This window comes from Entelurus aequoreus, linkage group LG11 (genome assembly GCF_033978785.1).
Source record: "Entelurus aequoreus isolate RoL-2023_Sb linkage group LG11, RoL_Eaeq_v1.1, whole genome shotgun sequence".
Lineage (NCBI taxonomy): Eukaryota > Metazoa > Chordata > Actinopteri > Syngnathiformes > Syngnathidae > Entelurus > Entelurus aequoreus.
In genome coordinates this window covers 65999384-66071472 of record NC_084741.1, presented here as the reverse complement: position 1 = coordinate 66071472, position 72089 = coordinate 65999384, and the positions used below count along the sequence as shown (strand labels likewise).

The 72089-nt window shown below is 39.0% G+C and overlaps 2 protein-coding genes across 3 annotated transcripts in view; both read right to left on the bottom strand.

Annotated features, from left to right (window-relative positions):
* The window catches only part of plekhg6 (pleckstrin homology domain containing, family G (with RhoGef domain) member 6), a 36356-nt gene extending 35926 nt beyond the window's left edge, over positions 1–430 (bottom strand). The window contains exon 1 of the transcript XR_009827811.1: positions 1–430. This exon is cut by the window's left edge and continues 892 nt beyond it. The gene's annotated coding sequence lies outside the window, so the exon portion shown is untranslated.
* A 19310-nt stretch (positions 431–19740) lies between these two features.
* tnfrsf1a (tumor necrosis factor receptor superfamily, member 1a) lies at positions 19741–42717 on the bottom strand. Of its 2 annotated transcripts, XM_062063799.1 has the most exons (11): positions 42561–42709; positions 41403–41459; positions 39840–39935; positions 39630–39738; positions 39406–39531; positions 35024–35179; positions 34877–34955; positions 32114–32169; positions 30226–30386; positions 29716–29842; positions 19741–26070 (listed from the first exon to the last, which is right to left on the bottom strand). In XM_062063799.1, exons 3-11 carry the CDS (start codon positions 39894–39896, stop codon positions 25769–25771), a joined length of 1173 nt encoding a protein of 390 aa, XP_061919783.1. In that variant the 5' UTR covers positions 39897–39935; positions 41403–41459; positions 42561–42709; the 3' UTR covers positions 19741–25768. The 2 variants fall into 2 exon arrangements, with proteins under 2 accessions (XP_061919783.1, XP_061919782.1); XM_062063798.1 differs by lacking the exon at positions 41403–41459 and having other exon boundaries at positions 19742–26070; positions 42561–42717.
* Between the last annotated feature and the right edge of the window lie 29372 nt (positions 42718–72089).

The window sequence follows — 72089 nt, the reverse complement described above, 5'->3', positions numbered from 1 at the left end:
AGTACATATGCACACATACACTCATGCACATAATCACGTTTCATCAAACATATATTAATGTTGTTGCCCTAGGGTAAACTGGGTATAACACATGGCACTCTGACAAAGCTTAACCTATTGTTACTATAACAATCTACAAGGTTAATTTAGGTTGCTTCTCTTTCTTCCCCTCCATTTTTCTGCATTTTTTCGTATCTCAAGTTATCATCACGTATATGTATTGTTGCATTTGAACAACTGTATTGTTGATAATAAAGGTAAATTATTGGTATTGTTCATTATCAATAGTGCTATTTCTATTGGTATTTGTATTGCTCCATTTTTAGTGTAATAATGCTCATTGTCATTTCTGTATTATTTTTTATTTTCGCTAACTGCTTATTTGCTATTACTTTTACCATCATATTTGTACATGTCGTATTTGCTGATGTTGCTCTGTTGTTGTTGTTGTTGTGTTTGCTGTTGTTGTCTCTCTGTCTAATCCCCCTCTTGTCCCCACAATTCCCCCCTCTGTCTTCCTTTTTTTCTCTTTCTATCCCCTCCTGCTCCGGCCCGGCTGCACCAAATGATAATATAAATACATTTAATAAAGTCAAATACAAATAAGGCAACAGGAGAAGTATCCTACACTTCTCTTTTGTAAAGTAAATCTGAACAGCCGATATGGGAAGCTGGACAGGACAAAAAAAAAAAAAAAAACAGCAAATAAAAATATATTTTAAAAATAAAACTAATCGCAATAATTTTCTACCAAGAATAATACAATAATACTATATATACTACTACAATCATTTGTATTTTGTACTTTTTAAATATAAAATAAACAAATATTTCAAATGAATGTAAATATTCTTTTAAGTGTTTTCCGGTTTCCCCGTGGTGTAACAGTATGCCATAATTACAGTTTGATACGTTCCTTGTTTTTGAGGTCACTGCTGGGTATTTGTTGGGTATAGTAAAAAAACAAAAAGCAAAAATCATAAAATGTTTTAGCTTTTGTGTAATCAACTTTATATATTGTTTTACTTAATCATGATAATCTGCAAACTGCTGGAAGAAAAGTTTATCTGTTAGTTTTAATGCAATTTTCAAATGAAAAATACATGAACTAATATATATAACAATAAGGGTGTCCAAAACTTTTTTCAATATAGATCATATTCAATGTAGATAAAAATGCCAATCCGATGTAGATCATTATCTGCTAAGCTATTGGAACAAAACATCCGCATTTTAGCTTTGTGTTAAGAGTGAATTCTTCTTTTACTTTTAGTAAATGAATGTTCTTTTTTACTTTGGGTGCAGCACTAACACTTCCAGTTTGCAGCACCATTCCAGAGCTCTACTAAACAATGGCAACATACTTTTTAGTCAGCATGAGTCATAGCTAGAGATAGTGCCAGGGAAAATCTAAAGTTTAAAACCATTAATTCGTCAATAAAGTCTCAAATAAACTGACCAAAATTATAACTAACATGGTTTAAACTTCTACTGTTGCATATTATTGGACATTTTTAAAAAGGGAATGCTTTGCAGCATTAGAGGTTGCTATTGTTTCGCAAGCAGGCCCATAATAATAATAATAAATATTTTTAAATTTTAATACAACTAATAATACAAATACAGGTGTAAAGTGTGAATATATTCAAAAGTGTGGGAAAAAGCTGTATCATAACAATGAAGAAACATTCTTCCAAAACTGTAATTAGCATGGCTAAAAAAGACAATACTTGCGAGCATTCAGGACATCAAGCATTTATCTGCTGACTGACAACTTGTCAGTGATGACCAGTGTTTGTATTTATTGTTGTCTTTACGGTCTTGTCTTGTGTAACCCTGTAGTTTCCCCTTCTGGAATTAATACAAATTCCTCTACCGTCTTGTCAAAGCATCCTGATGTTAAATGCAGCAGCATAGAAATATGGAACAGGACGGATTATGCATTCTATTACTTGCCTTATGAGCGTATGTATAGAATTTGCCTTTGTTTTCATTTAAAGTTGTGGTCATCTCCTGCACGTTGCGGTCAACAACTGTGAACATGTCAGCATCACGTGACTGTACTGATTTTATTGTTGCGGAATGATGAAGACAATTCCAATGGTGCGCATATGTGATGATCTGAGGGTGGGTTGCGATGCCCACAGGATCGCTCTTTGCCAAGTCGAGGTCAGCTGACAAAAAGAGAGGAGATTGTCATTAGTAAAAGACTTTATTTTAGCCAGCGAAATATCACCCAAATAATGAAAACATGAAGTTGAACTGAAAACTGCTAATTAATAGAGAAGCTACATTGATAGTTCATTGGGTAATGATGCTTGCCGTGAGTAGTGAGACCAAAGTTCAAATCTCAGTTAGGGTGACTGGTAATACTGTATGTACCATTATGAAGCATGGGAATTTTACAACAACTCGTGATTCAATTGTGATCCTTTGGGTGATAATTCTCAATTCAAACCAAATTCTTGCAATTTATTATTTTGTATAAAAATTTAAAGAAAACTTTTTTAAAACAGCCCCTCTTTGCTGCTGATGTATGCGGCAAGTAAATGCAGATGGAGACTTTGAAAAATGTATTCTTAAAAATGTATACTGTATATATAAATGTTATATATATATAAATGTTATATATATATATATATATATATATATATATATATATATATATATATATATATACACAGTATATATATATATATATATATATATATATATATATATATATATACATATAGTATATATATATATATACACATACATACACACACATATATATATATATACAGTATGTGTGTATATGTTTATGTAAATATGTAAAATATACATACATACATCTATCCATCCATCCATTCATAAAAACACACATATATACATACATACATACACACACACACACATTAATATATATATATATATATATATATATATATATATATATATATATATATATATATATATATATATATATATATATATAAGTATACTTACATATAAAAAAATAAAAAATTAAATATATAATATATATATACATACATACACATACGTATATATCTATATATTCACATATTCACCTATATATATTATTCACATATATATATGTGAATATATATATAGATATAAGTGAATATGTGAATATATAGATATATACGTATGTTATATATATATATATTTTTTTTTTAATATGTAAGTATATATATATATATATATATATATATATATATATATATATATATATACATACATATATGTATATATACATATACATATATATGTATATTTACAAATACATACATGTATATACTTTTTTGGGGGGCGGGGGGAGATCATTAATCGGTTTAGAATCTGAAAAAAGAAGAATCGCAATTCAACCATGAATGGATTTTTTTAGAGTATCCCTCGCCCCTATTATTGTTTTTCATGAAATTAGATGTATTCACTTTAATCTAATTTACTTCACTAATTAAATTCATGACATACCTGGAAAACTTCATTTGAAACCTGAACCCTACATGAAAACCCCCATTTAATACCATAACCTATCTTGAAACACTTATTTTGAAACCCTAATAACTCAGTTTAAAGTCAAAATTTAAACCCTAACTCTGAAAAGAAACGTACACCCTAATTTAAGACTCTAACCACAATTGTATACCTTACCTGGAAAACCTAAATTGAAACCTAATTAGAAACCCTAATTTAAAACCCTCAGCCACTCCTCAGCCAAAGCCCGGTTTTAAACCATAACACCCATCTCAATTTCTCACTGGAAACTCTTATTTGAAACCCCAATGTTGATTGAAACCCTATATTCAATCAATAACTAGAAACCCTAAATTCAGACCCTTACCCTAGGGTCCTTAATACTACTAATGTATTAGGTTTGAATACAAAAGTTATTTTTTCTATCGACTAAAAGCACTTGACACTGAAAACCCATAATTCATTCACACCACATTCACACTTTGATGGTGGTAAGCTACATCTGTAGTCACAGCTGCACTGGAATAGACTGACGGAAACGTGGCTGCCAATTAGCGCAATAGGCGGAGATAGGCAGCACGCTGGGCAAATATGGCCCGCCACATACATTCATTTGGACGGACAAATATTACCCAAATGATGAAAGCTAGAGTTGTATAATTAACTGCTAATTAATGGAGGAGATAAATTGTGAGAGACTGGAGAGCACCATGGGTAATGATGCTTGCCAAAGTTCAAACCTCATAGCTTAAAAAGGAGACGCATTGGCAACCGGTTGTAGGTGTGTCCCGGTTGCCAATCAGGCATCAAGTGTGGATGCCTGAAGTGAATATACCAAATGAGAGCACAGGACAGGAGCTAAAAATATCACACAGAGAGAAAAAGCCACTATGAGTCCAAAACAGTCAACAGGGCGTGACAAGATGCCCCCAAAACAAAACAGACTCCAGACACGAAAAGGAAGGAAAAAAAAACCATAAGCAAGTGGGAAACCAGGGAGGTCGATGGGAGGACTTTGGGGAAGAGTCGCAAAACTGCGGCCTTGATGCTTGGCCGGCACGCCAGCCACATGACCCGGAAGCCAGCGGGGAAGAGTCCGGATCCCGACAGTAAGAGCAACTAACGAGGGGGAATCAGGGTGATGGCGTGATGACTGCGGTAGAAGCTGCAGAAGTCCATGCCAAAGTACCAGGCGGCGCTGCTGCTGGTGTGCAGGACGCTCGCAAGGTTGATGCGCGTGGGGTGCGCACCCCTGCCGCTGAGGAGGAAAACACGCGTGCCTCTGCCGCTGTGGAGGTGAGTGAGGGAGAGGCCCTTTGGGAAAAGTGGCGATAACGTCACAGGAGCTGTAGACCCGGTGTACCTAAAGCCACTGGGCCCCAGTCAGGTGACGGTAGATGTCCATGAACTGGCCACCCTCACGACTGAGGAGGAGGAGAAGGACTAGGGGCACCAGGCGGGCTCCTCCGCAACTGACGAAAACGGCAGGCGCCCAATGGCAAATGGCGTCGTCGGACCCACTGGAGATGAGTCTGACGTCGACGGAGGACCCACTTAAGGACAGGTTGGTGGCGTCGTTGGAAGACCCATTGGAGACCAGGTGGACAGCAGCGTTATCGGGTGCCGTCATCATTGTAGGAGGTAGTTGTGCGACTCCCGCCGCACAACCTCCCCTGGGGGGACGGACGCCAGACCTCAACAGGAAAACTCACAAGCGAGAGGGGTGAGTGGGAGGGAGCTTGAGGAAAAGTCGGGGGGTCCGCCCATGTGGCCAAAAGGTCGAAAATATAGCCCAAAAGGGCGGCCCCCTAACCATATCAGGCTGGATAACTCCTCGAAGTTACCAGCAGACTTGGGGGCGGGAGTCGCTGCGAGGTCACCACAAGGTATGTTCATTGTGTCACAGGAGTTGAAGCATAAAAGGTAGCTTCAGTGATCTGACATCAAAATGCAGCAGACGACAGACAGGTGAGTACAAAATAATGTTCTTTAATCTATCAAAAGAAATCGCACTCACGAAGGAGTGGGGAAACACGTCTAAGAGTACTAAAAAAAGACCAAAAGAAGGCGAGTGCAACTAATAAGGGCACAAGACAGGGAACTTATTTTGCCTGAGGCAAAAATGCAAAGCAGAACAATAGGTAGAGCAATAGGTAACACGGAACAAACAAAAAAGAACCGATGCAGACTTTAATAGGAGACTGATTAGCAACCGGTTGCAGGTGTGTCCCGGTTTCCAGTCGGGCAGCAGGTGTGGACGCCTGTGTATGGCACGAAGAAGGGAATATACCAAAAATAAGGGCAGATGACAGAAATTAAAAACATGCAAACAAAGAAAAAGCAAACATAAGTCCAAAAAAGTCACCAGGACATGACGACATTACATTGTTCCTCAGATTTTTTGGCAAAAAAAACAAAAACAAGTATTTGCTTATGATTAATATTATTTGTTATTTTTAATTATCATTGTTACTATTATTTTTCTACAGAGCCAAATGTAACAACAGCTCACTGGTTCTAATGACAAAAATATATTATAATATTATTATTTATCAATATAGATATATTACTATATTATAGTATTATTAATATGATATTATTATAATATATTATTTACATTTTATTAACTGTAAAAAAAAAAGATTAGTCACATCTTTACAGAGATCAGATATTACATATATTTTGGGGATTTTAATCCTTATAGTCACTATGTTTACATAACTATACCGTTTTTGTTTTAGAAAAAAACTTAGATAGTTTGGTGAATACTTTAAATGGGTAGCACCATGTTATAGACCAGGGCCTTTACGATCAAAAGAGGTATTTTGCCACCTCTTCCTCTAAAGAAAAATAGTATAGAGCTACAAAACGTAACTCAGCCTATAAACTTTTACAGGTTTTCATCCCCAAGGGGTTGCAAGAAGCTGAACTGAACACACAAGCTTCCAGGCTCTTTTACTTGCCTTCCTTGCGCCTGAGGACTCAGCCTGTGCGCATTCATGGCCTAACAGACATTAAAATATTATACATCTTTTTGAAAATGCTAACTTTTCTCACTCCGAGGGCAGAAGCCTATACCAGCAGGCAGGGTACACCTTGGACATGTCACCTCCTCATCGCAGAGCCAACACAGAGAGACATTTAAAATCAAAATGAAATCTTAACAAAAATGATTACATTTCTGTTAGGAAACATGTAAGATTTTCAATGTGACAATTTTTGTCATAAGGCACGCAATAGTCACTTTTTGTCATTTTGGTCTAATTTAGGGAACAGAGATGCCATTTTGTCAACGCAAAATGTATTGAAAATCCAAAAATGAATAGCACATGCTACGTCTTCTTAAATGTGCGCTTTGTTTGACTAAAAATGTATTACCTATCATTTGAACGACATCATAATGAACATAGTATAAATATGTCGAGCAACATATTAGAAGCGACTTTGGGTGTGATACATAGTCGGGACAGGCGCGCCTAATGTGTTTGTTCATTCATTGGAGAAGTGACGCGTACAATCCATGTTACTTAGACGAGACAAACACAAACAATGTAGCGTCATGTTGGTGTTTCTCAAAACAGATTTTGAACTTTGACCTTGTGGACTAGAAAGGCCGGCGTCTTTCTCGTGTTTATCCCCTTTAATTAATCCCCCAGGCTGCAGTGTCACAGGCTTTAAATCACAGTCAAGAGTCTAAATGGTGTAAGCAGAAACTTCCTGGTATAGTTTCCTGCTGGGTGAGTTAATTAATCATAAGTCATGTAACACAGTGAAACTATACAAATACACTTTAAAACAAAGCACTTTCTAGTCAGAGTACAACAAACAGCTTCAAATAAACCTACCTGAGTTTGAGTGCATCCATCAATGTAACACGGTCATCTTTAGTTTCTTTTCACTTTCTCCGATCTTTTCCCCTCCTCTTTCTCTTCTCCCGGCAGGTACCTCCCCTCTGCGGTGTTCCCCTTTGCCGTTTTTACAACTGGACGGACAGGAATGACTGGATTGTGCTGCTCTCAAATCAGCTTTCATAACTGATTTTAAATAAAAAGAGTTTAGTGGAGGCGTGGTGAGGCGCTGATGGACTGTTGTACAATGTCGAGTATGTCTGAATGACACGTGGGAAAGAAATGTTTTGTTTTGTAGTGTTCTACTTGAAACGTGCGGTAGTTACATTTCTAGACGGCCTGCGAATAGCAAATTAACGACAAGAAATTGAGACGCCATGAATTGATTGACGTGGACCCCGACTTAAACAAGTTGAAAAACTTATTCGGGTGTTACCATTTAGTGGTCAATTGTACGGAATATGTACTGTACTGTGCAATCTACTAATAAAAGTTTCAATCAATCAAAAAACGGACATAAAAATGTATTATTTATGTCACTAATAAAGCCTGGATTATGTCGCTCCTACCCCTTTCAAATGCATACTGCGAGCTTGACATTCTCCTCTGATTTCGAATCAACATTTGCAGTAACAGTTATAATTACTATGGTAACTCAACTCACAAGTACTCTAATTTACAAGCATACATTTGAGTTATAAGCCTCCCCAATCCTAGTTGGCTTAGCTAATGTCCCAGCAAGGCCCTTAGGACCCGCCTCAAAACGTCCGGTTTTACTCGTTGGCATTAGCTTATACCTAAAGATCGACATAAGTTTGTTTTTGTAGTTTTCCCTCCACGGTCGGTACTGAAAGACACGATCGGTCCGCGCATGGGCGAAGATTACGTCACTCCCTAGACCGGGGGTCGGCAACCCGCGGCTCTAGAGCCGCATGCGGCTCTTTAGCGCCGCTCTAGTGGCTCTCTGGAGCTTTTTCAAAAATGTATGAAAAATGGAAAAAGAGGAGGGGAAAAAATATATTTTTTGTTTTAATTTGGTTTCTGTAGAAGGACAAACATGACACAAACCTCCCTAATTGTTATAAATCACACTGTTCATATTAAACATGCTTCACTGATTCGAGTATTTGGCGAGCGCCGTTTTGTCCTACTAATTTTGGCGGTCCTTGAACTCACCGTAGTTTGTTTACAATGTATAACTTTCTCCGACTTTCTGTTTCATTTTGTCCACCAAACTTTTAACGCAGCGCATGAATGCACAAAGGTGAGTTTTGTCGATGTTATTGACTTGTGTGGAGTGCTAATCAGGCATATTTAGTCACTGCTTGACTGCAAGCTAATCGATGCTAACATGCTATTTAGGCTAGCTATATGTACATATTGCATCATTATGCCTCATTTGTAGGTATATATTAATTCAATTTATATCTCATGACACACTATCTGTATGTAAAATGGCTTTAATTTTTTTACGGCTCCAGACAGATTTGTTATTGTATTTTTGGTCCAATATGGCTCTTTCAACATTTTGGGTTGCCGACCCCTGCCCTAGACCAACAATTATTTATGACGGAGCTTCTGCGACGTCACGTTTTATTACTATCCATCCATCCATTTTCTACCGCTTGTCCCTTTCGGGGTCGCGGGGGGTGCTGGAGCCTATCTCAGCTGCATTCGGGCTGTTTTGTATAAAACATCTCACGTCAAATAATTACTATACTTACACCTCACTCCAACGCACTTCTCCAAAGTGGACTGGCTCAGGGTGGAGGACAGAGTAAAACAACTTGCACTGGGCCTAGTCTATAAAATCTGCTACACCTCCCTGATACCGAAGTACATGTCAAACTACTTCCATAACGTAAATGACCGCCATAACCACAACACCAGGGGGAGCTCCACAAACCACGTTAAACCCAGATTCCGATCTAACAAAGGTCTTAACTCATTCTCCTTCTATGCCACATCAATATGGAATGCACTCCCAACAGGTGTAAAAAAAAGTGCATCTCTATCCTCCTTCAAAACCGCACTGAAACTGTTGTGGAGAGTTATAAAAGGACTGTATGGTTCTATAAAGGTAGTCTCATTCGCCCCCGGGGCGTTGGTCAGGACACAATGGACAGGACAGTTCGTTTGGTATAGGGCAGTTTACTTGTTTTGTAGGCACGTTGACAGGCATGGATTAGTTGAATGGTACAATACTGGCTAGTATTGGTGGTTCTGTAGTAAACAGATAAGAACATCATAAACAATTAGTATAGAATACCATAGCCTACGTAGTAATAGTACATATCACCTTAATGCAATAATATATCATGGATACACAATAAAGCATATACCGGTAATAATTGGCATTTAGTAAACGTTAGCTTCACCAGTAAATGTTATGATCAGATGTTATTACAGGTATGACCGCTAGGGGGCAGTACTGGTTAGTATGCTGCTTACCGTACCACATAAAGTGGTAGAACAAGACTGCATAAAAGACACATGTATGTTGTTGAGAACATGGAGCATTAAAAGTTAAGTCACTTGCTATCAACAGCCTCATCCTTCAAACACGAACATGACATGGTACCAGGAGTAAACTCGACTTGACGACATGGATTTAAAATCACCGGAGAGTTTGAAACTAACGGGGAATGTCGACGAGAACTGGCGCACCTTCAAACAGCAGTTTCACCTGTACATTGCGGCTATGGGACACGAGACAAAGCCGGAGGCGAGAAAGGTAGCGCTGCTGCTAACAATAGCAGGGCCACAGGCCATAGAAGTATTTAACACGTTTGTGTTTGACACTCCTGACGATAATGGAAAGTTGGATGTAGTGCTTAGCAAATTTGACGCTCACTGTTCTCCGAAGAAGAACGAGACGTACGAAAGGTACGTGTTTCGGTCTCGTACGCAGCGGCAGCATGAGCCATTTGATAGCTTCCTGACGGACTTGCGGCTAAAGGCGCAGTCCTGCAACTTCGCGACGCTGAAGGACTCCATGATCCGGGACCAGATAGTCTTCGGCGTGGAGGATAAAAAGGTCAGAGAGAGGCTACTACGAGAGATGGAGTTGACGCTGGCGGGAGCCATTAAGATCTGCCAGGCGAGTGAGCTGTCCCAAAAGCACGTGAGGACGTTCAGCGAGATGTCTGCAGTCGCCTCGGCGCAGAGCGACAACGTGGCAGCGGTAGGAGCAGTGTCGTACCAGCGGAGACAGCGCACACAGACCCGGCCTGCACGGCAGACGGAGGACGTGATGATAAGCTGCAAGCGCTGCGGCACAAAGCACAAGCCCCGATAATGTCCAGCGTTTGGTAAGCAATGCTCAAGTTGCCAAGGCAAGAATCATTTTGCTAAACAGTGCTTCTCCAAATGGAAAGAGGGGAAGAAAGGAAAAACTGTAAACATAGTAGATGAGCCTGATCTCAGTGACACGTTCTTTGTTGGCATGGTAAATTTGGAAAGTGAACAAATAAGTAAACCAGACAATGAAGAAGATACATGGATAGCTCCTCTAATGATAAATGGGACTGTAGTCACCATGAGATTGGACACGGGGGCAAAAGCAAATCTCATAAGCATGTGTGATGTAAAGGCAATGAAAAACAAGCCACAAATAAAAAGAAAATAATCTGGACTTAAAGACTACAATGGACAACCAATTAAATGTTTGGGCACATGCAGGTTGAGTGTCACAGTTAAAGGAAAAGTGCACCACCTATGCTTCTTTGTTGTGAATGAGGGACGTGAATCACTTCTGGGTGACAGAGCCTGTGAAGAACTAGCACTTGTGAAAAGAGTGTATAGCATTATCCCAACAAATGACTCTATGGAAACAATTGTTCAGAACTTTTCAGATGTTTTCAAGGGTTTTGGTGTTTTGCCCTTCACATATAAAATACAATTGAAAGAAGATGCCCAACCAGTTGTGCATGCAGCACGCAGAGTTCCAGCCCCACTGAAAGACAGCCTAAAGAAAGAACTTGACCGAATGATCATGCTGGGAGTGATCAAAAAGGTTAATGAGCCTACAGACTGGGTCAACTCAATGGTCATCACAAAGAAAAAGAATGGTGAGTTGAGAATATGTATGGACCCTAAAGATCTAAATGAGAGCATTAAGCGTGAACATTATCAAATACCTACGCGTGAAGAGATCATCAGTGAAATGTCAGGTGCCAGCTACTTCACAAAGCTTGACGCCTCACAAGGTTTCTGGCAGCTGAAACTGAGTGAAAGCAGCACAATGTACTGTACCTTTAATACGCCCTTTGGCAGACACTGTTTTCTCAGACTGCCTTTTGGAATAAAGTCAGCACCTGAAATATTTCACAGAGCGATGGAGCAGATCATCGAGGGCTTGGATGGAGTTCGAGTCTACATTGATGACATCATCATATGGGGATCCACAGCCCAAGAGCACAATGAGAGACTAAACAGAGTTATGGAACGCATAAAAAAGTATGGACTAAAACTAAACAAGAGTAAATGTGAGTTTGGTGTTCAGGAGATCCTTTTCCTTGGAGACAAGCTGTCTGCACGTGGTGTCCAACCAGATCAAGAAAAAATATGTGCAATACAGAACATGCCAAGGCCCACAGACAAAACCGGTGTGCTACGCATCATGGGGATGGTCAATTTTATAGGTAAATTCATTCCCAATTTGACAGCAAAGACATCTTGCATACGAGAGCTTCTGCACAAGGACTGTGATTTTAAATGGACAGTGAAACATGAGCATGAGTGGCAACAACTCAAGAACACACTGACTACAGCACCTGTGTTGTCATTTTATGACCACACAAAGAGGATAAAAGTGTCAACCGATGCTTCCAAAGATGGTATTGGTGCCGTTCTACTCCAGGCTGAGGGTGAGCACTGGAAACCGGTAGCCTATGCATCTCGGGCTATGACAAAATCGGAATGTCGGTACGCTCAGATCGAAAAAGAATGTTTGGGACTGGCATATGGTTTGGAGCGGTTTCATAGCTATGTGTACGGTCTGCCGTCCTTCACAGTTGAAACTGATCACCGACCGCTGGTTGCCATCATCAAAAAGAATCTGAATGAAATGTCACCACGGATTCAACGGTTGATGATGAAAATGCAAAGGTATGATTTTGAACTGATATATACTCCAGGTAAACACCTAATCCTTGCTGATGCCCTATCCAGAGCAACTACAGGCGACAGTGTGAGTGCAACAGATGAGGACATACAGTGTCATGTGAACATGGTGTCTGCTACACTGCCTGTGTCAGACACAAAGTCAAGACAAATAGCTGAGGCTACAGCAACGGATGCTGAGCTACAACATGTCATGAGGAACATGGATGAGGGATGGCCGGCTAGCTCATGTCCACTATTTTATCACGTCAGAGGTGAGCTCAGTACTGTGGATGGACTGCTGTTGAAAAAGGGCAGGATTGTTATTCCACAGGCTTTGAGAATGGACATTTTGCACAGGATACATGAAGGCCATCTCGGCATTGAAAAATGCAAAAGGAGGGCGAGAGAGTCGGTTTTCTGGCCCGGACTGAACAAAGACATTGAAACACTCATAAATAAATGTGAAACATGCCAGAAACACAGGAACAAGCAGAGCAAAGAGCCTATGGTGGTTGCTGAGGTGCCAACCGCACCATGGCACAAAGTAGGAATGGACTTGTTTCATCTCAGAGGTAAAGACTATTTAGTGGTAGTAGATTACTACTGAAACTTCCCTGAAATGGCGCTACTAGCAGGCTTAACATCAACTTGTGTAATAACACATGCTAAATCTATCTTCGCCAGGCATGGCATTCCACACACTGTAGTGAGCGACAACGGCCCATGCTTCAGCAGCAAAGAATGGCAGACGTTTGCGGTGCAATATGATTTCCAGCATGTGACGTCAAGCCCACATTATGCACAATCAAACGGGCAAGCGGAAAAAGGAGTTCACATTCTAAAGCAACTCCTAAAGAAAGCAGCTGACAGTGACTCTGATCCGTATCTGGCTTTATTGAGCTACAGAGCATCACCTCTTCAGTGCGGACTATCACCAGCTGAACTGCTGATGAAGAGGAAGCTACGAACAACCTTGCCGATTCATTCAAACAATATAATAAAGCAAAATAATCCCTCAAAGATTGAACATAAACTACGACAACAGAAGATGATGCAATTGTAATTTTATGACAAAACAACCAAGCGTCTTCCTCCACTGACTACCAACAACACAGTCAGGATTGAGGATACTGATGGATGGAGTACAAAAGCAACAGTCCTGCAAGAAGTTGCTCCAAGATCGTACACGGTGAGAACTGATGATGGACAAATCCTCAGACGCAATCGGCGCCGTCTGTTAAAGACTCCTCAAGGGACTGTTGGTGAGCTCAGTGTAACTTGTGGTGAAATCTCAGGTAATACCCACACCTGTTATGGACTGTAACGCTGACTGTAAAACGCCTACTCCAAATGAACCTGAGTTAAGAAGGTCCACAAGAGAAATCAAAAGGCCTGATAGACTGAACTTGTAAACAAAGAAAAGTCAATATGCATGTTAAATACGTTGAACAAAATGTATATTGATTGTTGTGAAAGTGTTATAAATAGTATTGGCTCAGATTTGAGATAGCCTATGCAATTTTAAATTGTTCATACTGCACATATGTGTCAGAGTTAGACTAAATGAGAATTTGTTAAAATAACTGACCCAGCTAATGTGATTAGTTAGGTCAATACATTTTGTCTTAGAAAAAGGGGGATGTTATGATCAGATGTTATTACAGTTATGACCGCTAGGGGGCAGTACTGGTTAGTATGCTGCTTACCGTACCACATAAAGTGGTAGAACAAGACTGCATAAAAGACACATGTATGTTGTTGAGAACATGGAGCATTAAAAGTTAAGTCACTTGCTATCAACAGCCTCATCTTTCAAACACGAACATGACAGTAAACAGTAAGCCCTGCCATACACACTGCAGGATAGCATCAAACCAAACACTCAAATAACATCATCCCAACATTTAACTGAACTTAAATGTCTTAACTAGACCACAAGGTGTCACTGCACGCTACAGAAGGCACGTAAACGTGGTGCTTGTAACCTGCCGTGCAGAATAAGGTGCTTGCCTACATGTACAAAGGCACAAATGTCCGCAAATGCTCTCTTTAAAGAGATAAAGAACTGTTACATGAAATACATTGTCTAGACGCTGTAAACAAGGCACACTGCGCGCCAAACAACTCCTGTCGGAAACAAACAAATGCAGAGAAGTCAAACAGGCAATTAAACGTGTACATTAGAATTCTTAACTATATAATAAACTTACGTTCGTCAGTGACGCACCCGGCACCGCAGTGCTGTACAATATTATAAGTTTTATATATATACAGGCGGCAAATGTAAATGACGTGCATTCACCGCTCTGTGCTCTGTTGTGGGTAGAACGAATTAGCGCGCCACAATGCCTTGCGCTCTTAAGGTGGACGGCTCATAACAGTCTCTTAAGGTGGACGGCTCATAACAGTCTCTTAAGGTAGCACAGAGTTTGGGAACCTTTCTAACAAAAACAACACCTCCAGGCAACTACAACCCCTGACTAACACCCTCCCCCTCCACATCCCACCTTCCCGGATTGTAAATAACCAAATGTAAATAATCAAATGTATTTCTAATGTATATACTTGTTCTTATGCTATCTGAACTCACTATGATCTCTGCTAGCTGTACATATCCTACCAAGTCAGACCTACACTGTTACAATGTCCATTTCTCTGATGATGCAATTGTTGATGACAGAAGTCAGTGCTGATATCAACCAAACCCTCTTCATCCCACCCCCCGGATTGTAAATAATGTAAATAATTCAATGTATATACTCTGATGACTAACTTGTGTGATGACTGTATTATGATGATAGTATACAGTATATTTGTACCATGAATTGATTTACGTGGACCCCGACTTAAATAAGTTGAAAAACTTATTCGGGTGTTACCATTTAGTGGCCAACTGTACGGAATATGTACTGTACTGTGCAATCTACTAATAAAAGTTTCAATCAATCAATCAATCAATTTAAAAATTACTATGGTACCTCAACTCACAAGTACCCCAATTTACAAGCATACATTTGAGTTTAAAACCTCCCCACCCCTAGTTGGCTTAGCTAATGTCTCAGCAAGGCCCTTAGGATCCGCCTCAAAACATCTGGTTTTACTCGTTAGCATTAGCTTGTAGCTAAGGATCGACTCCCTGGACCAGCATTTATTTATGAAGAAGCTTCTGCAACGTTACGTTTTATTAATATTTTGTATAAAACATATCTTACCGCTGAGTAAAAGAGAACAAGCATATAAACTATAAAAATATTAGGTAGATTTGAAAAAATCAGGGCGTATTATCGCAATAATTTCAACCATTTTCACTCTTCTGTGATTGTAATGAATCAGTATGTGTCCATGCACTAAATTAGTCCGATTTCTCAAATAGTTTGGCTCTAAATAAGCCTCCTACAACCCATGGAAACACCGTGTTCTGTTTTTGAAAAGTCGGACTAACACACCTGGATTATGGGATTGGAAACCAGGGGCCGTACTTACCAAGCTTCTTAGAGTGCCAAGTTTACACTTAAGTCCTGAGAATTTGCGAAATTTAGTCCTACTCTCAAACTTAAGAATAAAAGCTTTTTATCAACGTTCTTAAGTCTAAGAATCACTCCTACTCTCCACGATATTTAAGAGACCTTCAGAGGTGTCTTAAGTGGTTAGGAGTTGCCAGCAGGGGATGGCACTGAGGCGAGAGAGACGTGCGCGAACGTTCAGGGAGCGGAACGATGTCCTGGATTTGTTTGATGACGAGCAGCTGATCAAACGGTATCATTTAGACAGAGCGGGTATTATTTTTGTCACAGATTTAATACTTTTCGATTCCTTGTTGATTTCTGCATGTGTCTGCAGTGGGCTAGTATATATAGAGCCGCCCACACCAGTTTCAAATTAGTTGCCTAATTAATGAATTGGAAAGAACATTTTATGAGAGTAGCGTATGTGTGTGGCGGGATAGGTGAGTGACGTCAGTGAGTGTGTGGGCGAGAGAAGAGAGGGAGCGGTAGCGTGAGTGCCGGCGGGGACTAGTTTGTTTTGTATTATTTTGCAGTTTATTGTCAAAATATACACTCCCATTGTACACTTAAATATTTCCAAGATATTTCTTTATTCTTAGACAACGGATTCCTTTCCGTGATTGGTCATTTCTATGGACACAGAAATGACGTCACCTAAAATTCCGTTTACGGCACATAGTAATGTCGTAATTCAGCTCTGAGTGTGACACTTAAGATTCAGTCCTACACTTCGCTGAAAGTGTGAGTAAGACGCTTGATAACTAACTTTTAAGTGCAGCTTTCAGCGAAGAATTTATTTACTCTTAAGTCAACTCTTAGCAGACTTCTTAGGAGTAATTCTAAGAAGCTTGATAAGTACGGCCCCAGGGGCCCAGGGGCTTGATAAGTACGGCCCCAGGGGCCCAATAAGTACGGCCCAGGGGCCGTACTTATCAAGCTTCTTAGAATTACTCCTAAGAAGTCTGCCAAGAGTTGACTTAAGAGTAAATAAATTCTTCGCTGAAAGCTGCACTTAAATGTTAGTTATCAAGCGTCTTACTCACACTTTCAGCGAAGTGTAGGACTGAATCTTAAGTGTCACACTCAGAGCTGAATTACGACATTACTATGTGCCGTAAACGGAATTTTAGGTGACGTCATTTCTGTGTCCATAGAAATGACCAATCACGGAAGGGAATCCGTTGTCTAAGAATAAAGAAATATCTTGGAAATATTTAAGTGGACAATGGGAGTGTATATTTTGACAATAAACTACAAAATAATACAAAACAAACTAGTCCCCGCCCGCACTCACGCTACCGCTCCCTCTCTTCTATCGCCCACCCACTCACTGACGTCACTCACCTCACGGCCACACACATACGCTACTCTCATAACATTTTCTTTCCAATTCATTAATTGGGCAACTAATTTGAAACTGGTGTGGGTGGCTCTATATATACTAGCCCACTGCAGACACATGCAGAAATCAACAAGGAATCGAAAAGTATTAAATCTGTGACAAAAATAATATCCGCTCTGTCCAAACGATATCGTTTGATCAGCTGCTCGTCATCAAAAAAAACAAAACATTGTTCCGCTCCCTGAACATTCGCGCACGTCTCTCTCGCCTCAGTGCCATCCCCTGCTGGCAACTCCTAACCACTTAAGACACCTCTGAAGGTCTCCTAAATATCGTGGAGAGTAGGAGTGATTCTTAGACTTAAGAACGTTGATAAAAAGCTTTTATTCTTAAGTTTGAGAGTAGGACTAAATTTCGCAAATTCGCAGGACTTAAGTGTAAAATGGCACTCTAAGAAGCTTGATAAGTACGGCCCCAGATCTCTCGAGTGTGCGGCCGGAGAGGACCCTTTGTATCACGCATGCGCCAGTCTCAATACGCGGAAGCAGATACCATTCAATAAAAAAGTAGCAACAATTGTAATGAAGAATAGACTGTATATTTGCATCAATTCGGACTCCCGAACAAAATACGAATGAGATGAAAGACAAAAAAGCAGGTAAATTACAGGCGAATAATAAAGCGTACACAAACCTCTTCACGCTGCATTTTGTGCAAGCCAACTGATTAACTTTCCGCACAAGGGGCAAGATTGTCCAGAACAATAGCAACCTTCCTCTGGATATCAGTCGGGGCACGAACTGTCTTTTCCTTCGGATTTAAAACTCCTTCCATCAATGCAAAGAGACTTTTGAATGAACTTTGGGACATTTAAAAATTTTGCTTCCATGATTTTCGTTTGAAAATAAAAAAAACTCTTCCGCCGCCTTTCTCTGCATCCGCTCCGATACGTTCTTGTCATGTTCGTGGCGCATTTCAAGATCATTTATTGATGCTGTCTGCTATTTAACATCAACGTAGCCATTAGAGATGTAATATTTGTAATTTTTGCCAATACAATTAAAACAAGTTGTAAGGACCCACAAATCCTAGTGTGACGTCATAGGTCAACCGAAAAAGAAATAAGCGCCTCCAGTGAAAAAAAGTAACTATTTGAGAAATCAGACTAATTTAGTCACTCCATCCATCCTTTTCCTACCGCTTGTTCCTTTTGGGGTATTTATATTTTAGAATGTTTACTTTTTTTTAAACAAGGCACCTACTGTAACTTAATTCTATGTCTGCGGCCTAAAAAAAAAGCAGACTTTTAAATGATTAGTATTATGATCTAAATGAAGTAGAGAGAAAAAGATTGATTTATTTGCCATTTAAAGGGGAACTGCACTTATTTTGGAATCTTGACTATCGTTCACAATCATTACGAGAGACATGATAATGGATGGGTTTTTTTTTGCATTCTAAATATTAAATAAATGCGATCAAACGTCTGTTTGCAATAGAGCCTATGGGAGTCGCGCAATTCCGCCTATAAAGCCCTTAAAAAAACATCCAAACACCTAAATTGAGGTTTTACATACATGATATGTATAAGTATATATGTAGTAACGCGCACATTTATAATGACATTTAATATTTACGTTTTTTTTTATCATCTGAAGCATACGCGACGCATTAATTTAAAAAATGCATCACGTTTGCTTTTTTTTCTTCCTCACTGATTATTACACACTGCAGACTCCATGAGAGCCAACAAACATAATACAATGTCACTTACTGTACAACGTCTGCTGTCATTAGGATGCCGACTGCTGGGATGTTCATATATTCCCGTTTCGATGAAGAATGTCTCATAATCCTCGCAAAGAAACGGGGTGGGGGCAAGGGGAAACAAGCGTCTTTTCGTGTCGTCCTCGCCAGCTTCGGGTCCTAAATGGCTGTCAAAGTGTACCAACTTGTCGGAATACGTCCTCCAACGTCTCATCTCCAGGCGAGATGCATGATTTATGATGTAGAATACATTTACAGGGAGCAAGGAAGCCAGAAAGCAGCAGACCACTCAATGATGTAAACATAGGCACACACGGATCATAAATAGTTTGCCTGCGTTAGCACTTATAATAACAATATCACTAATACTTGGTCAATATTCAAACCACGAAATGTAAATGGAGTATTGTTGGCAGTTTTTGAATGGTTATTTATTGGATTTTATGGGCGAAATAGAGGAGCTCCCATTGGCTCTGCTGTAAGCTGACTTTTTATGTATGTATACATGAGCGTAACACTAAGCTTCATCACTTTGACTTGTAATATCTCTAATTCTGGTGGTGTTTTATGCTTTTTTATTTTTGGAAAATGTACTATACATATAATACAATAAAGTCCCATATAAAATTATGTTTCTAGCAATATTTTAATTTTGCCTTTGAAAGTAACACTCCAATGTCCATTAGTGGAGCTGTACACATACATGTTATGCAGTAACAGGTACATTCATAATAACATGTAATACATACGTATGTTGCTTATGTCTCATCACCACAACGTTCGCGTTTATCTTCAACAATAATAACTACTACTAATCAAAGCAGACTTCATGAGAGCCAACGACGACTACTTGGGGACAAATGATGATCCGGAACCTTATATTTTTGAGCCTGAATATATGGAGGATGAGCTACAATATTCGGAGCTGAGTGATAAGCACATGCGGCAAGTAACACTATTGCTCAATGCTAATACAAACTACCGAACATAATAAAACAATCTTTTACTGTACAATGTCTGCTCTCACTGGGGTGCCGACTAATGAGATGTTTGGATAAAGAATAATCATTATCTTCAGGCTGGTAAAAAATTTAAAAAAGGTGGGCGCAAATGAGTGTCTTTTTGTGTCTTTATCACCAAGTTGAATGTTAAAGATGACCAACGTATCGGTTTATGTCCACAATCTTCTACTATACAGGTGAGAGGCATGATTTATAATCTAGAATTCACTTTTACCAACTCAGAGGCAATGCAGCAGCTCACAGGCTCAGTATGTCAATAGCTGCAAAAGCTAGTTACTGCTCTGTAATCACGGCGCCACTAAAAGTAGTTCCTCGGCATTAGCGCTTACAATAAAGAATCTTGCTCATACTTGGTTAATATTCAGGTCACAAACAGAGTATTGTTAATGTTTTTTGCAGGGCTTTATGGGCGCAATATAGCATACTCCCATTAGCTGTATTGTTGGCCACCTCATACTTGCCGTATATTACAAATTAAAATGCATAAAAAAGACATACGTGTTCTTGTCTCACATAGGGATTGTGCATGATAGGCAAAAAATCCCCCCAAAAAGTGAAGTTCCACTCTAAATGCAATCCCTTACCATTTGCATTTTAGAACCATACTATAAAACACCCCTGGGAGGCAGTGTCACTACATTCCTGTCCCCTCTCCATCACAAAGTGAGAGGAGTTTTATTACACAGTGGTTAACTTAAAAATAACCTCAATAAAAAGAGGAAACGAGTTTAAATTGTTGTGATCCAAAATGTACTGTACAATTGCTCTGTTCAACAATACTTACAGACAGAACAGCGTAAAGTGGGTGTTTTTATGTTCATCATAACGCATCGATTTCAGCAATACCAATAAAATCCCACTAGATGTCAGCATTGCTCTGGCTTCTTGTTCCCTCTCTGGAGCACATCTTTCAGTTTTTTTTAATCAATAAAAATAGAATTGATATACTTTAGAAAATGTATTTTTTATACAAAATGTACATTTTATTCTATTTAGAATGAACATTTTACATGATGTATGGTACACATAAATGTTATTTTTTTAAGGCTTAAGGTTGGAATGCTGACAGGCAATGTGCTTGACGATTATTTAGACTTACTGACATGTAATGCTAACACACAAACAAAAACAATGTTGCTGACATGGTGACAATTTGACTTGATCCTTTTGAATAGAAAACACAAACAAATGAACCTGTATTGCACAAAGTGTGTGAGGAATGACATTGGCCCGTGTACAAGTTTGTGCAGGTTTAGACTCGTACAATGGACTGAAACAAGTTGTGGCCCTTCTTCCGTGAATAATACCTGAATAACTAAGGTGCCTAAAGGGATGCCATCAAGGCGGAGGAGGACATGTTAGAAGAGAGGCGTGACCTATCCGCACATAATTCATATTAGACAATCACCATGTATGAGATGTGGTATGGTCTAATATAAATCCCCCACACAAGTCCAATATGGAATTAGACATTAAAAGTCTATGAATCAGCTGAAACTCTATTGGCAGATGGCGAGTACTTCCCACGCTTAACAAGAAACAGTTCGCTTAACAAAAAAGGGCAATGATTAGCACCTGTGTGACCTTTGACCATAGCTATATGAGTCAGGTATGGTTTAATAGTGTTTGCACTTCAAAGTAGAACTATCATTCCTGACAGTCTGAAGAGAACATACTCATTCGCTACATTTCCTTAAAGGGGAAAACTGACAATTGCTTGTATTCCATCACGGGACTTCTTACCGGAAATGAAAAGCAGTGGTGGTCAACCAAGCCAAGGTGGCTGTTGTGCAGCAAGCAGCGCGCAAACTATCTGAGTACGCAAGGGGCTTAGATCAGATACGAGCAAAACAATCAAACTATCCAATGGACTACAGCCCTATAATTTATCAAAAAAGATTTGTCGAGTAATACCAAAGATTATCCGTAGGCCGCTTTTCCAGACATGTCGAACTATCTTGTGCTCCAGACGTCATCCTACACGACAAAACAGATGGAAACTTGGAAAAGCATAGAGGTCTACAACTTATTTTTGTGTGGCTGGGTCAAGGAAATTGGTATCAAAACTCTCCCGGATAAATATACATGGTTTGGCATTTGATGGTTTAACTTTGCGTCTACTGCCTTGTTTGTTGTTGCTGTTACATGTGCCCTTTACGAGGAGCGTCTTTTTCCCGTCTTTATCAAAATATAACTATAGATGTCAACATCGTGTATATGCTGAAAGATTAATTTATCACTGTTGCTTTTAGTAAAAGCTGAATTTTTTAGCTTTTGCTCACATTTGATTTCTTTTATTTAGACTTGCCGGCTTGGTGCTTTTCGAAAACACTTGTAGTAAACATGTGTTTAAGAAATACAAATACAATTAAAGCTGCAAGCAGCATTGGACGGGTCCGCATTTTGGCAGGTGCTAGTCCTAGGTGTCCCAATACTTTTGTCCAGTGGTAGTCCTGAGTGAGACCTACATAGAGGTTTTCGTTTCGTGTCTCTACGATATTCGTACTGGGAGTTAGAAGAAGTTGTGTCTGAGTTCACATTGTCATTATAGGGTATTGTGTGTAGAATTTTGAGGACAAAGAAGGAATAATTGCATTTTCGTTGTCATTCTTGGCACCGGAGCAACTTTAGTGCTGCGGGTCTTTGAAGGCTCGTAAAATCTAAACGGTAGCACGAATCAAAACGCCGTCGTCAACTTTCAATCAGAAGGGTTCAATCTCTCTCCTGTAGCAGTTTGAAGCCGAAACGACAAACGCACTCAGAGGAGATAATGTTTGATGTTTGGTGACCGTTTTTTACAAAAATGTTGTTTTGAAATGGAGATTACAAACTTTTTGTTGATTTTTGCAGAAGGGTGTCAATGTATGAAATGTAGGTCTAAGTGAGACCTACGTAGAGGTATTTGTTTCATGTCTCTAAGACGTTCCTACCGGAAGTTACAACCAGTTTTGTCTGAGTTTTCCTCTGGGGAGCAGTTTTTTCTCTGTTTTTTTTTCAAAAATTATGTAGAGCACAATTTTGAGTTTTGGGGTTCGGTTTTTTTTTAGATCGCAATTTCCAACTGTCCCAATGTGTGTAAGAAGTTTGGTGAGTTTTGAAGTATTTTAAGGGGGTCAAATTACAGCTCAAAAATCAAAAATGAGTGTTTTTAGTCATTTTTTGTCTTGAAGGGGAAATTGGCAACTTCCTGTTGGTTTTTGCCCGAAGATGTGAAATTATGAATTGTAGGTCTAAGGGAGACCTACGTACAGGTTTTAGTTTCATGTCTCTACGACCTTCCTAGTGGGAGTTAGAGGCAGTTTTCTTCCTAGGGGGCGCTAGAGCGCAATTTTGTTTTTTGGGGTTTGTTTTTTTTACTAAAGTGTGCTGTACCCGAGTGTGTGTAAAAAATTTGGTGAGTTTTGAAGCATGTTAAGGGGGGCAAAGTAGTGCGCAAAGCTGCGGAAGAAAGAATAATAATAATAATAATAAAACCTTACAAATTCAATAGGGTCCTTTCGTCCCATTGCAAAAGGACTCCCTTTGGGATTCCTTTGAAAATGGTCCTGTGCGGACCCTAATTAAGATAATACTAACAATGGGAGATAATACATGTTAAAAGCATATCATACAAACAAAGTGATCGCTGCAAACTCATGCAATCTTTGACTCTGCTCCCTTGGACTGAAGTGTGTGCTGCTTTTCTCGTCGGTTTGTAAAATCTTGCACTCTTCCGCCAGTTTTGATAACTTCTCGAGGAACTCCGAAGAAACGTTTATCCTTTTCGCGATCTGAACGATTTGTACAGCTGAAAACACACGCGTAGGGCATTTTTTCTTCAAGAAAGGCTAAACGGCGCCCAGGACCCATTGAGAACAGAGCTAGGTTGACCACTACGCATATTTAAGGAGTGAGACGTGAGCCGGACATGGCGTCAGTAAAGTCCAAGCAATGATTGATTAAGTGGTTTTGTAGAGAAGAAAATATGTTTGGTAATCGTAAAATCTCTGTTCGTATGTTCTGAACTCCTACTTCCACGCCAGTGTTTTACCAAGCAGAACAATGGTTTGCTATCGTGGGAAAACTGCATGTTGAGACTGAAACAACAGCGCCTCTGCTGTTTGCAACAAAGTACTGCATCATATTGCTTTGCGTTTGATACGAGAAACAATGTTCCAAACAAAGTAATGAACATTTGAGACCCACAATTAAACCCAAAACGATTCATAGTCTGTAGAGATGAGTTCATTTTTATGTGTAGAATGAATACCTTCTAGCTGGAATTGATTGAAACTTTTATTAGTAGATTGCACAGTACAGTACATATTCCGTACATTTAACCACTAAATGGTAACACCCGAATAAGTTTTTGAACTTGTTTAAGTCGGGGTCCACGTTAATCAAATCATGGTAAAATAAAGTGGCAATCTTCTATTTACCTTTTTTCATACATACATGCATTAACAGGATTTTTTTTTTCCTGAAAATTCTTAGGTAATGCATCATTTGAAAAGGATCCTGGAACTTTCTAGCATCTTGCAGTAAGAAGGATAGGAACATGATTACTATGTCCCGACATACTTTTTTAAATTCTAAAATCAGCATGTGCATCAGAACATTACAAAGAGTGACTAGGGCCATGCTGCAAGGAAAGTGACGAAAAAAGTTAGCATAGCGTAGCATAGCATGCACGCATTGAAACTGGATTGGTTTTTAGCATTTTTAAAAAAAAAATGTGGCTTGTGCATCATTTGTTTTTTCTGAGGGTGGCATTCGAGCAGCTTTGCTTACTAGTAAGGCAACAAAGAGTGTGGAAAAAGATTTGTTTTCGGCAACAACAACAACACAGAAAAGTGATGGTCTTGCCTGCTAACACAGATTGCTTATTTGACAGGAGCATTGTTTCTTCTAAGGAAACAAGGCAATCAGTGTGCATTTTTGTCAACAAAAATCCACACAGACGAACATGGGCAGTGTATTCACTGTAGGAGACAACTGTGAAAGATTACCCGTTAGCCAAATCATAATAATAAATCATTATTATTATATTATTACTACTAGTGCATTTGCTGGGGCCTAGGCCACCCCATCTTTAAATACAAGTGACATCTCTTTCTAACTTTAAGCAATGGTCCTTGAACGCACCACATGCAAAAGTGAAACATATAAAGTTAGTGTATTTGTACCTTTTTTAACCTAAAAAATGTTTTTCTATTTTTTTACTACAGTTTGACAGCTTTTGGTTAAATAGCGCTAAACTAGAACATTCTAGTCTTCAATACATTCATAACAGGAGAGGACGAGCCTGTGTTGTTGGTATAAAGACGAAGATTAAATTAATATCTCTTCTTTTGTCATTTCCAGCCAAAAGATTCACATTCACCAAATAAAAATGAGTTACTATAAAACACAGTTTTGTTTTCACTGTATGTTACGCTAAGCTAATTTCATGTTAGCTGTGCTCAGCATAGTCCACCTTTAAATCCAGTAAGTGTCCTGAGACATTTGATCTCTCTCAGTATTTTAAATCCATTCCATAGATGGCAGGCTGAGAGGTAGAGAGATCATTTGTAGACAAAGGCCGCCTTGATCCACGTGCATCAACTGCGTTTATCTTGGACTAATCTCCCAGTATGTCATTGAGTTCAGCACAGAGAACAAAACCTTGGTTTCAGGTAGGTTTTTTTTCCATATTTCCACTTGGCACACAAGAGAGTGCTACTGAATGCTGTACACTGTCTCCAGCTCCTCGGCCGTCCTTCCCAGATGCATCTTTCTGAGAGTGTGCAGCAGCTCCTGTAGTTTGGCCGAGTGTAGCATTCCGCTGCGACCGCCGCTGCCACTTAGTGGGCTCATCTCGGCCCACGCTCGGAACATCTGGTAGTGAGCCTCCCTGGTGCTGAAAGAGTGGTCCTGAAAAGCCCTGTCGATGACGATGTCCGATACGCCGAGGGAACGCACAAGCTGCCTGACCTGAGTCACGGGAACCATCTCCAGCAGTATGTTAATGAGGTCGCCGACTGGTGAGACAAGAAAGCATAGATGTGATATAAAGGATGGAAAGTAAAATTAATTAAAACTCATCACTAGGGATGATGTTTAAAAAGAAATGATCGAGTTCGAGTCTATTATCGAATCCTCTTATCGAACCGATTCCTTATCGATTCTCTTATCGAGTCCAGATAGGTTGTTGTATATGGAAAAAAACACACAATATTTGGTTTAACAAAAGCTCACTTTTATTATATAAGAAAACAATTTAATCTAAAAAATAAATAAATATTGACTGTAGCCACCCTAAAAAAAAAATTTAAAAAAATATTGACTGTTGTTACCCAAAGTATATTAAGTGGGATTTTTCAGAAAAACAAATATATAAGGTAACACAAAAACAACCTGTCTCTGTGATCACTATGGGTATATAAATAATACTAGTGTTAAATAAAATCAGTCCCTTGGGCACAAAACTGGAAATAATACAGCTCTCCAAAAAGTGCAATTCTGCTGCTATTTGACATAACTGTTTGTTATGATGCTTTGACATTTTTGCACTTTATTTCTTTATTGAAAGAAAATTCTATGAATAGAAAAGTTGTTTGCAAATGTGGTTACAATGCTAAAAAATGAAAAGTTAAAGCTAAAAAAAGAAATACACTTTATTGAGTTAACATTATTTCTTTATAGGGGGAAAGATGTTATGAGCTAGGGCAGGGGTCGGCAACCCAAAATGTTGAAAGAGCCATATTGGACCAAAAATACAAAAACTAATCTGTCTGGAGCCGCAAAAAATTAAAAGCCATATTACATGTGTCTTGAGATATAAATTTAATTAAGAGGACTTAAAGGAAACTAAATGACCTCAAATATACCTACAAATGAGGCATAATGATGCAATATCATTGTACATATCGCTAGCCTAAATAGCATGTTAGCATCGATTAGCTTGCAGTCATGCAGTGACCAAATATGTCTGATTAGCACTCCACACAAGTCAATAACATCAACAAAACTCACCTTTGTGCACTCATGCACAACGTTAAAAGTGTGGTGGACAAAATGAGACAGAAAAAGAAGTGGCATAAAACACGTCCTAGAAAGTCGGAGAAAGTTATACATGTAAACAAACTATACGGTGAGTTCAAGGACCGCCAAAATTAGTGGGACAAAACGGCGCTCGCCAAATACTCGAATCAGTGAAGCATGTTTAATATAAACAGTGTGATTTGTAACAATTAGGGAGGTTTGTGTCATGTTTGTCCTCCTACAGAAACCATACTAAAACAAAAAAATAGATTTTTTTTTCCCCTCATCTTTTTCCATTCTTCATACATTTTTGAAAAATCTCCAGAGAGCCACTAGGGTGGCGCTAAAGAGCCGCATGCGGCTCTAGAGCCGCGGGTTGCCGACCCCTGAGCTAGGGAATATAACAACTACACTACCCATCATGCAACGGGAGTGACGAGCATGCGCGGTAGCCCCGAAAAGTGTTGTTGCATGTCGTCACCCGTGAAAGTAAACGTCAAGAACTCAGCCGACACGCCTCGTCTGCATTATTTATAATTAGACAGACAACACATATACAGTGTGATTTTGTTTTGTTTACAAGTAAAGAAAAACAAAAGTTGAAAAAGGGAGATCATGTCATATATGTATGTGCTGCGGTTGCTATAAGAACGTTGCGACAGCTGCCGTAAAGGAGGTGCGTTGCTATGTTTCCGGTTGGTCGTAAAAGTGTTCGTCATGTGTTTGTAGTCTGCTCAAATCTCCCAGTAAAGTTATTCATTGGATTATACCTTTTGTTTTGAACTTTATTACACATTGGAGCGCTTTTTCCCGTCCATTTTTTTCCTGCTTTCGCTATCTGCGCTTAATGACCGAGCTACGTGACTGATTTCTTGTGAAGTCACACGGAGCATTTCTGGTCGGGACGGGATTCGTTCCGAGGGGTTCGAATATAGAACCAACTCTTTTTCTTTACTATAGTGGTCTCGATAACGGGTACCGGTTTTTAAAAAGGGATTCGAGTCCGAGGACTCGGTTCTTTTCTTATCGAACAACCGGGAAAACCGGTTTCGAGTATCATCCCTACTCATCACTTCTACTGCCTATATTTGCCTTTGGAATAATAAGACGTACACAATTCAATGCACTCAAACTAATCAACAGGTTACCTGAAGCTGTTATTGAATGTGAAGTTGTGAACTGACTGAGAAATTGCTTTAAGTTATTTGCAGATGCTATCAGAAAGTGGTTTCAGCCCGATATTAGCAACAAAAAAAAAACAAGTATTACATGATATTGACGTGCTTCTAAAATCTACGATACAAGCAGTCCTGCATTGCAGCCAGGTAACATCTAAATGTCCTCCAACAAACACACATGTTGGTCTTTTCTTGTATTTTAGTGAAGTCATTTACATAAAGTAAACATGGTAACTATAGGCTACTGGGAGCTAGCAACTACACAACACCTAAGCACGCAATAGCCCACAAGCTAGACTCACATAACACGTCCTTAATTGAACTACATTGCAGTCTAAAACACATTTGTTAATATAAACGGGAATCAGATAAATATAGTTGCATATTACTTACACATACACTTCTGCCTTGGAGACTTTGTATTAGAAACTTTCCAATAACAAACATGTCCATGTCAATTAATAGGGCTGCGAATCATTGGGTGTCCCACGATTCGATTCAATATCGATTCTTGGGGTCACGATTCGATTCAAAATTGATTTTTTTCGATTCAACGCGATTCTCGATTCAAAAACGATATTTTCCCGATTCAAAAGGATTCTCTATTCATTCAATACATAGGATTTCAGCAGGATCTACCCCAGTCTGCTGACATGCAAGCAGAGTAGTAGATTTTTTTAAAAAGCTTTTATAATTGTAAAGGACAATGTTTTATCAATTGATTACAATCATGTAAATTTGTTTTAATTATTACATGAACCAAAAATATGACTTATTTTATCTTTGTGAAAATATTGGACACAGTGTGTTGTCAAGCTTATGAGATGCGATGCAAGTGTAAGCCACTGTGACACTATTGTTCATTTATTTTTATTTTTATTTTTATTTTTGTCTAATGATAATGTCAATGAGGGATTTTTAATCACTGCTATGTTGAAATTGTAACTTATATTGATACTGTTGTTGATAATATTCATTTTTGTTTCACTACTTTTGGTTTGTTCTGTGTCGTGTTTGTGTCTCCTCTCAATTGCTCTGTTTATTGCAGTTCTGAGTGTTGCTGGGTCGGGTTTGGTTTTGGAATTAGATTGCATTGTTATGGTATTAATGTGTATTGTTTTGTTGGATTGATTAATTTAAAAAATAAAAATTTAAAAATGAGAATCGATTCTGAATCGCACAACGTGAGAATCGCGATTCGAATTCAAATCGATTTTTTCCCACACCCCTATCAATTAACTTACTATGTCATGCGCTTTTGTAATTCATTATTGTGACCACTAGGTGTCACTAAAAACAAAGTAATGTAAATGTGCCATCAGTGTGTGAATATGTGAATGTGGAAATAGTGTCAAAGCGCTTTGAGTTCCTTAAAAAAAAAAGGTAGAAAAGCGCTATACAAGTACAACCCATTTACCATTTAAAAATGTACTCTAAAAGGGGCTATTGTCCAAAATCACTCACTCTTTACTTCCAGAGGGACACAGTCAGGCAACTTGGAGGGGTCCATTTCAACTACAGTGGCCTGAGGAACAGCCATGTTGTTGCAGTTGCTGCTTGATTCTTCTGTCTTCTTAACCAGGGTGTGCAGCTAGATGCAACCACAACATGTTATGTTATGTATATACACATACATTACCCGAGTGCTTTGAGTACATTATTCACATTGCAGCAACAATACAGTGTATCATTTCAAAGGACAATACAACAGAAATGGATGTACTGCTAGAGTAGTCTGTGTCCATCTAGTTTAGCACTATAGATTTACTATCTACTGAAAATTAGTCAACACACAGTTGTTATCATGTAAAATAGACAGTAACAAAACAACTGTTTTGCCTACAGTCAAGCATTTTGGTGGTAGCGTAATTTCTTGGGGATACACAAGTGCCGTCGATCGTATTGTTCCTTGAGAAGCTATCATTACACTAAATGTGAATGGTGTACTTGCAGCAGACCCTAAACTAACTGTACCTCATCAGATGGCTCTAACGAAGGGGCCTCGGGCGTCTTTTCGTTACAGCGCTTGGTGACTATGTAGGTCACGAAGAAGACCAGCATAAGCAAGATAAAGGCCGCCGCCACCACTCCAACCAGTACGTTGATGAAGAATCCATCTTGTCGCTCCTCCAAAACTATCAGAGAAAGATATAGTTTGTTATTGTTTTTACTAAGGGGAACTTTTTTTGTTTACATTTGTGTGACAAGTAGGAATACTGCAATAAACTGCAGCATAATGCAGTTTTAACACCATAGCCATTTTTCCGAAAGTTTTTATATTTTGATTTGAACACTTTGCTTACTTTAACAGTTAAAAATAAAATATTAATTATTACATTGCCTTTAGAGTTGACAAAAGTTTCCATGATGTTGGGCACTTACACCGCAACATTTATTTTTTCTTAACATTTATTGTCATTGTTTAATTTCATAACCCACATATTTAAAGAGGTCAAATTATTATCATTAGGTTTTTTTTACATACAAAACACTTCCTTGTAGTCTACATAACATGTAACGGTGGTTCTTCGGTCAAAATGTTGAATAGATTATTATTTACAGAAGGTTTTCAAGCTGCTTTCTGACCGTCTCTTCAGGATGCACCGTTTTGTGGGCGGTCTTATTTATGTAGCCCTACTTTGACAGAGTCTTCTCCCCGTCTCCCATGTTGTACTTTTTAGCGCTTCCATTGCGAGTCTCCAGACAGATATAAGTTCGAACTATACGCTACTTTTTATTAGAATTGGCAACAGCAGAGGATGCATGTCCCTGTACGAGACAGTCTGCCCCACAACAAGAGAATAGCCAACAAGAAGGAACTTATTGACTACAGTGCAGACTACAATGGCAGTAAGCACTTTGGGTAAGTGTATACCATATATGGATAATCCGCTGATGTCACGGGTCAGAAGATAGAGCAAATTCCAAAAGGCTTATTTAGAGAAAGTATGAATGAGGTCAAGATTGTTTTATAAATATCTCTGCCATGCCTCCATTGTTTGATTTCAGATTTTCGGAACTTATGCAGGTCTTAAATACACAGCAGCGGGTACCAACAGATAAGAAAAGTTATTTTTACATAATTGGTCCCCTTTGAATGACAAATAAATCTTCAAACTTTACAAAAGCCCCACTTACCCCTTCACTTCGATGCCCCTGTATCAGTTTACGCAGAAAAGTTAGTTTCTTAATTTAAAGATAGGCAGTGGCAACAATGCAGCCAAATACTATGTGTGATGCAGTGCAGATCTACACCAGTATACACTAGATTGGACTGGACTTTTAGGCAAAAATGCATGTATTATTAAAACAAATGTTTTATCTAATATTTGAAAATTTTTGATGTAAATAAATACTAAATGAAATACATATTTTTGGATGTATTACCGGTAATTTCCATAAATATACTGTATATATTTACCATTAATTGTTAGTTGTTTTTTATTATGTATATATTTAAATGGTAAATGGGTTATACTTGTATAGCGCTTTTCTACCTTCAAGGTACTCAAAGCGCTTTGACAATATTTCCACATTCACCCAATCACACACACACCCTTGAGCAAGGGTGAAGTGTCTTGCTCAAGGACACAACGGACGTGACTAGGATGGTGGAAGCCGGGATCGAACCAGGAACCCTCAGGATTCTGGCACGGCCGCTTCACTCACCGAGCCACGCCGTTAATAGATTGTTTTTCAATTGTTACAAATGAAATGAAAGTGCCTTTTTTAACATGTGTGTATACTATGTGTATTAACATGTCTGACTTGATCCATGAAGATTCACTTATAATGCACTGAGGAGAATAAATGTTACATTATCAATTAGTTTTACAGACAATTTTGTGGCTTATGTGCTCACCCGTGGGATTGTGGGAAGGAAGCAACTTGCAGAGATGTTCGCAATCTGTTGTGCAACTGTTGAGAGAGGAAGAGTTTTGTTTTTGAGATCATAACATGACTTAAATATTCATACTGTACACTGGGCTCAACTGGAAAGTAATAGTAGTAATAAAAGTCACTACAGTGGTACCTCAATTTACAAGTACCACTACTTACGAGTATTTTTAGTTACGTGTTGTCTCACAGCTTTTTATGATGCTTTAAGTTGCGAGCATAATTTGAGTTACAAGCCTCCCCGTGGACGCAGTTGAAGTAGTGACTGTCCACAGATCGACACAATCTTGCCCAGCAGAACTGAGAAAAAAAAAAAAGCGAAGGAGAAGAAACTGATAACCGAATCAGAGAAGCAAACCATGTCCTCCCGGTTAACCGAGTTCGCATCAAACAAGCGGCAGACAGCCTCCGCGCATTGCAGCCAAAAACTTCAAAAGGTGGACATTTATCCATGAAAATATGAAGAAGCTGCCTAACCAGTCTTTGACATGCTTTATTTCGTTCCGCCTAGTGCTGACTCTACAAATTGGACAATCAAGCAATGTATTTGGTACGCAAACACAGCTTTCTGTCAACTCTGCCCTCCGGTCCGTCACTCAAAGACGTCCATGTGCAACATAAACAACAATAACAGTTCCTATTGTTAGAGAACAGAGAAGCAGCTCATATGTAAATGCTGTACAATATCAGTACATTATTTCATAAAACTACTGTAGTTGTTTGTAGTAAATTATATTGCATTGTTTTTCCAAACAATATTTAAAAAATCTAAAAGTTTGTTTTATTTTTATAAGACATGTTACATGTTAAAAATGTGGTGTTTGGGGAGGGCCAAGCATGGTTTAAATAGAGTTCAATTAATTCCAATGGGTGGAGGTGATTTGAGATTTAAGTGTTTTGAGTTACAAGTTGTCATGGAACGCAATGTGCTTGTACATTGAGGTATCACTAAATAATGTTAGCAGGTCTGTCCCCTTTTTTGTATAGCTCAGTTTAAGTCAGCTTCAAAAGTATTATTTTTTTTAACCAGTAGCAGTATTTTATATTAAAATTATGGCAGCACAGCAAACACTATAGACTGTATAGACCAAAGTGCTCTTTTAATGTTTATTACAGATGTCAAACTTAAGGGTGGGGGGCCAGATTTGCCAGATTTATGATATGAAGCCCGCAAAAGCCTAGAAATAATGCGTGTCAATAGAGCACTTAATCTTTCTTGATAAATGTGTTTGTTCTTTCAAATTTGACAAAAAATAACATGTACTGTATCTTCATTATCTAATCATGTAGCTCATTATCTGATCTTGTAACAAGATACTCCAAACATCTTCTTGTCAACCTGACTTATGACTTATAAAAAATGATCCATTAATTTGTTAGAGAAAAAAATATCTTAAATGCATAAGTGATTGTGTAATAATATAATTAGGCTATTGTACAATTATATTCATACAGTATATATTCACTGTGGCACAAGGTGGCAGCCATGACATCAATTAAAACGAGTTTGACACCCCTAAATTGTATTTGAAACAAATCAAAAATTAACAATGTTAATTTAATGTTATATAAAGCTACGCAGATAATGATTACAAAAAAATAATATTAACAAAATATAATAAAAACTTATGTAATTTATGTAATATTAAAATTATAACTAAGAAGGTGCTGCTCGATTCAGTATCAGCCGATTTTTGTAAAAAAAAAAGTGCGAGATTGTCCCGTGCCGATTGATGCCTTTCAAAATTAATGCCAATCACCTCTGACTGATACTTTATCTATTTTTAGTCACTCGACTAACAGAGGCGGTTATCAGCTTAGTTGATATAATCACCTCCATAAGGGCAAATCAACTACATTTCTTTGTATCTTATGTATCAGTGGAGGGCGAGGCTAATCATGCTTCACACTGTAAGCTGTAGCAAGGAGCAGACATGCTCAACGATAAGCTAGCTTGAAACAGAACAAGAAAAAAGTGCTTCAAGAAGTCTAAATTTCTATTTTCATGTTTGCAAACTCAAGAGATAATAGACAGTAGTTTTTGCTTTTGTTTAATTTTTGTTTACTATTGACTTTGTTTTGATCAAACAATTGTATTTAATGAAAGACAATAAGAAACAAGTTTAAATAGTGTCGATATTGTTTCACTGTTAATAGCACTCACCATGCATATTTGGGAAAATGTACAGTTAATAAATGTGATCGTATGAGTATTGGTATCAGCCCTTTTCACTCATGGAAGATCGTTATCGGAATCGGCAGCATAAGACCCTGATCCCTAAACTATTCAATAATACAAAAACAATATTTTACATTTTCACAGTTTTAACTATCACGTAAATACAGCAAGCCATTTCATATAGCTCAATCAAAGCTGCCCATCCACAAAAAAAAGGCATGTGTCAGCCATGACCATTTGAAAGGTTGACAGCACTTCAAAACATTTATTTACGCGCATTCCTTTTATAATTGACTGTGCACTGTATTAGATATTGTCTAGAGTACATAACAAAATGTAAGGATTAGTATTTATTTTCAGGGAGGCAGTATGTCAAGTAAATGTGTGCACAGTCAAGAAAGCCATAAATAGAATAAACGGACTTCTCTCTTCTCCTGTCGCTGGTGGAAAGATTGAGCAAATCTGAGTTTCAGTTCAACAAAACCACTTCCCCGTCAAACGTCTCAGTTACGAGGGGACAAACGCCGCCCTTTTCAGACACACACTCACTTCTTGCATGGCTCACACTTCCTTTTCACTCGGTGGTAGTTCTCCTTGCACTTGCATACCGTGTTGGTTTTCGATGTGCCTGCACAAAAACAATTCTTAAGCAGACAAAAGGAGCAAGGGATCCATTCCACTGTTAAGAAAACGTACATATTTGGACTGCCTTCTCGTCGAGACCGCACTGCGAACATCGGCGACACTCGGTCGTCTCGGAGTCGATGGTGAATTGGTAATAGCCGTCCTTGCAGCGGCAGATAGTGTCTCTGTGTCTTTCACATTTGGACTCTTGTACTTCTTGCTTTGACTCTGCAGAGAGCAATGACAATGGATATAAACATTCAGAAAGAATTGCCAAGAATCGATTGCTCCTTGGGCTCCCCTTGTGGTTAAAACATACCAAACTCGCTAGCCTCCTCTCATCATTCATTTGAAATGTAAATACCACTTCTCAAATAGAATCACATGAGTGGCACCTAATTAACTGTAACAGACACCACCAAGTGTGTCACTATATGTACCATCTGTATAAAAATACAGCGTACCCTCTATCGAGATCTGGTATTCTCTGAAATTAAGTAAACTTCTCAAATCTGACTGTTTTTTTCTTCTCAGGGCCACCCCTCCCTAAAAGCAGATCCCACGCTCTGCATAGGGTCCTGCAATCCGTGGGCGGGCCTCGTTTTGCGTGAAGAAACACATGGAAAATGAATGACAGGGTGCTTCATAGGAAATTTACTACAAACGTATTCCTGGCCGCTTACTGCTCTGTCACTGATAAGAATACCATAGCAATATGCTATTAAATATCCCCAGTGGCTGTCGTGGTGCAAAGAAATAGTGCTTATCTTGGAAGAAAAAAGGTACTGGGTTCAAATCCCGGTCGGGGCTGGCGAAACAAGGTTTATAATTTCTATGAAAATAAAATTATTATTTTTTTACTAAAAAATAATTACTGAAAAATGTATTCACCTTGAATTCGTTTTAGTACAAAACATGCCTCAAATTAAAGTACATTTCAATTTAAAAAAGTATAAAAATTGTTACACATAAACTGTGAATTATTTTCGTAGTAGGAAGAGGGGGGCCTCCAAATAAAATTAGGCCTAGGGCAGGGGTCGGCAACCCACGGCTCCGGAGCCGCATGCAGCTCTTTGACCACTCTGATGCGCTCAGCTACATACTTGTTCACTTACGTGAACAAGCTGAAATTGCATTCTACGAGTGGTCAAGCAGGTACACTGTTAGGCCAGCCTGTAGAGGGCGCCAAATGCAGTGTCATCACGCTCTGATATTCGGGAGTCTCCCGGGAAAAATGAGAGGATTGGCAAGTATGACGCCATCAAGCGTCATTCGTTCAAAACTCGCGGGCTGCACTAACATCAAATGTCCACATTAAGGTGCGTGCCGGTGCGTGTGTCGGAGACCCCTGGTTAATATAGCACAAAGCATTTAAGCTCTGAATGCGGTGTTTTTCATTTTAAATTGTAAATTTTTTTTTGCGGCTCCGATCACATTCTTTAATTTGTGAAACTTGCCAAAATGGCTCTTTGAGTGGTAAAGGTTGCCGACCCCTGGCCTAGGGCAACAATTTAGCCAGAGGCAGCCCAGTAGGCTCGTAAACAAAGAAATTGGGATCAAATCTTGGTCGTAGGTGTCTTAGGAAGATATGCAAATGTATGTTTTACTATGTTGAATTTGTTATTTTGCAATTTTTTTTAATTTTTTTATTGTTGAGCAATTTCTTTATCATGTTTGTTTTTTTCTTTAAATTAAAGGCCTACTGAAACCCACTACTACCGACCACGCAGTCTGATAGTTTATATATCAATGATGAAATCTTAACATTATAACACATGCCAATACGGCCGGGTTAACTTATAAAGTGACATTTTAAATTTGCCGCTAAACTTCCGGTTCGAAACGCCTCTGAGGATGACGTATGCGCGTGACGTAGACCGGGGAACACGGGTATGCCTTCCACATTGAAGCCAATACGAAAAAGCTCTGTTTTCATTTCATAATTCCACAGTATTCTGGACATCTGTGTTCGTGAATCTGTTGCAATCATGTTCATTGCATTATGGAGAAGGAAGCTGAGCAAGCAAAGAAGAAAGTTGTCGGTGCGAAATGGACGTATTTTTCGAACATAGTCAGCAACAACAGTACACAGCCGGCGCTTCTTTGTTTACATTCCCGAAAGATGCAGTCAAGATGGAAGAACTCGGATAACAGAGACTCTAACCAGGAGGACTTTTGACTTCGATACACAGACGCCTGTAGAGAACTGGGACAACACAGACTCTTACCAGGATTACTTTGATTTGGATGACAAAGACGCAGACGTGCTACTGTGAGTATGCAGCTTTGGCTTCTAAACATTTGATCGCTTGACCGTATGTGCGCAACTTTTTTTTGCGTATGTACGTAACTTTTTTAAAATATATAAGCTTTATGAACCTTGGGTTAGGTGAACGGTCTTTTGGGCTGAGTGATTGTGTGTGTTGATCAGGTGTTTGAATTGTATTGGCGTGTTCTATGGAGCTAGGAGCTAGCATAGGAGCTAGGAGTTAGCATAACAAAGACGTAGGTGTTTTTATGCAGGGTTAATTTGTGTCATATTAAATATAAGCCTGGTTGTGTTGTGGCTAATAGAGTAAATATATGTCTTGTGTTTATTTACTGTTTTAGTCATTCCCAGCTGAATACCAGGTACCGTGAGTATGCAGCCTTGGCTGCTAAACATTTGATAGCTTGACCGTACGTGCGCGTCACGTACGTAACTTTTTAAAAATATATGAGCTTTATGAACCTTGGGTTAGGTGAACGGTCTTTTGGGCTGAGTGATTGTGTGTGTTGATCAGGTGTTTGAATTGTATTGGCGTGTTCTATGGAGCTAGGAGCTAGCATAGGAGCTAGGAGCTAGCATAACAAACACGCAGGTGTTTTTATGCAGGATTAATTTGTGGCATATTAAATATAAGCCTGGTTGTGTTGTGGCTAATAGAGTATATATATGTCTTGTGTTTATTTACTGTTATAGTCATTCCCAGCTGAATATCAGGTACCGTGAGTATGCAGCCTTGGCTGCTAAACATTTGATAGCTTGACCGTATGTGCGCGTCACGTACGTAACTTTTTAAAAATATATAAGCTTTATGAACCTTGGGTTAGGTGAACGGTCTTTTGGGCTGAGTGATTGTGTGTGTTGATCAGGTGTTTGAATTGTATTGGCGTGTTCTATGGAGCTAGGAGCTAGCAGAGGAGCTAGGAGCTAGCATAACAAACACGTAGGTGTTTTTATGCAGGATTAATTTGTGGCATATTAAATATAAGCCTGGTTGTTTTGTGGCTAATAGAGTATATATATGTCTTGTGTTTATTTACTGTTGTAGTCATTCCCAGCTGAATATCAGGTCACCCCCGGCTCTCACAGCATCTTCCCTATCTGAATAGCTTCAACTCCCCACTAGTCCTTCACTTGCACTTTACTCATCCACAAATCTTTCATCCTCGCTCAAATTAATGGGGAAATTGTCGCTTTCTCGGTCCGAATCTCTCTCACTTCATGCGGCCATCATTGTAAACAATAGGGAACTTTGCGTATATGTTCAACTGACTACGTCACGCTACTTCCGGTAGGGGCAAGCCTTTTTTTTATCAGATACCAAAAGTTGCAATCTTTATCGTCGTTGTTCTATACTAAATCCTTTCAGCAAAAATATGGCAATATCGCGAAATGATCAAGTATGACACATAGAATAGATCTGCTATCCCCGTTTAAATAAAAAAAATTCATTTCAGTAGGCCTTTAAATTCAAGTTTGATTAAAAAAATGATTTCATCATTTCAAGTTAATAAAAAATTGTGAACATTTTTTGTAATTAGAGGGTGCGGGGGGATCAAAATAAATTCTATCTAGGGTCTTAATTTTGCCTGTTTATTCTCCAAGTTCCCTAAATTTTATTTGGCCTTTTTTCCTATCGGCAACAACTTTTCAATGCATTACATTTAGCAGATTATATCAGTAGATGCATTTCTTTCTCTCTGGTACTCATTGAAGGCGGACGTTTTCCCTTCCCTCTCCTACTTGCTTCTTTTTATTTTGTCTTGCCCTAACTTTCTTGGAGCCTCTTTTTGATCTGCTCTCCAAAGACTAAACAAGGGAAGTGATGAACTGTCCTCTCACCCCACCCCACACATCCTGCGACTCAGTCGCTTCACCCCATTTGGTATGACGGAAAACTCAGCAGCGCCCCTGGTGGCAGCAGCTTCGGGACGGATTCCCCCACCCGTTGCAAGTCTCGAGTTGTATATCTCAATTAGTGCGTAAAAAAAAGGAAAAACATTGCACACAAATCTAAACAATAGCTGATGCTATTTCTAATGGAAGGAGTCCTGGCTGGTCCACCAATTACATGTCCACCCCTAACAACAACCAGCCAAGTTACTGCAGAACATGACACCCAAGCTGCTATTTTAGTGTACCACTACTACATACAGTAGCTTTACACCGATTAAGAATGTCTCCTTACCTTTACATTGCTTGCATCGCATACATTTGGGGGAATAGTTCATCTGGTCCATGTACTGATCCGTAGGACACGGCGTGCAGTTACTCCTCATCCCCTCAGCGAGGCACATGTGCACAAGCTTAAAACCTGGACAACAGGAAAAGTGTCGGAGCAAAACTGTGAAGTCGATCCCAAAAAAAGATAATGGTATGATAATTGCTACTGCGTAGGAGGATGCAAATTACCTGGAGAGCACTTGTTACAACATATCCCCGCCTCAGTGGGGTAGTCACCATATGGACACGTTTTGTCCTTGAGGGTAGGGCTCAACGCCAGGGTAGGTGTGAACACACACTGCAAAACAGATTAGAACGCGCTGGTTATACCACATTCTGTTCTTCTTGAGTAAGTGTCTTAAGTTTTTTCATGCTCCAGATCCAAGATCAAGTACTCACCCCTATGAGCAGAAGGGCGCCATACGCAGCCATCCTGCTGTGCCTGCTGCCCGCCATTAAGATCCTACACTTTAGTTCAGTCCATTGGCGGGGGTCCTTACAAGCAAAATAACTTTGATTTACACATGCATAATATAAACAGGCTGATGTATAAATAATCCATTTTAACAATTTTTTTTAATCAACAGCACCTCTGTTGGTTGTCGCAAAGTAGTGCATTCAAATTCGACTCAACTGCTTCGACTTGAACGTCCAAAAATCCGCTGTCTGTCCGGGTATTGATTCCAGATCAATTAAGGCAAAACGGAGTGCGCTACATTGCTAGAACTAGCAGAGGCGCTCTTGATTCTGTCTAAATATGACATCAGCTGTAGGAAGGTCATAACTTCGACAGGCAGCTATTGTGCTCACTACATCGGTGCAATGTAATCAGGAGATCAGAACATTCACAGAGAGATTTTTAACACAACAACTATCATTGTACTTCCACAAGCATTGTGTACATGATTGACACAACATTGCGGAGCGGCCCCCCGACGGTCAACTCAATGCTAATTCTACCTAGGGATAGGGAAAAACTCAATTCCATAATGGCACCGGTGCAGACTTAAACGGTAGTAACCAGACCAGGAAAAAAATAAGTTATTATCGGTGCCTTATTTCTGTAAATGTTTCTATGTTCGCTTCTATGTTAGCTACCTCTCTTTGTTGATAATGTATATTTTCTGCTGTATCTACTCTCTATTTTATGCTGCCCTTTTTTTTTGCTGCAGCTGTTACATATATTGTAATATTGTACATGGTAATTGGGATTTGTTATATATTAAGTTAAAGTTAAAGTACCAATGATTGTCACACACACACTAGGTGTGGGATGAATAGTCTCTCCTATTGCTATTGTACTATTTTTTCAGCTATAGTTACATTAATAATTAGTAATGGAGCAGCCTACTTTTGAATGGCAGGGTCCCTGCTATCACATGTTAATAAAAATATAACATTTACATTATAAAAATCAATTACAGGCTTCCCAAATGCTGTAATAAATTAAGCATGATGAGTTGACTTGAAACTGTTTAATGTTGCACTTTTTATATGTAGAAGAAAAGTTTTCTCATTTTATTTAATCTGAGCAACAACTTGAGGCAGTTTAATGTGGATTAACGTGGGCAGAATTATAATAGTGTTTCCAATGTTTAAAGGATAAAGCCATTGGTTACAAATTTGGTAAATAAATAACCAAAACATTCATATTTTGTTGTTTTCTTACTGTACCGAAAATGAACCGAACCGTGACCTCTAAACCGAGGTACGTACCGAACCGAAATGTTTGTGTACCGTTACACCCCTACTGTATATATAATATGTAAATATTACATATATGTTATATATTATATTGCTACTGTGGTACATTTTTAGTCTACATTATTTTTTCCATCCTTACCCTTTCCATCCTTTGTAACTGAGCTACTGTGTGGAACAATTTCCCCTGTGGATCAATAAAGTTTGTCTAAGTCTAAGTGTAAATAGTGTAGCTGACCCTTTTTATTTATCATTGCTGACCTTAACACACCAACAGCAGCCCTCATAACAGCGTCGCAGCGCTAGGCTAGCCAGTAGCTGCAACAAAAACAGCAACATTACGAACCAATGACGGTTACAGCAAGCAGGGCTGCATTCAGGAACACACGGAATTATGAGCATCAAACATTACAGTTCAAGTCATTTATTGCTGTAATAATTACGACGATTTGTTGTAGATATTATTTCTTATTTTTGAATGTATTATACAATTGAAGTATTTGAATTACCAATCCATATAAATAAAACGGTATTGTTATTGGGTTTTGTTATACAAATTAGAGCATGTTTTTCACTTTTTACATATCATTTTGAGCACCGGCCCTGTTTTTAAGTACAGGTTAAAATGTAAAACATTACCTATCACAATAATTGCTAACCGCCAGAAAAAAGTGTTGGTTGTGTCATTTCTCCACCCGTTTTGGACGTAAAAAAAGGTAATAAGATGCTCAGCTTCTGTGGGCCCTAAAACGCAGAGCATTTTTGTTTTTGGTGGTTGCCTGCATGTTATGAAGACAAATCACATAATGAACGTGGACTGTGTTGGTTACGAAATCTTAAGACAAGGAGCATGACAGAAAGGGTAACTGGCTCTGCTGGTTTAAATTAATGTCACACTCATGCTTGGATAAACTTTGACAATATGATTTGATTCATACAACATTTAATAAAATAGGCTACCTTTAAATGTGTGTTTTTCATTTAAACAGCTTTGCATGGCAGTACATTTAAAAACAATTGGACAGCGTCACAGTCAGAAAAATTCATTAATAATATAATATCAATATATTTATATATTTGTAAAGGACACTGTGGATATATGGTAAGTTCAGGTACTTTTTAAAATATTTTTCAATTATGGACACGTAAAACATCGCATTAAAAATAGTATATTATATACGGACTGATTTTTAAAACCGAAGCTTCGTTAAAAGCCCTCACAAGTCAACTCGATGACGGAAAAAAAGGTACTGGCGAATATATTTTAAGCCAAACGTCAGCTCAATGTTTGACTGTTTATTTGACTTTTCTGACACCGAGTTTCACTTCAGTGCACATAGACAAACTCGCTCCCACTTCCACACTGCCCTGCTAAAGTCATGGTACGTCCACTTTTTCCTACTTTTTAGCCTCACTTACCTTGGGCAAGCCCGGTCGCCGGACATCTTATCGCCAAGATTCGTCTTAGTTTGTTGTCTAAACAAAATAACAAAAGAAGTTATGCTTGAACAGGCACGACAGTACGAAAGATCAAACCCGCCGACACCAGCAAGGAGGCGGCTACGAACGGGAAGTAGTGACGTCACGAGATTTTCGAGGAACTTTTTTATTTTTTTATTTAAGAAAGAACGGCATTTAAAATACCGGTAAATGTGGAACAAAACGAGCACAGTACACACAAAAATAATATAGCAACACAGATGATATACATATAATAAATGACAAATTAATCACAATTAACTTGTGGTTCTCTCGGACAGGGGTGTCAAAGTCATTTTAGATCAGGGGCCACATGGAGAAAAATCTACTCCCAAGTGGGCCGGACAGGTAAAATCACGGCATGATAACTTAAAAATAAAGACAACTTCAGATTGTTTTCTTTGTTTAAAATAGAAGAACACATTATGAAATTGTACAATTTGAATATGAATTTAAAGGCCTACTGAAACCCACTACTACCGACCATGCAGTCTGATAGTTTATATATCAATGATGAAATCTTAACATTGCAACACATGCCGGGTTATCTTATAAAGTGCCATTTTAAATTTCCCGCGAAACTTCTGGTTGAAAACGTCTATGTATGATGATGTATGCGCGTGACGTCAATCGTTGAAACGTAAGTATTCGGACACATTGTATCCAATACAAAAAGCTCGGTTTTCATCGCAAAATTCCACAGTATTCTGGACATCTGTGTTGGTGAATCTTTTGCAATTTGTTTAATGAACAATGAAGACTGCAAAGAAGAGAGCTGTAGGTGGGATCGGTGTATTAGCGGCTGGCTGTAGCAACACAACCAGGAGGACTTTGACTTGGATAGCAGACGCGCTATCCGACGCTAGCCGACGCTAGCCGCCGACCGCAATGATGAATGGGTGAAGTCCTTCGTCGCTCCGTCGATCGCTGGAACGCAGGTGAGCACGGGTGTTGATGAGCAGATGAGGGCTGGCTGGCGTAGGTGGATAGCTAATGTTTTTAGCATAGCTCTGTGAGGTCCCGTAGCTAAGTTAGCTTCAATGGCGTCGTTAGCAACAGCATTGTTAAGCTTCGCCAGGCTGCAAAGCATTAACCGTGTAGTTACAGGTCCATGGTTTAATAGTATTGTTGATTTTCTGTCTATCCTTCCAGTCAGGGGTTTATTTCTTGCTATCACGTTAGCTCCGTAGCTAAAGTGCTTCGCCGATTGTCGTGGAGATAAAAGTCACTGTGAATGTCCATTTCGCGTTCTCGACTCTCATTTTCAAGAGGATATAGTATCCGAGGTGGTTTAAAATACAAATCCGTGATCCACAATAGAAAAAGGAGAGAGTTTGGAATCCAGTGAGCCAGCTTGTACCTAAGTTACGGTCAGAGGGAAAAAAGATGTGTCCTGCACTGCACTCTAGTCCTTCACTCTCACGTTCCTCATCCACGAATCTTTCATCCTGGCTCAAATTAATGGGGTAATCGTCGTTTTCTCGGTCCGAATCGCTCTCGCTGCTGGTGTAAACAATGGGGAAATGTGAGGAGCCTTTCAACCTGTGACGTCACGCTACTTCCGGTACAGGCAAGGCTTTTTTTTATCAGGGACCGAAAGTTGCAAACTTTATCCTTTCAGCAAAATTATGGCAATATCGTGAAATGATCAAGTATGACACATAGAATGAATCTGCTATCCCCGTTTAAATAAAAACATTTCATTTCAGTAGGCCTTTAATAATGGAAAACCCCTTGAAATGCAGCATCTCGTTTTCAAGGAGCACCGAAGACATTTCAAATTAACACAATACAGTACAACACGGGACAAGTTACACAACAAACAATTACAGACAATCATTAAAGACAATTTTGCTCAGATACCTCTCAGCTCACACAACACTCTCAGAATTTACAATATTTACAATAAGATAACATATAATGCGGTAAAATAAATATAATATTATTAAATTAAATTAAATTAAATTCCAACCAAGGACATACTACATACATTTTAAACAAAAAGAGACATTTTGAAGGGACCAATGGTTGATAAAGACATCAGAAAGACAGGCAATTTATATATATATATATATATATATATATATATATATATATATATATATATATATATATATATATATATATATATATATATATAAAAATATATATATTGTATATATATATATATATATATATATATATATATATATATATTTTTTTTTTTTTTACAATTACCTGTTGCGGTTAATAGTATGTATACTTTATTTGTAGTTATTTATATCCATCCATCCATCCATCCATTTCCTACCGCTTGTCCCTTTCGGGGTCGCGGGGGGTGCTGGAGCCTATCTCTTCTGAATAAATTATGTAATAATGTTCATTAGTCAACTCATTGGTGTTAATTTTCAATCCATCAAGATTTTAAAAAAAATATCAAAATCAAATTACAGTACGTTATTGATGTAGTATGATCATTTTCCTCGACTGGTGTACTAACATCAAGTGGTTTATTTTGTACATACAGTATATAGAATCGTCTACAAATATACAAATAATAGCTATTGCTACATCCAGTGGACACATTTAGAACAGATGTTTCTTTCATTAAAAAAATTCAGGTTAATTTTTATACTGAACAAACTCATCCCGCGTGTCGGATGAAACCTGTTTGCGGGCCTGATCCGGCCCTCGGGCTGTACGTTTGACACCCCTGCTCTAGGAGCTCCAGCTGGCCAACTGCATGGTATAGTTCGGGGATCAGTAACATGCAGCTCTTTAGCGCCGCCCTAGTGGCTCCCTGAGCATTTTTAAAAAAGGATTGAAAATGTAAAAAGATGGGGGTAAAATATTTTTTTTGTTTTAGTATGTTTTTGTTTGAGGACAAACATGAGACAAACCTTCCCAATTGTTAGAAAGCCCACTGTTTAATATGTTTGTGTGTATGCTTCACCGATGAGAGTACTTGGTGAACATCGTTTTGTCCTACTAATTTCAGCGGTTCTTGAACTCACCATAGTGTGGACTGTGACGCAACAGTTTACATGTAAAATCTTCAACTCCTTTGTCTCATTTTGTTCACCAAAAGTTTCATGCTGTGCGTGAATGCACAAGCTAATCAATGCTAACATGCTATTTAGGCTAGCTGCATGTACATATTGCATCATTATGCCTCATTTGTAGGTATATTTGAGCTCATTTAATATCCTTTACTTTTGTCCTCTTTGTATATAATTTAGTTTTGCATGTCTCATGACACATTATCTGTGTGTAATATTGGCTGCATTTCAGATAGTTGTTTGTGTGCCATTTTGTTACAGACCACAGCAAACATTACCTTGCTTGCCAAAGATTGTAATACATCTATTAAAAGAAGACAGCCTTAATTTGGACACACACATCTATACCTTTGGCCATTAAAAGCCAGTCATTTCCAGGAGTTATCTCATCTTCTGAGTAGCCTCTGATTTACTAATGGTTTCTAATGTTGTAAAAATGTGTAGAATAAATATAACATTTCAATATTTCTGTCAACAAAGATTTGCTTCAGCTTGCAACGTAAAGTCATCTTGATAGTAGGCTATTATAGCTAATATAGACCCTTACGTCATGTGTTGTACTTGTGTTTTTGTATTTTTGGTCCAATATGGCTCTTTCAACGACTTGGGTTGCCGACCCCTGGTATAGTTCCACAGCCCGTTTTCCGTACATTAGATGAGAAAAGTTATTTGTGGAAGGTTGGGAAGGATGACCTTACTTTTAAATATTACCAAAAAATAACCCATGATAAGTATTGTGTTTAAAAGGGAACTGCACTTTTTTTAAATTTTGCCTATGATTCACAATCCCTATGTAAGATAAGACCACATATTTTAGTTTTTTATGCATTGTTACTCGTAAATTACGGTAATTAAGGTGGCTAATAATGCAGCTAATGGGAGTCATCTATTCCGCCCATAAAGCCCTGTAAAAACCCTCCAAAAACTGCCTAAAAAAAACTTAATTTACATCTCATAACCTGAAAAGTTGGTAAATTTTGACATTCAACTTAGACCCGGAGATGGCGAGAAAGACACAAAAAAAACCCGCTTGTTAGCAGCCACCTTTTAATTTATTTTTTCTGGTTCATGATTATTATTTTACCGAACGGGAAGATATAAACATCCCATCTAATCGGCATTACAATGAGAGCAGACATTTTTACAGTAAGTGATTGTTTTATTATGTTCCTAGTCTGGATTTCTTGTTCAGCACTTAGCAATTCTGCTGCAGGAAGCTTTAGTGTTCCAGCTGTTAAGCAGTGTTAAAGGCCTACTGAAACCCACTACTACCGACCACGCAGTCTGATAGTTTATATATCAATGAGGAAATCTTAACATTATAACATATGCCAATACGGCCGGGTTAACTTATAAAGTGACATTTTAAATTTGCCGCTAAACTTCCGGTTCGAAACGCCTCTGAGGATGACGTATGCGCGTGACGTAGACCGGGGAACACGGGTATGCCTTCCACATTGAAGCCAATACGAAAAAGCTCTGTTTTCATTTCATAATTCCACAGTATTCTGGACATCTGTGTTCGTGAATCTGTTTCAATCATGTTCATTGCATTATGGAGAAGGAAGCTGAGCAAGCAAAGAAGAAAGTTGTCGGTGCGAAATGGACGTATTTTTCGAACGTAGTCAGCCACAACAGTACACAGCCGGCGCTTCTTTGTTTACATTCCCGAAAGATGCAGTCAAGATGGAAGAACTCGGATAACAGAGACTCTAACCAGGAGGACTTTTGACTTCGATACACAGACGCCTGTAGAGAACTGGGACAACACAGACTCTTACCAGGATTACTTTGATTTGGATGACAAAGACGCAGACGTGCTACTGTGAGTATGCAGCTTTGGCTTCTAAACATTTGATCGCTTGACCGTATGTGCGCAACTTTTTTTTGCGTATGTACGTAACTTTTTAAAAATATATAAGCTTTATGAACCTTGGGTTAGGTGAACGGTCTTTTGGGCTGAGTGATTGTGTGTGTTGATCAGGTGTTTGAATTGTATTGGCGTGTTCTATGGAGCTAGGAGCTAGCATAGGAGCTAGGAGCTAGCATAACACGTACCGTACCGTACGTGTGCGTCACGTACATAACTTTTTAAAAATATATAAGCTTTATGAACCTTGGGTTAGGTGAACGGTCTTTTGGGCTGAGTGATTGTGTGTGTTGATCAGGTGTTTGAATTGTATTGGCGTGTTCTATGGAGCTAGGAGCTAGCAGAGGAGCTAGGAGCTAGCATAACAAACACGCAGGTGTTATTATGCAGGATTAATTTGTGGCATATTAAATATAAGCCTGGTTGTGTTGTGGCTAATAGAGTATATATATGTCTTGTGTTTATTTACTGTTGTAGTCATTCCCAGCTGAATATCAGGTACCGTGAGTATGCAGCCTTGGCTGCTAAACATTTGATAACGACCGTATGTGCGCGTCACGTACGTAACTTTTTAAAAATATATAAGCTTTATGAACCTTGGGTTAGGTGAACGGTCTTTTGGGCTGAGTGATTGTGTGTGTTGATCAGGTGTTTGAATTGTATTGGCGTGTTCTATGGAGCTAGGAGCTAGCAGAGGAGCTAGGAGCTAGCATAACAAACACGCAGGTGTTTTTATGCAGGATTAATTTGTGGCATGTTAAATATAAGCCTGGTTGTGTTGTGGCTAATAGAGTATATATATGTCTTGTGTTTATTTACTGTTGTAGTCATTCCCAGCTGAATATCAGGTCACCCCCGGCTCTCACAGCATCTTCCCTATCTGAATAGCTTCAACTCCCCACTAGTCCTTCACTTGCACTTTACTCATCCACAAATCTTTCATCCTCGCTCAAATTAATGGGGAAATTGTCGCTTTCTCGGTCCGAATCTCTCTCACTTCATGCGGCCATCATTGTAAACAATAGGGAACTTTGCGTATATGTTCAACTGACTACGTCACGCTACTTCCGGTAGGGGCAAGCCTTTTTTTTATCAGATACCAAAAGTTGCAATCTTTATCGTCGTTGTTCTATACTAAATCCTTTCAGCAAAAATATGGCAATATCGCGAAATGATCAAGTATGACACATAGAATAGATCTGCTATCCCCGTTTAAATAAAAAAAATTCATTTCAGTAGGCCTTTAAGCTGGATCTGCTTAGCACTCAGCTCCTAAAACTTGTCGCTCATCCTTCGTATATTCAGGCTAAAAACATAAAGTTCTGGATCATCACTTGTCCCAAAGTAGTATTTGTCGTCTCTCGTGAAGTCTGCCATGATTCGTAGTGTTGTTGTTGAAGGAAAAAACGAACGTTGTGATGCACCTGTGAAATTAATTTGCTTACAATGACCAAAATATGTAAATATTACATGTTATTATGATTGGTGGTGTAAAGCATTAATAATTGTTGTTATTATTGACTTTTTATGTAGGCCTATATTCATTTATTTTGCGAAAATACAAAAAATGTAATGAAAAATAAGAAACAATAGGATATATATATATTTATTTTTTTTATATAATTTTTTTATTTTTAAATTCTATTTATTTAGATTTAGATTAGGGCTGTCAAGGTTTATGCGATAATAATCGGCCCACATTGTATGGGGGAAAACGCACCGGCGCCGCGGTCACAGTACACCACTTTCCCATCCCCACCACCACGCCGGAAAGGGCGAAACAAACAACTACAACCAAAAAATTGCCTATTGGGTGTCAACAGCCCAAATTCTGCAACCGATCAATACCGTTTAGTGAAAGGGGCCGCCCTTAACATTCGCATGCCCTGGATTTCCTGAAAACTGAGGAGGCAGCCCGCCAACATGCGCATGTTGGCGGGCTGCCTCCTCAGTTTTCAGCCAACATGCGCATGTTGGCATGTTTTCAGCCAACATGCGCATGTTGGCGGGCTGCCTCCTCAGTTTTCAGGAAATCCAGGGCATGCGAATGTTAAGGGCGGCCCCTTTTACACCAAGGCAATTATTTTAATTGTCATTCATAATAGGTAAATTTTTTAATTATGTCTTTGTCAGAAGTGGTAAGCAAGTGTAAGAGAGTATGTGTGTTGTTATGAGCAATAGAGTGTCTTTAACATAGTGTTTGTGTTCATTTTGTGTTGAGCTAATCAAAAAAGCATAAAGTTTAATAGAGTTTAATAGTTTAATAAACATTTGCATAAAGCAAACAAATTCTTCAGTTCCATGTTGAGGGTATTACAAACTTGAAAATGATCCGTCTGAGATACTTAAAATATATTACCTATATTATCATCTGTATGTGAATAATCAGGATTAATTATGAGTTAAGTACGGACAATGCGATTAATCACGATTAAATACAGTATTTCAACAGTTTTTCTAGAAACATACGTTCCATGAACGCCGGCTTATTAGTGATTGCCAGAGCCAAAAATAAGTCTGCAGGCTCTGGAGCGTTTTCTCTGGAATTGAATGCACAGAATGAACAGTTAAAAATGCCACCTCTGTGAAGGTTAAAGTTAAAGTGCCACTGATAGTCACACACACACACTAGGTGTGGTGAAATTACTCTCTGCATTTGACCCATCCCCTTGTGAGCAGCAGCGGTGGCCGCGCTCGGGAATCATTTTGGTGATTTAACCCCCAATTCCAACCCTTGATGCTGAGTGTAAAGCAGGGAGGTAATGGGTCCCATTTTTATAGTCTTTGGTATGACTCGGCCGGGGTTTGAACTCACGACGTTTCGATCTCAGGGCGGACACTCGAACCACAAGACCACTGAGCAGGTGGCCTTGGTCAGAAGCATTTAAGTCCCACGTTGAAACTAATCTATATACATGGCCGTAACTACCATTGAGGACACCGAGGTCATGTCCTCTGTATTTTTTAAGTGACAAGAAGAAGATGATATGACTGACAGCAAATATACTTTGTGTGGTACATCGTGTGCGCTGGACATCACAGTGCGGTAGATCATCCTCTCTCAATATACAATCTTTGCCGTGCACAGCTGAACCCGCTCCAACTCCAGACAACATCGTTGCACAATGAAGTCCACTTTTACTTTAAACATCATCCAATCCGAAATGTGCTGTCAACATAACATCAACATGACATTATGCTGGCTTACCTAATGTTGGTTTTACTTCAATGAAATTGGTGTGAAACGCTGTCTGTATAATGCTGTCACGTCAGTCAGGTGCCATCCCGTACACGCACAGCACGCGCTGTGCTTAGGGCTTCGAAATCTGTGGGGGTCAAGGAGCATAGGGGCGTTTTGTGTGAAGAAGCACACGTCAAATGTAAATAATGAATGACAAGGAACGTCATATGAAATATGAATTCCTGGATACGTCATGCTATGTCACTGATCAAAATATTAAGAGAAATTTCTCTCCACACTTCGTAGCACGCGTGACTAGGACATTAATTTTAAAACAGAAGGTCGTGAGTTTAAACACAGGTTGAAGTTAAAGTTTTTAAACGTATGTTTTAATGATGTTATAATAGGCCAAACACTCTAACTCATAGTAATTTTTAAAAGTTTTGAAGGTAATCAATCAAAGTTTACTTATATAGCCCTTGATCACAAATGTCTCAAAGGGCTGCACAAGCCATAAGGACATCCATCGTAATAGTTATATGGAGCTGTGATACCCACGATTTCAGCCTTTCAAGGCTCCTCTTGTGCCACCATTTTTGACCTCGGAATTTGTAAAATTCTTGTTACGACCCTGTCTATATACTCTAGCTTTTAAAGATAATCCCTGGAGAGATACCAGTCTGGATGACGTGCTAGCTGTTCTAAGTCATGACCATGTGGACCACTACTCAACCCTCTGCTAGGCCCCAATGGACTGGACTCTCACATTATCATGAATGATGTCATTGTTTGTTTGTGCATTCCTCCAAGGGGCCTGCGATTAAGGGCTATGTAAATTAACTTTGATTGATTGACAGCACTAATTTAGATTAATATGAACGCCTTGCAAAAGTATTCACCCACTTTGTATATTCCATCCTTTTATTGATTTTGTAAATACAATCAATTTCAATTGAATTTGCCTTTTTGGCAAGAATTTGCAAAAACAAAAATTCTCATTTCATGTGAAAGTGTGGTTTTTTTTGTATTGGTGTCAATTGATAACAACTTATAAGGTAAAGTAAATCACAAGATAAGTGTTCACCCCCTCACTACTTTTTCAAGGCACAATGGATGGATGAATGGATGGATGGATACTGTGTATATTGTATCCGAATGGAATGGAACCTGAAAAAACCCACAAAGTCATAAGTTTAGTACGTGAGCACAGAGAAGTCTACAAATTCCCAGCGTGTATTTCTCTTACGGTCATCTCAAACATGGCAGTAAGTCATTGTGTTGAGTCATCATGTCAACTCTCTGTTCGACACTTCCTGTTTCACAAGTCACGTTTTGTGGCTAAATACTAAACTAGTTCAAGCAGAGGGTGCTTAACGGTGGAGCGCTCAGTGTATCACAGTCGACGAGAAGTAAATGAGATGAGTGACACTGACTAACAAAACACACACAAAAGGTCTTTCCCTGTGTTGTTTTCCCCACAGAAAGATCACCAAAGGTGAAGTCACGCTGGACCTTCCCCAACCACCACCGCTCTATCTGCAACCACTTGTGACAACATCAGTACACTTACACAATCTAGTAGTAACATCTAACATACCATCTGTATCAAAACTGCCTTTACCAAGATAATAACTTTGTAGGGGCATAAGAAAACGATTACTGTTAAAGGACCACATACAGGAATTTGTGTATCTACTGTCTAGCTCAGTCTGCCATCAGTGTAAACATACACCTAAACTTGTATTCTAGTGCTACTATATACTAGCTAGTAGGGTTGTTCGGTATACCGGTACTAATAAAGTACCGCGATACTAATTGATTGAAATCGGTACTATACTGCCTTTGAAAAGTACCGGTGCCGTTCTTTCATCCGAGTTTAGCTGTGACTACAGAGCCGAGGCACATGGTGTTGAGTGTGTCAAAACGCACACACAAAGTGCATACAAGCAATAACTTCTTGGAGAGGAACAATGGCAAAAAAAAGCAATTATACTGGTTAATAAAGAGGGTGGTGAAGCGCAATATGGAGGTATTTGGACATCAAAACCAACGATAAAGGTGACGCTTTAAACAAGGAAACGTCACGTTTCAAGTGTTGCTTCAATACACGCCTCGCCAAATGTGGCGATTAGTATTAACACCTTTGCTTCAAACTTAGGTAAACATTTAAATAATACTCATTCAGATCTGCACAAGGATTTATAAAGAGTGACAGGTAATGATGTTGTTGTTACACCTGTCCTGCTGTTCGGCTCCGGTGCAGACCGTAGTAGAGGAGCGCGGGGGAGACGTACCCTTCAGTTCACTTTACCCCGCAATTGGTCTGCTAAGATCCGCCTTCCGGTCAGAATTCGAGGCCGACAATTGCGACCCCAAACGGGACAAGCGGTAGAAAATGGATGGATGGATGGTTGCTTTATTATTAGTTTTGCAGGATACAACTGGACCCGCGCTCCTCTCTCTCTGTACTAGCCCACTCACTCACCGATGTCACTCAGACAACACGTTGACATTCTCACAAACACACATACTGTACGCTACTCTCATAAGTCAACAGTTCCACTGTTGTGCACATGTGTGTACATAATATGTAGATACATAACACGTAGATACATAACATGTAGATACGTAGACGCGCACACAGCTGCCAATTATTAGCGGAGTTAGTCTAACTTAACCAGTGCAAGTAAAATGACTGAATTTGGTAACAAATTGGTACAATTTGTGTTTTATCTTTAACAAAAAATGTGTTTTACCTGCTACATGGCTTATCTGGGTACATTTATCCATAGTTTTGTTTTAAGTACTTACTAATAATTGTATTTTTCTTAAAGCACATACCAAGATTGGCAACCATAAATCATGAATAATTTAATATACTGTAAATAAAGCTTTTTTATTATGTTCTAATCTAATCTTTGATTATTGCAGACTATATGTAATATGGAAAATTGTAAATTGTTCTTTGAGTGCAACAAGAACAACACAATGTGTTTAATGCCCTTTAATTTATATTTTAACCTTCTAAAATTGTTCTTTGAGTGCAATAGGAAACACATGTTTATTGTATTGCAATATTTTCTGTTAAAATACAGCCAAAATTTACACTTTTTCAAAGTTCCCTTTATTTGGAAAAGTATCGAAAAGTATTGAAAAGTACCGGTAGCGGTACGAAATTATTGGTATCGGGGCAACACTACTAGCTAGTTGTACCATCCTCCCCAAAATGCATTGTACAAAGTCTTGCAGAAAATAACTTTTAATATATTGTATTTTTGTTGTTGTTTTAGTGTCGAACCAGTATTTACTAGCGAGTAGTGGCCCTATACGTATGCACAATACTTAAAGGGGAACTGCACTTTTTTGGAATTTTGCCTCGTTCACAGTCATTATGAAAGACCCTGTCTATATACTCTAGCTTTTAAAGATAATCCCTGGAGAGATACCAGTCTGGATGACATGCTAGCTGTTCTAAGTCATGACCATGTGGCCCACTCCTCTATATCAGTGGTCCCCAACCTTTTTGTAGCTGGGGACCGGTCAACGCTTGAAAATTTGTCCCACGGACCGGGGGGGGGGGGGGGGGGGGGGGAATTTTTTAATTTTTTTTAATTTTTGTTTTTCATAAAGAAATACAATCATGTGAGCTTACGGACTGTATCCCTGCAGACTGTATTGATCTATATTGATATATAATGTATATATTGTGTTTTTTATGTTGATTTAATTAAAAAATAATAATAATAATAATAATTTCTTGCGCGGCCCGGTACCAATCCGTCCGCGAACCGGTACCGGGCCGCGGCCCGGTGATTGGGAACCACTGCTCTATATGACTCCAGGGGCCCAGGCTTAGACTGAATATGTTTTTCTTTTTACTTAACCCCTCCTCCCCCCCATTCCCAGCGTTTACCTGTTTCTCACCTTTTTTGTAAGGGGCGCCGGAAGTTGGCAGACCTGTCAGCGATCCTGTTCTGTCTCCCTGTAATGTTTGTCTGATCTTGAATGGGATTGTGCTGAAAATCTTAATTTCCCCTCGGGTATTAATAAAGTACTTCTGATTCTGATTCTGTCCTTAAAGGCCTACTGAAAGCCACTACTACCGACCACGCAGTCTGATAGTTTATATATCAATGATGAAATCTTAACATTGCAACACATGCCAATACGGCCGGGTTAGATTAGTAAAGTGAAATTTTAAATTTCCCGCAAAATATTCTGCTGAAAACGTCTCGGTATGATGACGTTTGCGCGTGACGTCACGGATTGTAGCGACATATTGGGACACCATTGTGGCCAGCTATTAAGTCGTCTGTTTTCATCGCAAAATACCAAAGTATTCTGGACATCTGTGTTGGTGAATCTTTTGCAATTTGTTTAATGAACAACGAAGACAGCAAAGAAGAAAGCTGTAGGTGGGAAGCGGTGTATTAGCGGCCGGCTGCAGCAACACAACCAGGAGGACTTTGAGTTGGATAGCAGACGCGCTACCGTGAGTACGCAGCTTTGGCTTCCAAACATTTGATCACTTGCCCGTACGTGCGTGCCGCTATGTGCATGTCACGTACGTAACTTTGGGGAAATATATGTGCTGTATGAACTAAACGGAGGTGAACGGTACTTTGGGCTGTGGGATTGAGTGTGTTGTGCAGGTGTTTGAGTTGTATTGGCGGGTTGTATGGACGGGAGGGGGGAGGTGTTTGTTATGCAGATTAATTTGTGGCATATTAAATATAAGCCTGGTTGTGTTGTGGCTAATAGAGTATATATATGTCTTGTGTTTATTTACTGTTTTAGTCATTCCCAGCTGAATATCAGGTCCCACCCGCCTCTCACAGCATCTTCCCTATCTGAATCGCTTCCACTGCCCTCTAATCCTTCACTCTCACTTTCCTCATCCACAAATATTTCATCCTCGCTCAAATTAATGGGGTAATTGTCGCTTTCTCGGTCCGAATCACTCTCGCTGCTGGTGGCCATGATTGTAAACAATGTGCAGATGTGAGGCGCTCCACAACCTGTGACGTCACGCTACTTCCGGTACAGGCAAGGCTTTTTTTATTAGCGACCAAAAGTTGCAAACTTTATCGTCTATGTTCTCTACTAAATCCTTTCAGCAAAAATATGGCAATAATGCTAAATGATCAAGTATGACACATAAAATGGACCTGCTATTCCCGTTTAAATAAGAAAATTTCATTTCAGTAGGCCTTTAAATTAAGCCCCGCGGGACCCCGGATGACCGAGGAGCAGCACAGGATCCTACACCAGCAACATTTACACAGAAAGTTTGCTAGATAGGACTTAAACCAATTTAAAGCAGTACCACAGATGCTCACTTGGTACTGTGGGCAGCCAACTAAAAGATATATTGATCCCCCAGTTGTTTTTATCTGAACAGCAACATGTTGCTTCATCCTGGTCTTTTTCCACCTGAGCCTCTATTTGCTGACCTAAGTCAATAGTGTGACGCTTTCTCTTGGGTCTACATCTATCCTGTTCTGGTTTTTGTGCCAAAATTACTGAGCAGAGGCCAGCTTAAAGGCCATTACCGACGCAGTGTGACACAACTTTTAAAGGAGTTGGGTAGTTTCTCAAACAATCAGAGGAAGTATCTTCTTGGAAGACAGAGTCGTTGTAGAGAGGAAGGTGGTCTGCGATTTGAAAAACAAAATGTCTGGTTTTCATAATGAGTCAGTGCTGCTGTGACATTTAAACAGTACAACTCTCACACACACACACACACACCCTCTTTGCACTCTGTCTTCGTTCATTGAATAGCGTGCAGTCTCGCTGTCAATCACTTGTTATCTTGTAGGAAAACACATGATTCAGCGCCGTCAAAGCACTTGCGCAATTGCGTGTCGACCTTGCACGGGCAACCGCTACACCGACTCCCACAACGTGGAGATGAGCTGCAACGTTTGTAGGATGTGTGACAAACGTGAGTGAGTGCAGGTGCATTTGTGTCCCTCTTGATGGTTTGTCTGTGATGCACAGTTTGAGGTTTATGGTCACATTCTCACATTTTTACTACTCTACCTCTTCTCAAGGGATAAACCTATAGAAAGTAGTGTTGTCCCGATACCAATATTTTGGTACCGGTACCGGTATCAAAATTATTGCAAAACTTTTTGATACTTTTGTGTATTTTTCTAAATAGTTAATTTGAACAAAAAATCTTAGGGTACATCAAACATGTTTCTTATTGCAAGTTTGTCCTTAAATAAAATAGTGAACATACAAGACAACTTGTCTTTTAGTAGTAAGTAAGCAAACAAAAGCTCCTAATTTAGTCTGCTCACATATGCAGTAACATAGTGTGTCATTTTCCATTCTGTTATTTTACAACATTATTAAGGACAAGTGGTAGAAAATAAAGTATTAATCTACTTGTTCATTTACTGTTAAAATCTGCTTGCTTTCTCTTTTAACATGTTCTATCTACACTTCTGTTAAAATGTAATAATCATTTATTCTTCTGTTGTTTGGATCCTTTACTTTAGTTTTGGATGATACCACAAATTTAGGTATCGACCCGATACCAAGTCGTTACAGGATCATATTTGTTTTGTATCATCCCGTGAGGTGTATATTACTTCTTTTGTTTTTTTTGTTCGGTTTGTACTTCATGAAGTTTTGCACTTGTTGTGTTTTTTTGTGTGTTTTCGTTATATTTGGATGTAATTGTTGGTTTATATGATATCATTAAGTAAGACTACGTATTATGTTGAAGGGGGCAGGAAAATATGAGATTTTTCTTCATCCTGCTCCTTCTCAGGCATTGGTGTGTAAATGTATAGTTGAATAATTGTGGTATAATTGTCAATCGATCAAAGATGCACATCAATGAAGGAGATAAATAACAATGAAATGAAATGAAAAATATATTGGTCATATTCAAAGTCCTCATCTGTCCAGGGACGTATTTCCTGAGTTTATAAACATTTTTTTTTTTTTAAACAAAAGATGTTGTGATGCCAAAACATAGACGTAATTATAGTAGTATCGACAAGATACGCTATTGTACTTGGTATCATTACAGTGATGTCAGGTGTAGATCCACCAATGGCGTTTGTTTACATTTTGACGCCGGTGAGCTACGGTGTGTAGTGAAGCATGTTTAGCTATTCCTCATCCTGCAAGGATGATACTTGTAAGAAACTTTGTCGCCATGGAGGCGAGGATTAGTGATTTAGAAGTAGCTAAATCACTGCCAACGGCGGATGGACGTTAGCCGCTAGCTACCAAGCCATGTCTTAAATCACCTCTTCCTGAGGGCGTTTCAGTGTTATAACTTCACCTTTATGCGTCCGTTCTCCCTTTTCTGTCTACACACTGTGTCTGCTTGTAAGTACGGCATTATTGTGCGCTGCCGAACATGCTCCTCTGCTCACAAACCAGCAATGACACGACATGACGACGACAGGAGCGCGGTGCGTGACCGGTACTTTTCAGAGGCAGTATCGTACCGAATATGAATCATTAGTATCGCGGTACTATACCAATACTGGTACACCGTACAACCCTAATAGAAAGTAAACTCCAAGTAGCCAGTGTACAGCTTTATAGGAGTATCAAGGTCCAACTGAAGAGTGTTTTAAGATAAGAGCTGTCTCTCAGAGTTGAGAGCAAAACTTTGAGTTCCAAGCACCCCCGCCATTAGTTTGCGTAGCAAATGTCACAGAGAACTCCTGCCAAAACAGCTGGTTTTATTCGCTAGCATTAGCTCAGGGGTGCCCATTATGTTCATCGCGAGCTACTGATCGATCGCGGAGGGTGTGTCAGTCTTTTGCCAGCCAGGCATTAAACAAATAGACCTAAAAATTAGCGATCATCAATCTTCACCAAGACTTCACTTTCGTCACTTGATTGACATCAATGTGGAATGCGCTCCCAACAGGTATAAAAGAAAGGGCATCTCTATCCTCCTTCAAAACCGCAATAAAAGTTCACCTCCAGGCAGCTACAACCCTAAACTAACACCCTCCCCGGATTGCTAATAATCAAATGTAAACGATCAAATGCAGATACTTTTTCTTTTTCTTATGCCTTCTGATCTCTCTCTCTCTCTCTCTCTCTATGTCCACTACTTGATGTCCATATCCTCCCCCCACCCCCTCCACACCCCTGATTGTAAATAATGTAAATAATTCAATGTGATTATCTTGTGTGATGACTGTATTATGATGATAGTATATATGATAGTATATATCTGTATCATGAATCAATTTAAGTGGACCCCGACTTAAACAAGTTGAAAAACTTATTCGGGTGTTACCATTTAGTGGTCAATTGTACGGAATATGTACTTCACTGTGCAACCTACTAGTAAAAGTCTCAATCAATCAATCAAAAAAACATTCACGGCACCCGAGGGTCTTGTGAGATGACGCTGGCTTCTGCCAGATCATTAAGAAAAAATGACCGACAGGAAGTCGAGGAACACTTTTTATTTCAACAGACTCTGGCGCCGTACCTGCCGACTGCACAGTTCCTGTCTTCACAATTAAAAGCCCTGCTTCATCCTGCCTGCGCAAACAAAATAAGAGTCTCAGAAAGCTAGCGTGCACAAGCTAGCAAGCGACGGAGTTTACCGCCAATGTATTTTTTGTAAAGTGTATAAAAACGAGTATGGAAGCTGGATAATTAAGAAACCAAAAACCAACCACTTTCATGTGGTATTGGACAGAAAGGAGAACTTTTTTTCTCCTCCATTTGAAAATGCAGACGTTATCAGCACTACTGTCTGATTCCAATCAATGCAAGTCATCAGAATCAGGTAATACACCAACTTATATTCTTGGAATCTATAGGTGTTAAACATGCTTGTATTATCGTTAAACATCTTTAATGTGTTAACAAAAACGTCTCTTTCATAAATAAATAAATATCAATTATATATATGAATGAGGTAGATCTCCTCTACTTGGTCAATTGGAAAGTAGCTCACCTGCAGAAAAAGTGTGGGCATCCCTGCATTAGCTTATATAGCTAGAGATCGTCATAACTTTGTTTTTCAACCATTGGAAGTAAGAAAGTAAGTGTAAAAGACAGTGCTGAGAAGTATAAGTGGATGACAGGTGTTGAATTAAAGCACGGAATCATCCAAAACATGACAGAGGGTGTACTTAGCTAACTTAGTGAAGAAATTTGAGGTTTCACTGGTAGTCTGTACCATACTGAAGCAGAATGAGTCTAACACCAGCCAAGAATGTTGAAATATGTAAATGGTGGACCTTTATCCATGAAAATGTTGTGTACTAGGCAAAGGGAAGGAGGCGACACCAAGGCAGAACTGCGTTTTCAAAGGTTTATTTAAACCTTTGATGAATGTGTGGGATGTGTATGCTACCACTAGTGAGTGAATGCAGACGACGTGTGGAATCAACAATGTGGAATTTACCAGAGGGTGTTGTCGGTGCGACAAACACGCATCCCACAATCCAAAGGGGAAGGCGAAGGGGTAGTCAGCAGGGAGGCAAGCAGTCGGGGGCTGGAGAGAGGCAACGATGTCCGGGTCCAAACAGTGGTCAAGGATCGGGGAAGGCAAGCAACAATCCGGGAGGAGGTCGTGAGGAAAGACACGATCACGGAAGACACTGTGGAAGACACAAAGGAAATCAAGACAGGAACGAGGAAGAGCACAAGGAAGGCGAGCAAGGAACGAGGGAGAGGTGCCAGACGTGATGCTTACTCAGGTGAGATTGGCTACGTTCTGGCGAAGGTCTCCTGACTTCGCTGTCTCTTTATGCCGCTCCCTCTCGTCAGGCCCAGGTGCGCTGATGGGTGATTGCCTGCAGCCTTGTCACTGCGTGGGCGTGCTGCGCCCAGCGCGAGTGGGGGCGTGTCCGAGCGAGCAGCCAGAGGAGGAATGGTGACACTCAGAATCATGAGAGACACGGGTTTGAATCCGCGGCGTGACAGAAAATATAGAAAAACTGCAGATGTGTTTGGCGGTGAAGTAGCGAGAGGGAGATATCGTAGGAGTCCGCTCTCCAAGGTAAATGCTGTCTGTTATTATGACATTACTTCATAAAACTACTGTAGTTGTTAGTATATTCTATTGTATGGTTTTTTTATACAATATTACATATCTGAAAGTTTGTTTTGAGTTAAGAGAATCGTCACAGAGCCAATTATTAATCAAATATTGTGTCTCGCCTACAGTCAAGCATGTTGATGGTAGGGTTGCATGAGTGCTTATCAATACTGGGGAGCTGCGGTTGGGGATTCATGAATTCCAGCACTAATCACTGAGGGGTTCCATTGGCGTTTTAATAATAGCAAGGGTTAACTTACTGTTTTTACACTTGTGTAACAGTTAAGAATACTAAAATTGGACATGTTGACCGTAAAACTGATTATTTCTAGTTAAAATGATTCCAATCGAAATACTGTATACCAGCGGTCATCAACCTTTTTGAAACCAAGAGCTACTTCTTGGGTACTGATTAATGCGAAGGGCTACCAGTTTCAAAACACTTAAATAAATTGCCAGAAATAGCCAATTTGCTCAATTTACCTTTAACTCTATGTTATTATAAATAATTAATGATATTTACACTTAATTGAACGGTTTAAAAGAGGAGAAAATACGAAAAAAATTACAATTAAATTTTGAAACATAGTTTATCTTCAATTTCGACTCTTTAAAATTCAAAATTCAACCGAAAAAAAGAAGAGAAAAACTAGCTAATTTGAATCATTTTGAAAAAATTAAAAAAATAATTTATGGAACATCATTAGTAATTTTTCCTGATTAAGATTAATTTTAGAATTTTGATGACATGTTTTAATAGGTTAAAATACAATCTGCACTTTGTTAGAATATATAACAAATTGGACCAAGCTATATTTCTAACAAAGACAAATCATTATTTCTTCTAGATTTTCCAGAACAAAAATTTTAAAAGAAATTCAAAAGACTTTGAAATAAGATTTAAATTTGATTCTACAGATTTTCTAGATTTGCCAGAATAATTTTTTTGAATTTTAATCATAATAAGTTTAAAGAAATATTTCACAAATATTCTTCGTCGAAAAAACAGAAGCTGAAATGAAGAATTAAATTAAAATGTATTTATTATTCTTTACAATAAAAAAAATAAATTTACTTGAACATTGATTTAAATTGTCAGGAAAGAAGAGGGAGGAATTTAAAAGGTATATGTGTTTAAAAATCCTAAAATCATTTTAAAGGTTGTATTTTTTCTCTAAAATTGTCTTTCTGAAAGTTATAAGAAGCAAAGTAAAACAATAAATGAATTTATTTAAACAAGTGAAGACCAAGTCTTTAAAATATTTTCTTGGATTTTCAAATTCTATTTGAGTTTTGTCTCTCTTAGAATTAAAAATGTCGGGCAAAGCGAGACCAACTTGCTAGTAAATAAATAAAATTTAAAAAATAGAGGCAGCTCACTGGTAAGAGCTATTTTTAGAACAGGCCAGCGGGCTACTCATCTGGTCCTTACGGGCTACCTGGTGCCCGCGGGCAGCGCGTTGGTGACCCCTGCTGTATACAGTAGTACCTCAACTTAAGAGCATAATTGGTTCTGTGACAGAGCTTTTAACTCACAACACCTGTGTCTCAAATCATTCCTCTTCTCAGCGCTGTCCTTCACACTCCCTTGAACATGATTCAAAAGTGTTTTAGTTGTGACTCAGTTTGATGCATGTTGGGGGAGAGCACCATCCTTTGTGGGATTCTAACCCAACGAGGGTCGGATGAGGTCATTCTTTATGTCAACAAACAACCCACAGATGCAGGCAATACATACAAGTAGACAGGAGGGGCTTTAATAAAAAGTATGTTATGTTATGTCAGAGGAAACAAAGAAAAACAAGGGGAAAGATACAAATGTCATGTGATGCCATTTGATCAAACGTGAAATGTCACGGTGTAAAATGGGGGAAAATAAGTGCAAAAAGACAGTAGGTATGTACGAAACCTAAAACCAGTGAAGTTGGCACGTTGTGTAAATGGCGAATAAAAACAGAATACAATGATTTGCAAATCATTTTCAACTTACATTCAATTGAATAGACTGCAAAGACAAGATATTTAATGTTCGAACTGAGAAACTAATTTTATTTTTTTTGCAAATAATCATTAACTTAGAATTTAATGGCAGCAACACATTGCAAAAAAGTTAGCACATGGCCTTTCCTTTTAACAACACTCAGTAGACATTTGGGAACTGAGGAGACCAATTTTTGAAGCTTTTCAGGTTTAATTATTTCCCATTCTTGCTTGATGTACAGTTTAAGTTGTTCAACAGTCCAGGGTCTCTGTTGTGGTATTTTAGTCTTCATATTACGCCACACATTTTCAATGGGAGACAGGTCTGGACTACAGGCAGGCCAGTCTGGTACCCGCACTCTTTTACTACGAAGCCACGCTGTTGTAACACGTGGCTTGGCATTGTCTTGCTGAAATAAGCAGGGGCGTCCATGATAACGTTGCTTGGATGGCAACATATGTTGCTTCAAAACCTGTATGTACCTTTCAGCATTAATGGTGCCTTCACAGATGTGTAAGTTACCCATGCCTTGGGCACTAATACACCCCCATACTTCACAAATGCTGGCTTTTGAACTGTGCGCCTAGACCAATCCGGATGGTTCTTTTCCTCTTTGTTCCGGAGGACACCACGTCCACAGTTTCCAAAAACAATCTGAAATGTGGACTCGTCAGACTACAGAACACTTTTCCATTTTGCATAAGTCCTTCTTAGATGAGCTCGGGCCCAGCGAAGCATTTTTGGGTGTTGTTGATAAATGCAGTCCATTCAATTGAATGTAGGTTGAAAAGGATTTGCAAATCATTGTATTCCGTTTTTATTTACGATGTACACAAAGTGCCAACTTTACTGGTTTTGTATAATGAGGATACAGTAAATGTAAAGTAAAGTAAATGTTAAAAAAGCTGCTTTTCTCATGCTTCAAATGTGTCGTAATTGTGCACAGCCCCCCTTTACATCAACCGTACACAGTTTTAATTGGATTTAGGTCTGGGCTCTGGTGAATATGTCAATTTGGATATACTGTATATTAGGGCTGTTAAAGTTAACACGTTAACGCATGAGCTCATTTATCAAAGAATAACATAAATAAACAATAACAGCAGGTGGTTACCTGAAAGGTAGCGCGGTTTGTTATACAGCCAGTGATCAGGTCAATGGTACGCCACTAAAAGATGAGTGAGCATACTACCACTGGTGTTCAAAATAAACACAGACAGAACTTTAAATAAAACTGTTACCAAATTTAAAAAAAAAAAATGGACACGCATTCAAACATGAAAAAATGTCCATGTATGATATTTTGACTATAACATTGCATTTGTGTCAAAATATTGGGGCCATTTTTAAAGTTCCTTTGAATCATGCAAGCATTTTCTTTTAACAATTAATCAGAATTCAAAAGTGTGATTAATACTATTTAAAAATGTATCTTTTGACAGCGCTACTTTTAGTAGACTCGCCAAGGTTCAAAGAAAGGGCGCAACAACAAACCTCTAACTAGATGATGTTCTACATTATGTTCTAATAACCTCATTTGACTTCACTTCCAGCCATTATGGAGTATGAGTCAAACTGCCAAACCAATCGCAACGCAGTGTAAAGAGGGCTTCACATGCGCAGGCCGAGAGTGCACAGAGTGTTTGCACGTACCTCTTTGGTTAAATCACCAAAAATGATTTCCAGGCGCGGCACCGCTGCTGCCCACTGCTCCCCTCACCTCCCAGGGGGTGAACAAGGGGATGGGTCAAATGCAGAGGAAAAATTTCACCACACCTAGTATGTGTGTGACAATCATTGGTACTTTAACTTTAACCAGGAACCGTCAAGTCCAACACCACACGAACTAGAACCTTCAACCCAGGTGCTTATAATAATGATTTATAAGATGTTTGTTAAAAGCCCTGTTATGTTTGCAGAGTATAGTACTGTAATAATAATAAACCCTGCCATTCTAAAAAGTAATAATGAATAATATTTCCAATTAAAATGTGAATTTTATTGATTGTTGTAGTTTGCAGTAGTGAGCTGAAGTAATTAATTTATTATATATTTTCTTGTATTTTATTAACAGCTGTTTTAAAATAAAGTAGCTCCAGTAAATAGCTCATTTTAGGAACACCTACTAATATAATTAAGTCTTCCTTTGTTTGCTTTGTGACTTAAGCAACGCTGTTATCAAAACATGACCCCTCCCTGCAAAAGTGCACTGAAGCCAAGCTTGAATGTTATAAACATACACTGTGGATTGAGGCCGGGGATCAGCAACCCCGCGGCTCTCGAGCCGCATGCGGCTCTTTAGTTTTTGTTTGAGGACAAACATGACACAAACCTTCCCAATTGTTAGAAAGCCCACTGTTTAATATGTTTGTGTGTATGCTTCAGTGAGAGGATTTGGTGAACATCGTTTTGTCTTATTAATTGCGGCGGTTCTTGAACTCACCATAGTGTGGACTGTGACGCAACAGTTTGTTTACATGTAAAATCTTCCACTCCTTCTTAGTCTCATTTTGTCCACCAAAAGTGTCATGCTGTGTGTGAATGCACAAGCTAATCAATGCTAACATGCTATTTAGGCTAGCTGTATGTACATATTGCATCATTATGCTTCATTTGTAGGTATATTTGAGCTCATTTAATATCCTTTACTTTCATCCTCTTTGTAGATAATTTAGTTTTGCATGTCTCGTGACACATTATCTGTATGTAATATTGGCTGCATTTCAGATAGTTGTTTGTGTGCCATGTTGTTCCAGACCACAGCAAACATTACCTAGCTTGCCAAAGATTGTAATAAATCTATTAAAAGAAGACAGCCTTAACTTGGACACACACATCTATACCTTTGGCCATTAAAGGCCAGTAATTATCTCACTTATGTCAACTTAAACAGGTTCAACGGTAAATGGCTTGTAAACCTAAACGGGTTCCACAGTAAATGGTTTGTCAACTTAAACATGCTCCACGGTAAATGGGTTGTCAACTTAAACAGGTTCCACGGTAAATGGCTTGTAGACCTAAACGGGTTCCATGGTAAATGGCTTGTCAACTTAAACAGGTTCCACGGTAAATGGCTTATAAACCTAAACAGGATCCACAGTAAATGGGTTGTCAACTTAAACATGCTCCACAGTAAATGGGTTGTCAACTTAAACGGGTTCCACGGTAAATGGCTTGGAGACCTAAATGGGTTCCACAGTAAATGGGTTGTCAACTTAAACAGGTTCCACAGTAAATGGCTTGTAGACCTAAACGGGTTCCACGGTAAATGGGTTGTCAACTTAAACATGCTCCACGGTAAATGCGTTGTCAACTTAAACAGGTTCCACGGTAAATGGCTTGTAGACCTAAACGGGTTCCACAGTAAATGGGTTGTCAACTTAAACAGGTTCCACAGTAAATGGCTTGTAGACCTAAACGGGTTCCACGGTAAATGGGTTGTCAACTTAAACATGTTCCACAGTTAATGGGTTGTCGACCTAAACAGGATCCACAGTAAATGGGTTGTCAACTTAAACATGCTCCACGGTAAATGGGTTGTCAACTTAAACATGTTCCACGGTAAATGGCTTGGAGACCTAAACGGGTTCCACAGTAAATGGGTTGTCAACTTAAACATGTTCCACGGTTAATGGGTTGTCGACCTAAACAGGATCCACAGTAAATGGGTTGTGAACTTAAACATGCTCCACGGTAAATGGGTTGTCAACTTAAACAGGTTCCACGGTAAATGGCTTGTAGACCTAAACGGGTTCCACAGTAAATGGCTTGTCAACTTAAACATGTTCCACGGTTAATGGGTTGTCGACCTAAACAGGTTCCACAGTAAATGGGTTGTCGATCTAAACAGGTTCCACAGTAAATGGGTTGTCGACCTAAACAGGTTCCACAGTAAATGGGTTATTGACCTAAACAGGTTCCACAGTAAATGGGTTGTCAACTTAAGTTTGTTCCACAGTAAATGGGTTGTCAACTCAAATAGGTTGTCGACCTAAACGGGTTCCACAGTAAATGGGTTATTGACCTAAACAGGTTCTACAGTAAATGTGTTGTCAACTTAAATATGTTCCACAGTAAATGGGTTATGAACTTAAATAGGTTGTCCACCTAAACAGGTTCCACAGTAAATGGGTTGTCGACCTAAACGGGTTCCACAGTAAATGGGATCCCAAACACACAAAAATAGGTACCAAAAAGGTAAGAAAGGTTGGTTTTGCATACAATAATAGGTCCCCTTTAAAAAGGTTCCGTAGTAGACGAGTTGACGACGTAGATGAGTTGTTGACCGACTTGAATGGGTTCCACAGTAATTAGTTTTTCGATTTAAACTGTGTGGTGTGGCTCAGATGGTAGAGCGGTCGTCCATCAACTCAAGGGTTCCTAGTTCAATTCCAGCCTTTGCAATTTTAGTCACGGCCGTTGTGTCCCTGAACAAGACACTTCACACTGGTGTGTGAATGTGGTCAAATAGTTGGTGGTGGTTGGAGGGACGGTGAGAGGGACAAAGTTGGATGTAAGGTTAATTTTTTTTGTTTTTTTTTGTCATAAAAAAATACAATCATGTGTGCTTACGGACTGTATCCCTGCAGACTGTATTGATCCATATTGATATCTTGTGTTTTTTTATGTTGATTTTTTTTAATTTTTTTTTTTAGTTTCTTGTGCGGCCCGGTACAAATCGATCCACGGACCGGTACCGGGCCGTGGCCCGGTGGTTGGGGACCACTGATATATCAGATATATCAGATTGTAGGTGGGTTTTTTTTTACCCTTGCCGTTCATATTTTACTGTGTTTGTTGCATTTTTGTTGCATTTCGCTTTATTGTAAAATATGTCGATCAAGAGGGGGTGTGATGTTCATATGTTGTCAATATTCAGTGTTTTATCCTTCATAGTTAATATTATGAATCCCACATTCTTTATTTTCATGTACATTCTGAGTGTACATTCCGTAAAAAAAAAAAGTAAAATTCCATTCTGTTTTTTTAAGGCGGTCTGTCATAACATTTTTAGCTTTCAATCAGACATTATTGGGAGGTTTTGTATTAGTGTTCCTAAAAATAGGACCCAAGCACACATACTGTACAGCAGATTTTCACATATATATACATATAAATATGTGTGTGTGTGTATGTGTGTGTGTGTGTGTGTGTGTGTGTGTGTGTGTGTGTGTGTGTGTGTGTGTGTGTGTGTGTGTGTGTGTGTGTGTGTGTGTGTATGCACTTGTCTCACCATCCTTGTGTGGACATACACTTGATAAACCACCCTTTCTGTGAGGATCTTTTAACTTGTGAGGACATTTGCCTGGTCCTCACAACTACAAAAGTAAAATATTTTTTTTACTTTGTGTGTTTTGCATTCTGAAGTGAGGTTGCAACTAGGGATGTCCGATAAATGCTTTAAAATGTAATATCGGAAATTATCGGTATCGTTTTTTTAATTATCGGTATCGTTTTTTGTTGTTGTTTTGTTTTTTTTTGTTTTTATTAAATCAACATAAAAAACACAAGATACACATACAATTATTGCACCAACCCAAAAAACCTCCCTCCCCCATTTACACTCATTCACACAAAAGGGTTGTATCTTTTTTGTTATTAATATTCTGGTTCCTACATTATATATCAATATATATCAATAAAGTCTGCAAGGGATACAGTCCGTAAGCACACATGATTGTGCGTGCTGCTGCTCCACTAATAGTACTAACCTTTAACAGTTAATTTGACTCATTTTCATTAATTACTAGTTTCTATGTAACTGTTTTTATATTGTTTTACTTTCTTTTTTATTCAAGAAAATGTTTTTAATTTATTTATCTTATTTTATAAAAAATTTTAAAAAGTACCTTATCTTCACCATACCTGGTTGTCCAAATTAGGCATAATAATGTGTTAATTCCACGACTGCATATATCGGTTGATATCGGTATCGGTAATTAAAGAGTTGGACAATATCGGAATATTGGATATCGGCAAAAAGCCATTATCTGACATCCCTAGTTGCAACTCTCTACTCCCATCTAGGGCTAGATGTATATTTTTTCATCATTCTAGCTATAGTGGAAAGGGGGGCCCTCACAACCCACTAACCAAACGTGGGTCCACACAAAGTAGGCAAGACATGTATGTGTGTGTGTGTGTGTGTGTGTGTGTGTGTGTGTGTGTGTGTGTGTGTGTGTGTGTGTGTGTGTGTGTGTGTGTGTGTGTGTGTGTGTGTGTGTGTGTGTGTGTGATTGATTGAAACTTTTATTAGTAGATTGCACAGTACAGTACATATTCCGTACAATTGACCACTAAATGGTAACACCAGAGTAAGTTTTTCAACTTTTTTAAGTCGGGGTCCATGTTAATCAATTCATGGTAGTGTGTGTGTGTGTGTGCGTGTGTGTGTGAGTGTGTGTGTGTGACACATTTTTGTCTCTAAATTTGGCCCCCCGAGTCAAACTAATTGCCCAGGCCTGCTCTAATGTGATTGTAGTGTTGTGAAGAACTACCAGCTGAAGCAGTCACAAATGTGCCAAAAAGATAACAAGTGCTCCCTCTGGTGGATGACATTAACAATCCTCCCGCAGATGCAGTGTGGTGTGGGGGTGTGCTCATTGTCACCCTGTGTGCTGCCATTCCTCTCGTTGTCTTGACTAATGTCACACCCTCTCTACGCTGGCTCAAATCCAAGCATGGCAAGTAGACCACAGAGTCGTAAGGCATTCCAACTAAAACTTTTGCGTGTTCTATAATTCACTTTAAATATGTTGTTGGCTGGCAGGAGCCTACTCCACTGTCGAACCAGCTGCAGAGGCACCAAGCACAGACCAGGAAGAGAAAGCCTGCAAGCCTATTCAAGAGGTGTGTGGCAAATGTGACCAAATGGCTGAGGTTTAATTGGACATTGGTTTTGTTAACAACATGTTATATACTGTATGTACAGTACATTTGTACAGGTTAGTTTGTTTGATACCTCAATATGTCACTTTGTAGCCACAGCCCTATTTCCATCTTTTGTCCCTACAAAGGTTGATGTAGACATACGTCAAGTAAAAACAACTGGACAGAATGTGTGATTGCTTCACATTAACTGTCCCTTTATTATTGTTTTCTGTAAATGATAGTTGCAAGTGTAGTTTTCCATGCTTAAGTTTAGGTCCACTGTGCAGCAGAATACGTTTAAGTCGACGGACCTCGGATTGGCTGACTCGCGTCGACATACTGTTAGCACGGAAAATAGCCAAAGCTTGCACATTTACTTGTGACTTTGGCCGAAGACTAGAATGGACAATAATAAAGGATTTTTGAACTTCCAGTAATTGTTTTAATAATTCTTCTCCATTTGTGCAAATGGGTAAGTGTTGTTAGCTAAGGAAAGGAGAATGCACAAATGTATGCTTTCATCGATTTGGACATAGCCACAAATCTGCTTTGGCAAAAACACGCGAGTAATAATGATAAGGTTAACAATACTACAACACGTCAACATAAACGGACCGATTTTTCATAGAAACAAGGGTTATGTCAACATCAGCGGCCAATAACGTATATTGTCGTTGGCTTAAGTAGGCACTTTTTATCAGTAACAAAACAGCTGACCAAGACTTTGAGAAGTGGGTCGACAGACCGGTTGTCAACTTAAATAGGTTCCACAGTAAATGGGTTGTCGACCTAAACGGGTTCCACAGTAAATGGGTTGTCGACCTAAACGAGTTCCACAGTAAATGGGTTGTAGACCTAAACAGGTTCCACAGTAAATGGGTTGTCGATCTAAACAGGTTCCACAGTGAATGGGTTGTCAACTTAAATAGGTTCTACAGTAAATGGGTTGTCGATCTAAAAAGGTTTCACAGTAAATCAGTTGTCAACCTAAACAGGTTCCACAGTAAATGGGTTGTCAACTTAAATAGGTTCCACAGTAAATGGGTTGTCGTTCTAAACAGGTTTCACAGTAATCGGTTGTCGATCTAAACAGGTTCCACAGTAAATGGGTTGTCAACTTAGATAGGTTCCACAGTAAATGGGTTGTCGATCTAAAAAGGTTTCACAGTAAATCAGTTGTCGACCTAAACAGGTTCCACAGTAAATGGGTTGTAGACCTAAACAGGTTCCACAGTAAATGGGTTGTCGATCTAAACAGGTTCCACAGTAAATGGGTTGTCAACTTAAATAGGTTCCACAGTAAATGGGTTGTCGATCTAAAAAGGTTTCACAGTAAATCAGTTGTCGATCTAAACAGGTTCCACAGTAAATGGGTTGTCAACTTAAATAGGTTCCACAGTAAATGGGTTGTCGTTCTAAACAGGTTTCACAGTAATCGGTTGTCGATCTAAACAGGTTCCACAGTAAATGGGTTGTCAACTTAAATAGGTTCCACAGTGAATGGGTTGTCGATCTAAAAAGGTTTCACAGTAAATCAGTTGTCGACCTAAACAGGTTCCACAGTAAATGGGTTGTCAACTTAAATAGGTTCCACAGTAAATGGGTTGTCGTTCTAAACAGGTTTCACAGTAATCGGTTGTCGATCTAAACAGGTTCCACAGTAAATGGGTTGTCAACTTAGACAGGTTCCACAGTAAATGGGTTGTCAACTTAAATAGGTTCTACAGTAAATGGGTTGTCGATCTAAAAAGGTTTCACAGTAAATCAGTTGTCAACCTAAACAGGTTCCACAGTAAATGGGTTGTCAACTTAAATAGGTTCCACAGTAAATGGGTTGTCGTTCTAAACAGGTTTCACAGTAATCGGTTGTCGATCTAAACAGGTTCCACAGTAAATGGGTTGTCAACTTAGATAGGTTCCACAGTAAATGGGTTGTCGATCTAAAAAGGTTTCACAGTAAATCAGTTGTCGACCTAAACAGGTTCCAGAGTAAATGGGTTGTCAACTTAAATAGGTTCCACAGTAAATGGGTTGTCTATCTAAACAGGTTTCACAGTAAATGGGTTGTCTATCTAAACAGGTTCCACAGTAAATGGGTTGTCAACTTAAATAGTTTCCACAGTAAATGGGTTGTCGATCTGAAAAGGTTTCACAGTAAATCAGTTGTCGACCTAAACAGGTTCCACAGTAAATGGGTTGTCAACTTAAATAGGTTCCACAGTAAATGGGTTGTCGTTCTAAACAGGTTTCACAGTAATCGGTTGTCGATCTAAACAGGTTCCACAGTAAATGGGTTGTGAACTTAAATAGGTTCCACAGTAAATGGGTTGTCGATCTGAAAAGGTTTCACAGTAAATCAGTTGTCGACCTAAACAGGTTCCACAGTAAATGGGTTGTCAACTTAAATAGTTTCCACAGTAAATGGGTTGTCGATCTGAAAAGGTTTCACAGTAAATCAGTTGTCGACCTAAACAGGTTCCACAGTAA

Coding starts and splice junctions, on each gene's coding strand:
- tnfrsf1a (XM_062063798.1), bottom strand. CDS start 39,896: ATGGCGGGCAGCAGGCACAGCAGGATGGCTGCGTATGGCGCCCTTCTG. Junction 32,170..34,876: donor AAGTGTGAGCCATGCAAGAA/GTGAGTGTGTGT, acceptor CTCTCTCAACAG/TTGCACAACAGATTGCGAAC. Junction 29,843..30,225: donor CGTTAGAGCCATCTGATGAG/GTACAGTTAGTT, acceptor GGTTGCATCTAG/CTGCACACCCTGGTTAAGAA.